Source organism: Hevea brasiliensis, chromosome 16, assembly GCF_030052815.1.
Source record: "Hevea brasiliensis isolate MT/VB/25A 57/8 chromosome 16, ASM3005281v1, whole genome shotgun sequence".
Lineage (NCBI taxonomy): Eukaryota > Viridiplantae > Streptophyta > Magnoliopsida > Malpighiales > Euphorbiaceae > Hevea > Hevea brasiliensis.
The window spans coordinates 53,307,539-53,378,018 of record NC_079508.1 but is presented as its reverse complement, the minus strand read 5'-3'; the positions used below and the strand labels follow the sequence as shown (position 1 = coordinate 53,378,018).

At 31.4% G+C, this 70,480-nt stretch overlaps 7 protein-coding genes and 2 long non-coding RNA genes across 17 annotated transcripts; 5 read left to right on the top strand and 4 right to left on the bottom strand.

Annotated features, from left to right (window-relative positions):
• Positions 1-12,119: 12,119 nt before the first annotated feature.
• Positions 12,120-17,759, top strand: LOC110662857 (O-fucosyltransferase 7). 4 transcript variants are annotated; one of them, XM_021821997.2, is made up of 12 exons: positions 12,120-12,623; positions 13,182-13,286; positions 13,548-13,644; positions 13,729-13,796; positions 14,250-14,338; positions 14,427-14,607; positions 14,697-14,825; positions 14,934-15,067; positions 15,154-15,367; positions 16,045-16,229; positions 16,348-16,443; positions 17,108-17,759. In XM_021821997.2, exons 1-12 carry the CDS (start codon positions 12,522-12,524, stop codon positions 17,259-17,261), a joined length of 1,554 nt encoding a protein of 517 aa, XP_021677689.1. In that variant the 5' UTR covers positions 12,120-12,521; the 3' UTR covers positions 17,262-17,759. The 4 variants fall into 4 exon arrangements, with proteins under 4 accessions (XP_021677689.1, XP_021677688.1, XP_021677687.1 ...); XM_021821996.2 differs by having other exon boundaries at positions 13,179-13,286; XM_021821995.2 differs by having other exon boundaries at positions 12,120-12,689.
• Positions 17,760-20,451: 2,692 nt separating this feature from the next.
• On the bottom strand, positions 20,452-24,929 carry LOC110662854 (serine--tRNA ligase, chloroplastic/mitochondrial). Of its 4 annotated transcripts, none has more exons than XM_021821988.2 (10): positions 24,562-24,929; positions 24,297-24,445; positions 23,534-23,627; positions 23,279-23,427; positions 23,075-23,167; positions 22,370-22,549; positions 21,938-22,104; positions 21,335-21,469; positions 21,161-21,254; positions 20,452-21,011 (listed from the first exon to the last, which is right to left on the bottom strand). In XM_021821988.2, the coding sequence occupies exons 1-10, from the start codon at positions 24,806-24,808 to the stop codon at positions 20,727-20,729; spliced, it is 1,593 nt and encodes a 530-aa protein (XP_021677680.2). In that variant the 5' UTR covers positions 24,809-24,929; the 3' UTR covers positions 20,452-20,726. The 4 variants fall into 4 exon arrangements, with proteins under 4 accessions (XP_021677680.2, XP_021677679.2, XP_021677681.2 ...); XM_021821987.2 differs by having other exon boundaries at positions 24,559-24,925; XM_021821989.2 differs by lacking the exon at positions 24,562-24,929 and having other exon boundaries at positions 23,534-23,634; positions 24,297-24,437.
• Positions 24,930-25,076: 147 nt separating this feature from the next.
• On the top strand, positions 25,077-26,932 carry LOC110662855 (histone H3.3). 2 transcript variants are annotated; one of them, XM_021821991.2, is made up of 5 exons: positions 25,077-25,222; positions 25,977-26,048; positions 26,153-26,229; positions 26,336-26,426; positions 26,568-26,932. In XM_021821991.2, the coding sequence occupies exons 2-5, from the start codon at positions 25,977-25,979 to the stop codon at positions 26,736-26,738; spliced, it is 411 nt and encodes a 136-aa protein (XP_021677683.1). In that variant the 5' UTR covers positions 25,077-25,222; the 3' UTR covers positions 26,739-26,932. The 2 variants fall into 2 exon arrangements, with proteins under 2 accessions (XP_021677683.1, XP_057993597.1); XM_058137614.1 differs by lacking the exon at positions 25,077-25,222 and having other exon boundaries at positions 25,958-26,048.
• Positions 26,933-28,623: 1,691 nt separating this feature from the next.
• On the top strand, positions 28,624-30,406 carry LOC110662853 (uncharacterized). Its single transcript, XR_002496381.2, has 2 exons — positions 28,624-29,192; positions 29,275-30,406. It is a non-coding gene; the product is annotated as an uncharacterized LOC110662853 (long non-coding RNA).
• Positions 30,407-31,098: 692 nt separating this feature from the next.
• Positions 31,099-34,645, bottom strand: LOC110662852 (cytochrome c oxidase subunit 6b-1). Its single transcript, XM_021821986.2, has 5 exons — positions 34,482-34,645; positions 33,194-33,496; positions 33,010-33,092; positions 32,814-32,895; positions 31,099-31,475 (listed from the first exon to the last, which is right to left on the bottom strand). The coding sequence occupies exons 1-5, from the start codon at positions 34,521-34,523 to the stop codon at positions 31,422-31,424; spliced, it is 564 nt and encodes a 187-aa protein (XP_021677678.2). The 5' UTR covers positions 34,524-34,645; the 3' UTR covers positions 31,099-31,421.
• Positions 34,646-37,089: 2,444 nt separating this feature from the next.
• Positions 37,090-40,666, bottom strand: LOC110662851 (VQ motif-containing protein 9). Of its 2 annotated transcripts, none has more exons than XM_021821983.2 (2): positions 39,280-40,666; positions 37,090-37,529 (listed from the first exon to the last, which is right to left on the bottom strand). In XM_021821983.2, the coding sequence occupies exon 1, from the start codon at positions 40,359-40,361 to the stop codon at positions 39,309-39,311; it is 1,053 nt and encodes a 350-aa protein (XP_021677675.2). In that variant the 5' UTR covers positions 40,362-40,666; the 3' UTR covers positions 37,090-37,529; positions 39,280-39,308. The 2 variants fall into 2 exon arrangements, with proteins under 2 accessions (XP_021677675.2, XP_057994673.1); XM_058138690.1 differs by lacking the exon at positions 37,090-37,529 and adding an exon at positions 38,234-38,633.
• Positions 40,667-62,091: 21,425 nt separating this feature from the next.
• Positions 62,092-62,773, top strand: LOC110662850 (uncharacterized). The gene is made up of 2 exons (XR_002496380.2): positions 62,092-62,403; positions 62,474-62,773. It is a non-coding gene; the product is annotated as an uncharacterized LOC110662850 (long non-coding RNA).
• Positions 62,774-63,060: 287 nt separating this feature from the next.
• LOC110662849 (14-3-3-like protein C) lies at positions 63,061-65,382 on the bottom strand. Its single transcript, XM_021821982.2, has 4 exons — positions 64,633-65,382; positions 64,054-64,176; positions 63,520-63,636; positions 63,061-63,427 (listed from the first exon to the last, which is right to left on the bottom strand). The coding sequence occupies exons 1-4, from the start codon at positions 65,116-65,118 to the stop codon at positions 63,371-63,373; spliced, it is 783 nt and encodes a 260-aa protein (XP_021677674.1). The 5' UTR covers positions 65,119-65,382; the 3' UTR covers positions 63,061-63,370.
• A 2,388-nt stretch (positions 65,383-67,770) lies between these two features.
• Positions 67,771-69,487, top strand: LOC110662821 (plant cysteine oxidase 1). Its single transcript, XM_058138093.1, has 5 exons — positions 67,771-67,923; positions 68,019-68,167; positions 68,296-68,440; positions 68,524-68,727; positions 68,811-69,487. Exons 1-5 carry the CDS (start codon positions 67,791-67,793, stop codon positions 68,903-68,905), a joined length of 726 nt encoding a protein of 241 aa, XP_057994076.1. The 5' UTR covers positions 67,771-67,790; the 3' UTR covers positions 68,906-69,487.
• Positions 69,488-70,480: the final 993 nt, after the last annotated feature.

The following is a 70,480-nucleotide window of genomic DNA, read 5'->3' as shown; positions in this document are numbered from 1 at the left end:
CGATTTGAAGGGCGATTCGAAAAAGAATGGTTCAAAACAGTTTGGAGGACGGTTTGGAAGTGATTTATAAATGATTTAAGGGTAGCTTAGATAAAAAAAATTGGAGAAAAATTTTATTGATTTAAAATTTAAGTTATATTTGTAAAAATATTTTAATTTTTTTTAGAAATCTTTCAATCAAAATAAAATAAAAAAAAAGAAAGAAAATAATTTATCTTTAAGAAAAATTTAATAAATAAAGACTTGTACCTGATTAAAAAATTAAAAATAAAATTAATTTTTTTTAAAGAAATTAGCAAAAAGTATATGAACTTAATTTTACCTAAATATCCCTTTAGGATTTAGAGGAATAAAAATTTCTAGTTCTATCACTTGTCTTTTTTTAAAAATTAAATAATAATTGATAATTAAAAAGTATAAAAGAGAAAAAAATTAAAATAGAGGGTATTGAGAATTTTTTTGAGAATTTAAAGTAATAACAAAGTAATTAAGATAGTATTGAAAATTTCAGTAAGTATATAAAATAATAAAGTAGGAAAATTGGGAGAGTATTGAAAATTAAAATAAGTGTAGAAAATAATTATTTAAAGAATTTGAGAAAAATTGAAAAAATATTAAGAATTGAAAAAAATGAAGAGAATAATTGTGTAGAGAATTAATGATATGCATAAATGAATTAGGAGTGAGGTAACATATTTATTAAATTTTTTTATATTTAAATCACTGGTTTAATTCGATTTGAAATCATCGGTTCAATCCGATTCGAAACCGCCGTTTCACGGTTCTTAAAAAATATGAACTTGAACCAAACCGCAAAAGAACGATTTCCGTCCGGTTCGAAGCCGGTTCCAATTTTGATCGGTTTTAGTCCGATTTTGATCGAATCGGTTCCGATTCAAAACCGGACCATGGCCACCCCTAATTAGTAATATATATGGTCTAAAAATCAGAAGAAACTGGTAAATTTATTTTCTTAAAAAAACTTTCCATGAAATATATATTTCATATATGAATTATTTTTTGTAAAATAAATGAAATTAAAATTATGCAGTTCAAAATATTTTTTTTTCAAATTTGTTCTTTTAATTACCGTCTTCAAATGAAAAATCTATTTTTCTCATTTTGCACAAAAAAGGGTGAGGAGAAGAAAAATCAAATACATGTTTTACATAATTTTAAGAAGTCGGATCTCTATTGTTTTATTTCCATTAAAAAAATATTTGATTTAATCATCCGATCGAGTCTAGTTGGATCAACTTGTTTAATGATGCTATAGAGAAGAATAGCCCTTGTTATTTTTTTCAACTTTAAACCCTCAACATCGATTAGCTTATTATAAAAATTTCATTTTATAATTTCTTATTAGGTACATTTAATTTTATTTTTTTGTTTAATTTAGGTTATTTCTAAAACTCATTAACAATAAAATGATAAATTTCAAAATTAATTTTTATATGATTAAGTTATTTTTAATTATTAGTTAACATGTTATAAATAATGGTTCGAATAATAATAATACACAAGTTGTTTTATTCAGTACATATTATTTATTATTTTATTTTCATAATATAAATTATTATGTATTTTTTATATTTTTTATTTTTATAACGATATTATAAAATTTTGTTGAAGGTAAAATTTTCAATTAATTATAATTTTATTTTAAGTGTTAAAAAATATATTTTTTTATTATTTTTTAAATTAATTGACATAGTTATATAAAAATAATAATAATAAACAAATTATAAAAAAATGGTATGAATAATATTATTTATATATATAATTTTTTAAAAAACAATTTACTATTTTTTAACCTAATAAAAAAAATCATTTTTAATATATAATATGATAATTATAAACTTTAGAATTTTAAAATTTTTAAAAGATGTATAAAAAATAATTTTAGACAATAATCATTTGTTTTGGTAGGAGATAAGATTTTAGGAGTTTAAATTTAAAAATATATAAATAAAAAGCTAATATTTAATATGATAATCTAATTTTTTATATAAAAAATATAAAAATACATATTAAAAATTAGAATATTTCACATAATTTTGTAAGTGCTCTCATTAAGTCACTATTAAAATTCTTAGACTTTAAATATAAAAAATATTTTTAAAAATAATTTCTAAATTTATATGAATAATTTTTATTGACCATATATATAATTAAAAAAAAAACTTACCATCTTTTAATCTAATATAAAATTTTATTAAAAAACAATTCATTTTTATAATTACATAATATGATAATTGTAAATTTAAGAAGTTTAAAATTTTTAAAATATATAAAAAAATAATTTTAGACAATAATTTTTTATATGAGATAAGATTTTAGTAGTAGAAATTTAAAAATACTTAAATAAAAGGTTTATATTAAATATGATAATATATTTTTTTTATAAAAAATATAAAAATAAAGATAAAAAAAATAAAAATATGCTACATGGAAATTTTGTAAGTACTCTCATTAAGTCATCATTAAAATTTATAGACTTTAAATATAGAAAATATTTTTAAAAACAATTTCTAAAATTTTATGAATAATTATTTAAATATGTACATAATTTTTAAAAAATAATTTATCACTTTTTAGTCTAACAGAAATTTTAATTAAAAATAATTCATTTTTAAAGATGTGTAATATGATAATCGTAAAAATAAGAATTTTGAAATTTTTAAAAGATGTAGAAAAAATAATTTTATATAATAATTTTTTTTTGTATAAGATAAAATTTTAATAATTGAAATTTTAAAATATTTGAATGAAAAGTTAATTTTTAATATGATAATTTAATTTTTTATGTAAAATATATAAAAATAAATATAAAAAAATAAAATATGCCACATGGCAACTTTTCTCAATAAGTTATGTGACACATTCTTATAAAATTATTTATAAGGCTCAACTTTAACACACACGTATATAGATGTTTATATTTATAGATGTGGCGGAGCTTGACCGTAATACTTGGAGGGACTGAATAGAATTAAAAATAATTTATTAATTAATTATATTTACTCATAATTAAAAAATATTTTATGTTTATACATACTTAAATATATTGTGTAAAATTATTTCACTCTAAAGTTTGTAGTTTAAATAATAATAATAATAATAACAATAATTTTACCAAATTATTAACTGAATCGATTTTATTACTAATTTGCCAAAAAAAAGTTGGTAAATCATATTTTAGAATTAAGTAAAAATAAATAAAAATAAATATTTTTATTTTAAATTAAGAATGATTATGAATAAAAAATATTTGTTAACTTAATTAATGTGAACAATGAATATTATTTAATTGTGATTTACACTTATTAATTAGATTATTATTTTTTAATAAATAATTTTTATATATTTATAAATATTTATATTTGAAATATAATTTAAAAAAAATTAAATGAAAAAAAAAAAAAGAGTCGGAGCCATAGGGCTGAGGGGCATAGTCCCCTCTAGTCCCCTTGAGCTCAGGCCCTGTTAGTGTTTATAAGTTAAAATTCTTATTTATTATATTTATTTATACAAAGTTAAGGTAAAGGTAAAATTTTAATTATTTAAAATATTATAAAATAAATTATACTTTTAATAGTCATTTACAATTAGTAATTTGAAAATCCGTGATCCTCCTCCTCCTTCTCAGTCTCCCATTTCCTTGTTCTGCTTCTCTTTTTTTATATTATATATTCTATTTTTTTTTTATAATTTTTAAATCCACATCCATTTGAAATTAATGTGTTTTAACTCAAGTATATTATTTGATATACTCAAATATATTCTTATAGGTAGATATTGAGTTTTTATTAATCACTTATAAAAATTTGTTATTTTATCTTTTGTAAAAATTTGTTTTTTTCCTTTATTGTGATAATATTTTATCTTTTTATATTATAAAATTATTAAATGTGGTGTTTTGTTATTTATATAGAAATGCAATAATATGAAATATAAATATTATATCAGATTTCTAGAAAAATTTTAGAGTCGAAAATGATAGATTATCAGAGAGTAGGGTGTGTGCTTTTCACCAAATATCGAATTAAAATATTTTTTCCATACAATCAAATCTTATTATTTTTTATATAAATATTTTATCTTAAATTTTTTATATAAAACTATTTTGGATTTGTATTATATTTTTATTTAATGAAAGCTCTCTTATTAAAAAAATGATAATAAAGCTCTTTTATTTGAAAAATTAATTTTTTCCAAATGATTAACTATTAACAATCTACCTACAATAACTATCAATTGTGAGCCGTTATAATTATCAATATCAAAACAAAATAACTTAAATTTATGGAGATCTATCACCCTATTTTAGGAAAATTTATATAATAAAATTGATTTATATATAAAAATTTTATTGTAATCATTAATAGTAATGACTCTCATTATAACCAATATTTATAATGAAACTATTATATATATATAGGTTTCATCAAATAAAAATTCCTATTATGATGGAGATTTGAGATTTAATATTTATAATTAATATATATTAAAAATAAATAAAATATATGCATATTATTCAACTCAATATTTATATTTGAATAAATAATAGACAAATATGAATAAAAAAATTATTATATAAAAAAATTATTATATAAAAAACATAAAATTAAGTAGTGAATGAAAAATATGCCAGAACAAATGAAATCACACAAACATCCAAACTTGTGAAACAGCTTTCGTCCTCTTCAGTCTACAGCGATTTAACTTCATCCAATTTGGCCACTTGGATATTTCACCTAATCAAATATATATATATATATATATATATATATATATATATATATATATATATATTGAAAGGTGCTCTGAAAAATCTGACACGTATCGTTTTTTATAATATTATTATGTAATAAATATATAATATTTCTTTTATAATATTATCACATAATATATTTTATTATATATAAATTATAAATTATTTAATAATTACTCTATTAATATTAAAATAAATAATTATTATAAAATAATTTATAATATATTAACATATATTAATTACATATATTTATATCTATATTATATATATATAAAAGTATTTATATCTATGTCATATATTTAATTATTTTTATTATGAAATTTTTATAAGAAGTTCGTAGATAAAAAAAATAAAAATAAAATTTAAAATAATTAATAAAAAATTTAAAATATTTATTATTTTTATATATTGAAATTAAAAAATCTATATATAAATCAAAGGGTTTCTCAATAGTCGATATTTTTTTTTATAGTATTGTCATGTAAAATTTTTTATTATTATATGTAAATTATAAATTATCAAATAGTTACTCTCTTAATACTATAATAAATAGCTATTGTTATAAAGTAACTTATAATATATTAATATATATTGTCACACCTTACCTCTCTGTAAGGCATAATATGATCCCGTAGTATATTTAATGAATTATCGACTCCGTCTACTGATAACCCATTAAATACACTATAAAATATTTTAAAACAATTTTCATACTTTTTGAAAGTGGTAAGCTTTTATAGCAGATATTAAAAACATTTACTTCAAATTTAAAGACTAGTTAAAAATTTGTCCATTTTTATTTTTACGCAAATTTCAGAAAAATTTTGACAAAGTGTCATCTATATTTGGGAAAAACAGTTCTTCAAACACCTGTAAAAACACTTTCAATAATTCATTTCATCAAAATCAACCATTATCACAACACAAATCAACATCATTTCTCCAAACTCCATAATTTAAAACCATTCTCAATTCAATTGTCTTCAAAAATAAAACTAAATAACTTTATTCATATTTCATTAAAGAAAAATCAATTTACATTCATCAACCTAAAATTTACATTAGAAAATTCAAAATAATATTATTACAAAATCTATACAACTGTTCAATACCAGTTTATATATGTACATACATTTACATACACTAAAATAAATATTACAATCGGGGTATAAAATTATACTCGACAAAATCTCAAGAATGTAGCTCTGAGATCCTCAACAGCTCACTCTGCTGCTCCACTAGTCTCTCTATTTGTGACAGCAATAAACAGTCATCGCTAAGTACTATGACTCAGTAGTGCACAACATACTAAAATAACATTTTATGTATAATTTAAATCATATTTATTCAAATATAGTACTGAACATGAAAAACAGATAAAAACATAATTTATAAATTTTTAGTTCAAACAATCTCATTTAGGAAGTCTCAAAATGGATTTCATAAAAACATACAGTTATATCGTGCCATCAGAACAATGTTCATCTCAATAGCTGGAGGCTTGTGAGGAATCACAATGCTAGCTAGCTCAATCTATGGTTACCCATTCAATTTATTCCTCTACTGGCACACACCTCAACACTTCAGCCAGAGAGGGAATCAAAATTCAAAATTAATTCCTTCCACTAGTCGTGCTAGTGAGGCATTCAAATATATGATCATGACACTGTAGTTTCAAAACTGTCTTAGCAATTTACTAAACATTTATTGCTAAATTAAACACATACAATTAAACTTTACAACAATTTAGGTCAACACAATTTGTTCATTTCAATCACAAAGTTGCAATCAAAATAAATCACAATCCATTTTATACAATTGCAAAAGAAATTTAAAGACAACTTTTATGTTGTGCACAAACCTCGTGCGAGTCGCCTCTAGGCCTTGACTCGACGTCTCGGATTCTTTCCCGGTATTCCTTTCAACTGAAACACACAATTTTATAGTATTTCAGTATCACAATTTATCATAAATCCAAAAACAAATTCAAATCTATTTATATATAGTTTTAATATGCTTAACTTGACGTTTTTTAAAATTTATATTTCGGAGTTACTATTCACGATACTATTCAAGTTAATTTGTTGACTTTCTTATCCTTAATAGGTATGAAAATTTTAATTTCACCCACATACCATATTTTGGTTACCTAATTTTTTGGTTTTGGTTGTTTCCTCAAATTTTAAGTCTCTTAGGTGAAATTTCAAAATTTCATATTTAGTGTCATGTTTTGCACTGTTCCATTGGTCAAGTTGCTGTTGAAATTTGGCTAAATTTTCTTCATAGAAGTTGTTCCTTATTGTCTTAACTTTATTTCTCTTTTTGAATCACTCCATTTAGAGTTTTGTAACCCAATATATGACTATTTGAATGGGGCTGGCCGGATTTGGTGTTACCCAGAATTATGGATATTTTTTGGATACTGGCAGTTTTGGTGTACTGACTGCAGGTGACTTTTCAGATAGTTTATGGTCAAAATTTTGATTTATTTTCTTCATGAAAGTTGTAGAGCTATGTCTCATATTTCCATCGGTATAAGATTCAAGTCATTTGGACCTTCCTAGATCAAGTTATGATCATTTAAGTAACTACTGTTCATTTGGTTAGTTTTGTACAGGGCAGTGTGCCCAAATTCGAATTTGGCCTAATTGTTCACTAAGTTATAGTCATTTTTTGAGCATGATTCCTGAATGAAAAATGGTCCATTTTGTGTATAGTTTCATTCTCAATTGGTCTCACACCAATTGGGTTAGTAAATTTTTAGTTTTGATCCCTGAAAGGGGCCTAGGTCAAGCTGTCAGCCTGTCAGTATACTGACCCTAACCAATCCAAATTGAAACTTAGTTATAGCAATTCACACACACCACAAATGGTAACAATTGACTATTTCTCAACTTAAGTAAGGTCAATTATATCAATTGACCAATTCTTAAATCTTTTTTCAAATTTTCACATTCTCAATAACCCTAATTACATAAAGTTTAAATCTAATGCATTCAAAACATATATCTATACTCTACATAGATAATTCAACCTAAACAACCTTTCAATTTCACCAAATTCAATCAATTCATACCCTCACATAAGCTGGCCGAAATTTCCTTTAGTCCCCCAATAATTGTTTTCTTTTGATTTTAAGTTAATTTCTAAGTTACTTACACCAAGAACACAAGTAATAAACTAAAATTTTCAATTTAACTCACTAACCTTAAACTTTGAAGTTCAATCTTCAATTCCACTCCTCTTTTCTTCTTTCTTTCTTGTTCAATCCTCTTCTCAAGTGAGGTTATCAAGTTCTAATGGAGAAATTTGAGGGTAAGGTAAGGTTTAGTGGGAGTTTCAAAACTTGAACTCAAGCTTTCATGGAGTTCTTTAATGGTGGTGAGAGAGAGAAGCAAGTTGGCACACTTGGGGGGAAGACAAGAAATAATTTTTCTTTTTCTTTTTTAGGTATTTTATGTGTATTTTTACTTAATTGACTTGGTCAAAATTGATGGGCAAAATAAAATCAATTTTGACATCACCCATGATGTCATCCAAATGATGTAAGCATGATGTAAATAATTTTTTTTTCTTTTTCTTTTGCATTTATTTTTCTATTAGTTATTTAATTTAATTTTTGATCCCAAAATTTTCTTTTCTCTAATTTTATTAGACAGTTAGGTTATGAGTCAGCTCTAGGAGTTAATTGACCAAATTGCCCATCACTGGTTCAATCCAGTTTGCAAGTTATTCGATATTTCTTCCGGATCTCTTACCTAATTATTTGACATGCTTAATAACTCTTTTTCGTGATTTTCTCTTTTCCACTGTGTTCACAATAGTCCTAAGGACAGCGGCGTCATATTTTCCGATTCAAATTTTGAGTTAAGGCTGACCTCGCAGTCACTTTCCGGGAAGGTCACCCATCGCTGTAACTCTCAGCTCATTTTACATTTTATGCTTTGTTTTTCTTCTTTACACTTAACTATTTGGCAATTACTAATTATTTATGTTCAGGACTTATCTAGGTGTCTTAGACGTAATTCTAATCCCCTTAATTGTCCGGACCGATACCGGTCACCGAAATAATAAAATGTACCAGGCTATGTAAATAAGGGTGTTACATATATTAATTACATATATTTATATTTATGTTATATGTAAATATATTTCAATTATTTTTATTATAAATTTTTTATTAAAAAGATTGAAAAATAAAAATAAAATTTTAAATAATTAATAAAAAATTTAAAACATGAGATTACACGGCCAATTCTCTAGCCGCCATATATAACTACTCGTTTTCACGTGGCTTCCCAACCCTTTTCTCCCAATTTTCCTTACACTTGTTATGTCATGTTAGCCATTAGGGCTGTGCAGTTTTTGATGTGAATCGAAAATTCAAATTAAATCGAATCATTTTGATTTAATTGATTCGATTTTTTAATTTTATCAGTTCGATTCGATTTGAAAATTTTAATATGTTCGATTTTCGATTCGATTCAATTTTTTATCGGTTAAAACCGATTAAATCGATTAAACTGAATAGTAAAATGACCCAAATAATTTTTTAGCCCAAAATGAATAAACCTCAAGACCCAAAATGCATAATCCGGCTCAAGATGCATAACCTAACCCAAAGAATAAAAATTCTAATATTTTCGATTTAATGCAACGAAACTGAGTCGAACCGATATTTTTTAATTTAATTTGATTCAATTAACTTTATATGATCGATTCGATTCGATTTATATTTTTAAAAGATATAATTTTTTAATACTTTATATTTAATTCAGTTCGGAACCGAACCCATCGAATGTCCTCCTCAATTAGCCATCACTAATATCCAATTTTTTGAGATTCACGAGAATTACTCGGGAACAACATTTGTCTCCATCACAGCACTATGGTGATCATTGGCCTAAATGCATGAATATATTTCTGAATTTTAATTCAATTATTAAGAATATGAAATTTTAAAGTTAAATCTAAAGTCTAATTAAAATTAATTATAAAAAATTGTCTCTTCATGGACAATTCAACAATAAACTTCCAAATTTCTACTTATCGATTTTATATTTAAATTAGTCCAGATTATTTATTATTTTAATAATATATATTTATATATTTTTATATTATATATTTTTATAATTATATTATAAAATTCTATTAATAATAAAATTTTTAATTAATTATAATTTTATTTTAAACATTAATAAATTAATAAATTGATTAATATGTTATTTTTAAATTGTGAATATAATTTAGTTATGATTTTTATGCTTTCTATACATTAAATAATTTCTAACTCTAAATTTTTTATAGAAATATATATATGTTTGAAGTACAATATATATTTATACTACATAAATAAATGAGATTTGACAGCTAATTTATTAAATATAAATATTAAGATTTTGAAAAAATAATAAATAATTAAAATATAATTATATAAAAAATAATTAAATTTAATAAAATTAACAAGTAAAAAGAGAAGATTTTAATAAATACTATATTCAATATTTAAAAGTGAGAAATGAATTTATTTTATAATATTAATAAATTTTATTTAAATTTAAAATTTAATAAATAATAAATTATTTATATTTTTTAATTAATTGATATATATATATATATTATCAAATAAAAAACAGAATTAATCTTAAATATCCATTTTAATTTAAATTTTAAAAATTAAAACATAAATGAACTCAAATGAATTTTAAATAATTATTATTTCTATATCTTTATCTATATTTTTTATCAATTGACTTATATAAATCAATAAAATATAATAATAATTAACTAATAAATGATATGTTTTTAAATTAATTACTTAAACAGGTAGTATTTAGTTTATATATATATATATTGATTATTTTGATTAAAATTAAAAATCATATAAAAAAACTATTTTGCTTTTTAACTCTTACACTTGATTTACAATCTGTAAGCGAAAAATTCCGCAAGAGAGCAACAGGGTTATTACTATACTTATAAATTAATTTAAAATATTATGTCATTAAATTAATAAAATATTATTAATTTAAAATTTTCAATAATTAGAACGTTGTAATTTTTGGTATTAAAAGTTATTTTTATAAATTAAAAGAAAAATAAATTATGAAAAAAATAGTTATAACAAAAACAAATATTTAAAAGAAAAGTAGAAAAATCTATATATACATGTTGAATTCATAAGGGATATCTTTATCAATTTAAAAACTTATTGAACTTTTAAAAAATAAAAATAATATAAATGATATCAACGGTTTTTCCATTTATTAATAATTATTTTTTTTATTTTTTATTTTTTATTTTTTTAATGAAAGCTTATTATTTATTGTGTTAAGATTACCATAATTTTTAATTAGGAAGTGGCAAAAATTAAAATATAATTTTTTTTTTAATATAAGAATATAATTTTTTTTAATATTTAATTTATTTAAAAGATATTTTCTAACTTAAATCATAAAGTCGCTTATTCTTCTATTATTTATTGTATTAAAATTGAGGAATTTTTCTCTCATAATATTAAAATATAATATCTATAAACTTTTCAAAATATTTATTAGAATTATGAATCTAATAAATGTATAATTTTAGTTTATAAGCAATAGATAATTAAATTTGATTTACTCTTAAATTTTAATATCATTGTAATATATTCAATTTATTTTTCAATAATTAAAAAATATTTAAAATCATATTCATATGCATTTTTTTATATGCTAAAGTTATTCCCATAAGAACAGTATTAGGTTTTTTTAAGATGGATTAATTAATTTATTTTTTTAATCACTATTAATATTATTTTTTATAATTAAATTGTAAAATTAAATATTTTTTTAAAAAACTATAATTTATTCATTACATTATAATAAGTAAATAATAAATTTTATATTATTAATATTAATTAGTCTTAAGTTAAATTATATATACATAAAAAAATATGTAATATAGTGAATGATTAAATTTTACATTAATTGAATTGATTAACGATTTCAATATAATATTTTATATCGTCACAAAATAGAATTGGATATATTTTTAGTATAAATATTTTTTATTTATTAATTATATTAATATGATAAATAAAAAATAATTTCAAAAAAAAATATAATAAATTAAAAGAATAAAAGCTACAGCAACGCGGTGTTTAAAGCTTGTAATTTTCTAATTTAGTATCTAATTAAGAGTAATAATTAAATTTTATAAATAAAAAATTGAAGAGAAACATTTTCTTTTTCTAGAACATTTATCCAAAAAAAGCCATTAAAGAATTAAAGATTGTATTTAAAAAAAATTATCCAAAAAAATTAAAGATTATATATATATATAAAAAAAAAAACCAACTACGGTTACAAAGTCTACGGCTCAATGGAAAATAAGCATCCGATAAATCCTTAATCACACTCAGACCAGCTGGAATTTTTAACAATTTCAGTTAATTAAAAATCTTAATCCAATTCCATCCCGATCTTGTCTCTCACTTTCTCTTAATTGTTAATATTCGCCCCTCTTGTTTTGCCAGATAAAGTGGCCTCAAGAAACCAAAACCCAAACTGATGCCAGCAAAATTCCGAAAACAAGAAACCAATTTGCTGACCCGTTTCCCTCTATAATACGGCTTTCTATCTCTCCGGAGCACAGAGCCAGAGGGATAGATACATTTTTTGCAGCGATCCGGCTTTTCTTTGATGGCTGCCTACCGTTGTGTAGACTTTTTGTAGTGTCTTGTTTTGAGAGCGGCGGAAAGTGGAAAATGCAGAAGCGGAGATGGAGGGCGGTGGTGGTTTTGCGAAAGTTGCTAACGTGTGCCATATGCGCAATAACGATGATGGCTCTGCTCTCTGTACACGTGCAGGTATTCCCTTCCTCCAAGGTTCCTGACTTACCTGAACCTTACAAGCTTCCCACTACCACCACTCAGGTACATAAGTGTATTCTTTCCCCCGCCCCCCTCTCTCCTTAGAGAATCTCGATTAGGGTTTGTTCTTTGGCTTTTTCCAGAAACTTCTACGATTTTATTCTTTCCGCTGCTTGATTCATTGTACCTGAATTTTCTCTCAGTTTTTTTTTTCGGCTACGGGTTTTATTGGTTTATTGATGTATTTCTTTTTATTTTCAAGTCTTGAAATTGTTAACAAATTCTTTTTATTGAAGAAAGGAATAATTAGCTTTTACATATTTTGTTATTTATTAAAGATTCTTCATATTACTTTTTGTTTACATTTTCCGTTAAATTTTCTGGTTTTTTGTCCTATATATGGAAGTTTTTTTTTTTTTTTAATTTTTATTTCACTGGTATGATTTCATCTGTATATTTTGTGTTCTCCTTAATTCTTTAAATATTCCTCCTTAATTTTGCTTCTCCTTTTTTCTTTTTGAATTGAATTTTCCCATTTGACAATTTTTGTAGCAGCTTGATGTCAATAAATACTCAAGAGTGAGCATTGAACAAGAACAAAGTTGGAGCAAAGAGCAAACGCCATCCCATTTGTCCAAACCACCTCTTCCTTCTCACAAGGTCTTTATATCCTTCTGCTTTTTCGTCTTTCAGTTGATTTCCTTGTAAAGCGTAGAAAATTTTCTTTTTTAATGATTAAGGAAACCAAGGCAATGCTAATAACAAAGGATAAATTTCTACTTCTTATTGCCGTTTTCTTATTACTGCCATTTTATTGCATAGTTGCGGAGACCTGTGGATAGAGTCTCATAGATTTAGGTTTATGTTTTGATACAAAGCAGTCATGCATCTTTCATGTTTTCACTCCTTTAGACTTGACAGTTGGATGGTGCTAGGGGAAATTCGGATTCCAAGCTATGGAAGCATCCACCATATCGTGATTATTGGCCATGTGTGGAGCCTAGTTCTAACTATACATGTAAGTTCTGTTGCAAATTTAATTTTCTTTTGCGTTCTTCTGAATCTCTGTGTACTGAATTTCCAATTTTCTATTGTTTCTCAGTTCCTGGGGAGTCAAAAGGTTACCTTCTCGTTCATACAAATGGTGGGCTTAACCAGATGCGAGCTGGGGTCTGTACTCTGTATTTATTTTCCCTCTCTTGAAATTATATGTTTTCAATATCGTTGCCAGCTGCAGGTTTATCAAACTAAAAAAAAAAAAAATGAAGTATTAATCCTTCTATAGTGATATTTGTTGGTCTTTTCAAATTTATAATTCTTCTTATGTACTTTTAGTGCTGCATATAATTGTAGGAAAAAGAGGCTGTTATTATGGGACTATGTCAACCATGAGAATATTTCCTCAGTTGTACCCATCATAACTGAATCAAGTCTTGTGCCTTTCTCTGCTTTGTTTTGGTTATCATTTAATCTTCTAATATTAATGTGGTCATGAGAAATTTAATTTATTAATGTTTATTTAGATTTTTTTAATTGATTATAGTTAATGAAATTTTATGATGTTCTTTTTTTTAAATTTTTTTTCTCTCTGGGCATTAGAGCTTTGTCATTGTTGAATTGCAGATTTGTGATATGGTAGTTGTTGCCCGAATAATAAATGCCACTCTTGTTGTTCCAGAACTGGATAAAAGATCATTTTGGCAAGACACCAGGTAATTTCTATATTATGAAAATTTTTTATCATCAATTTGCATCAGGGATTCATGATGCCATAATCTGTTTAGTTTGTTTGATATGCAGCAACTTTTCAGATGTTTTTGATGAAGATCATTTTATCAGTGCTCTAGCCAATGATGTAAAAGTCATAAAAAAGCTTCCTAAAGAAATGGTTAGTGCTGCCAAAATAGTTAAGCAATTTAGAAGCTGGTCTGGTATGGACTACTATCAAGGGGAGATAGCAAGCTTGTGGGAAGATTATCAGGTATACCTATTGAAATGCTTCATTTGCTTTTGCTTTCGGTTTCCTAGGGTATTCCTGAATGAAATCATGCATCACTACTTTTTTGGCAGGTTATTCGAGCTGCCAAGTCTGACTCTCGCCTGGCAAACAACAATCTTCCCCCAGATATTCAGAAGCTGCGTTGCCGTGCTTGTTATGAAGCCCTCCGTTTTGCGCCTCGAATTGAAGAGATGGGAAAAGTAAAGAACTAAACTTTTTTGCTTATATTGATTCTGGACTCTGGAGTGACTTTTTTCACAGCATGTGCAATGACTGTCATTGAAATTTTAGTTACATTTGTGTTTTAGATATTGGTGGAGCGAATGAGATCGTATGGTCCATACATTGCTTTACACTTACGATATGAAAAGGACATGCTTGCCTTTAGTGGATGCACACATGGTTTATCTAGTGCTGAAGCTGATGAGTTAAAGAAGATTAGGTACTATATATTTGTGCCTTGTGTTCTCTCATAGATAATTCAATATTCAGGCTTCTTGCATATGTAACTTTATCTGTTACTTGCAGAGAAGAAACTGCGTACTGGAAAGTAAAGGAGATTGATTCTAGGGAGCAGAGATCCAAAGGTTATTGCCCTCTAACTCCAAAGGAGGTTGCTATGTTTCTCACTGCACTTGGATACCCCTCAGACACCCCCATATACATTGCCGCAGGAGAGATATATGGAGGTGATTCTCGCATTGCTGATCTGCAATCCCGCTATCCTATTTTAATGAGCAAGGTATGCTCAAATGTGATGACTTAATATATTTGCTTGTTTTGTTGCGTTCAAATAATTGTTTTGTGCATAGTATGATTTCCAAATAACTTTCTGATTGCCATCTCTGAATAATGCTTTATCCTTTTTAAGTTATTTACTTACCTGTTGTTGTTGTTTTTTAGAGCTAACTGTATAATGGAACTAAGTTGAGGTGTTTTTAAATTACAGATGTTTTTAGGCAGAAGCTAGCTTCAATATCTAAAGCAATTTCAATCATTGTTAAGTGATCTCATGGACTGGAGCAATTCAACAATTATTATTTATTTGTGGCAGTATAAGTTCAAAATAAGCGTTTTCTTGTAAAATTATTTGTTTAGGGCTTAAATATTTTCTTCACTATACAGGATACACATGCTGACACATTGTTTTGAGTTTTGGGTGGAGATGGGTGAGGGCTACATCATGTTAACTCAATAAACTAAAAACTTAAATCTTAAATTTGCTACACATTGTTGAGTTTTGAGTGGAGATGGGTGAGAACTACTACATGTTAAACGCAATCAACTAAGTCTATCCAAACTTGTTGGGCTCTTACATGGATCCTTTTTCTTCATTTAGCTATTACATTTTAAGAAAAGGTTGAAATGTTTATGCTTAATGACTGGCATGCTAATTAAGATCCTCTGATCATTTTGTAGGAAAAATTGGCATCTGTCGAGGAGCTTAAACCATTTACTAATCATGCTTCTCAAATGGCTGCGCTTGACTATATTGTGTCCATTGAAAGTGATGTGTTTATTCCATCATATTCTGGAAACATGGCAAGGGCAGTGGAAGGTCACCGTCGTTTTCTGGGACATAGAAAAACAATTTCTCCTGATAGGTATATGAGAGTTTCTCTTTCTTTTTTTGTTCCCCAAGTTTTAATTTTTTTATTGAGTTTATTTCCTGCAATTACTGTGATTGGAGTTGTTGCTGAATATTGTCTGTTTGTCCATCAGGAAGCAACTTGTTCATATGTTTGACAAAATTGAACGAGGAAAACAGAAAGAAGGTGAAGATTTATCAAAAAAGATTATTGAAATGCACAAAAAACGGTATGTCATTTTGGGCCATTGTGAATGTTACAGTTATAACTTATAATACAAGTGAGCTTCTGGTTCTTTGGGTAATACACAGTGTTTGCCCATTGATGGTTCTGATTAGAAAATTGCACATGTTAAAGATAGTCTTGGTTTTCTTTCCTTTATCAACCAAATTGAATGTTTTAATTTTGAACAAGGCCAAACTTTTTGTTCCTGAATTAGGTTATTGTGTATTTTGTTGGCAATCTGTTATTTACTGTGATCTCATGTTTGGTCTTTAGATGTAGATTGGATGTGGGCCTTAGTTTGGAAAAGTTTCTAGGTCCAATGCTTACCTTTCAATGAGCCACTTGTTGTTCTTTTTCTTCTTATCTTCTTCTTCTTCTTGTTTATTTGATTCCTCGACCTTTCTTTGCTGGAGGGTGTTTGGTAAATGCCACTGTGCTAATTGTAGATGGGAAAGAGTTTTGCCAATAAGTTAAAAGAGTTTAGGGTATCTTCTGGGCTATTGTCATGGTTATTCAGCTTATATTAGATAAAACTCAAAAGTGCTGTGGGACCAAACTTATGAACATTCAGTTTTTCCATTTTATTTCTTCTGTTGAAAAAAGGTTTTAATTTGATGACTCGCAAATATCCTAAATTTGACTGAGTCTTTTCTATATTGGTTGCACAGGCAAGGATCCCCAAGGAAGAGAAAAGGTCCCATCTCAGGAACAAAGGGTATGGAAAGGTTTCGTTCCGAGGAAGCCTTTTATGTAAATCCCTTGCCAGATTGTTTGTGTCGGAGGCAATCACCAAATCTGAACGGCTCTCTTGTGATCAAGTAGTTTGGACGCAGGATAAAATTTCCCTTTTGGAAAAAATATTCCCTGTGATGGCTGGATACTGACAATTTGACAAGTCAGTATCTGTAGAAGCTTTTACAAACTGGTTGTGCCATCATAAGACTAGGGATGCGGATTCTGTACATCTTGAGTTTAGGCAAGGATGATGATATGATGGAGATGTAGATGACGAATGTATCACAGTTTGCTGCAAGGAAGAAGTGGGCAATACCTGAAAACTGGATTCCCTTTCTATAAAGGAGGAATATAGCAAGTGCATGGACTTACTGGCAAAAAAATTCATCTACTAGCATAAGGATTCGTTGGGTTTATGATACTTGTGTTACTGCTAATCTCAGAAATAACGTTTCTTTTTTTTTTTTTTGATTTTTCTTTATTATTATTATTATTATTCCTCTCCTTTATAATTTGTTCTTCTTTTTTAATGTATTTATTCTATTAATGTAATTCATTGCAATAAAATGAAATAATTACTTTAAACCTCTAGCTTCATAATCTTGCCAACCACAAAATTTCCCCTCGCATTAAAATGGTTGGAATCTGCCCTGGATTTCATTGCTCAGGAAAGCCATATCCTGTCGATGCAATGAAACAAGGTAAAAGTTATGCCTTTTAAGATGGTGCGAGAATCAGCTAGCAATGTGGTAAAAGTTGGGAGCGAGTTGAAGAAATTTGAAATTGAATTTGACTTCAATTCAAAATGGATGACCTAACCTAGCAATTGGAAAAAGAATTGAAAAATGCAAATGGAAAGGAAGAGGAGTTGAGTCGAGGGGGGTGTGGGAGTGTTGGGAAACCACTCCACAATATGGCAAGGATATCCAATTTTAATCTTGCATGCTTTTTCATTGCCTACGTGAATATATGTATGTGTACTGTGATTTAGAATGAAGTGATGACGAGTTTCCACCAGTTTTGATTTCATCTTACGAACTAAATACCAAGCTCAGGATCATTTATATATAGATATTCCGTACAAAACCTGCAAGAATCTGCTGAATTGAATTTGGCTTTTTTTTTTTTTTTTTTTTTTTTTTTTACCACAGCAAGTGTTCCACGGCTGTAAAGGCAATTCTACTGTCATGCATTAATGATTTTCATCATAATTAGCTGTGAATTCTCCTGTTTTCATCGTGTTGTGATCACTTGTCGATTCATATTCATTGCAGGGGAAACCTTAAGTTATTCCATCCATTCTAACTCTGCCACTGAACAATGCCATGACATACGATAACGTCAGACCATAAGCCTTGCCTGCGAAAATGCTATACGGATGTTAAGCAACTCCTTTTTCTTCATATCATGAACTGGAATAAAGAAGAAACAATATACTGATCTCTTTCTTATTAAGCTTATAGGTTACAAAATCTGGGGCCCCAAATGGATCCGCAAGGTTCAGGTATCTATTATATGATACATACATTAATCTCATATGTGACTTTGTCTACAATATTTAACTGAAGAACGAAATTCAATTCTTTGCCACCTTGCTTAACAACTATCTTAATTTCCTTCCATTTTTACTGCCTGAAGCGCAGAGATAAGCAGGCCTGAAAACAAAGGACTCTCCGCAGCTCCTGATTTACTAGAGGAAGAAAAGTAAGAAATAGATTCATATTCCAAGGGTGGATCAATCTCCTTCGTAGATCTTATACAATAGCAGGTTATATATGTTAAACATCACCAAATTTCATGCTGCACGTAAGTGGACATCTTGAATGAGCTAAAAATATGCAGACAAACAGAATATGATTTATCAACAGGGAAGGTCATTGCCCTTGACTCAATGTTTTTCATTCTGTGTAGCAGAAAGTGCGGTTAAGTCTACATTTCTAGATTCTGCCATCCGCAAGTGTAGTGGTAATGAAGAGAAAGGGAGCTTATTATACACTGCATATGGTCCAAACAAGATAATGAAGAGTTGCAGATTATTAGACTTCGGCCTGAAGCCTTTGGTCGCAACGAGATTCATAATCGCCTGACCTTTTTAAGTTTTTTTCTGCTAATTTCAGCTCGGGATTGCATACTTAGTTCCAAGTTCTTAATCTCTCTATCCCTGAATGTCTGCTAAACAATACGTGCCGCTGATCAAGAGGTTATTAGGGGAAAAATTACACAGTGAAATGTACAATGATTATAATATAATCATTGATTTGGTCCTCCAATCATGATAATCTAGACTTGCCAAAATTGACAAGTTTTGAAACACTTACTGGGCAATGAAATCTGTCAAATTTTAGTTCAACTTTACAAGCAGTTCAGCCACACGGTAAAATGGTCAAGTTGAGGACTGTTTGCTCTTGCTTAGGACTGCAAAATTCAGTTTTAACTTAAAAAATCAAACTGAATTAATTTAATTTTTCTTTTGATTCTTAAAAAATTAAACTGAAACTAGAATCAAACTAGTCCAAAAAATATCAAAACTGACATTGAATCAGAATAAATCATTTAATTCAGTTTAATTCAAAATGAATTTTCTATCAAAAAAACTGAATAACAATTTTAATCTTTGAATTTAATCAAACCAAAATTGAAATCAGATTGAAATTGAAATTAAGGAGACTTCATGATTTTAATCTTTAAACTTGAAAGCCAATTCTGGTCCAGGCCGGCCCTTGGGCCACCCTACTCACCCAATTCTCATAGTCCAAACTTAGATTTTCCTCTATCCATCAATTTGTTCAGTTTTATCCTCCAGATTTTAGTTTCTGTTGATATACCGCGCCTGCGTCTCTCATCTCATCCTCCTTTTTTGCCTTAATTTTCATCTCATCTCTTCTCAGGCTATAATGATCAATTGTTCCTTTTTTTTTTAAGGAATTGGCTTTTGTTTCATAATCTGCTCAAGTATCTATACAATTCTATACGATTGAACCTGCTTGATTGTTGAAATTATTGTACACTTCAACCTAGAATTGGATTTGTCTGTTGAAGATTAGAGGGTTTTTTTTTTTTTTTTTCAATTTATTGAATGGGAGATATTCAAAAGCGAGAACCAAAAATGAGAGACTGCAGACACGAGTAGGATTAAACTTGTTTGACCGTTGGAAATTATTGTAAATTTCAATACAGGATTGGATTTGTTCAATTGTTAAAAATTTGAAATTTCTGTTGAAAGGGAGATACACGAGAAAACAAAACATGAGAAATTGCAGATGGGAAGAGGAACCGATTGACCAAGCGAAATCAACTTATTTATTTTTGATTACTCAATTTTTTTTTTAGTTTCTGAACAGACCAATTGCACACCACCCCCAAAAAAAAATTATGCAAGAACCTGCCAAACGGTATAAGACACTTTCCTTTTGTATATAAATGCTTATCCTTTGGAAATTATAATATTTGAAACTTTTCAATTGTTCCCTATTTGAGGCCAAATACGTTAATATGTAGAATTTGTCAAAAATGTAGCTCAAATATAGGTCCCGCCTCAATCAGACTTGATATCTACTCAGCCCGTGAGAATTTAGGAGCTATAAGTCCCAGCCCTCCCATAAATGGCCTCAATGGCTCAGGGATAATGACAGATCCATCTTCTTGTTGGTAGTTCTCTAACAAACATATCATCATCCGTGGAACTGCACAAGCTGTTGCATTTAATGTGTGTACGAACCTTGTTGGAGTGAATTTGCCTTTAACCATTTTAGGATTTGTTGATGTTGGTTCTGATGGACGATATCGAATTCCTAGTCGGCGACTTTGATAGTCTGTACAATTGGATGCACTTGATATCTGTTGAAGAAAACACCATTGTTAGAGAATTAAATGTTTCAACATTGCACTGCAGGCAACTATTAATCAGAAATAGATGCAAAGCAGACTAAATCCACAGGAAATGATTTCTTGGAGGAGAAAGACGAGCAAAATATATAATTCCATACCTCACCATAACGTCCTAAGCCAGGCATCCATGCCTCTACATCAAATTTGCGGTAAGCAGGTGCACCTAAATCTCCTGAAGCCATATCTATAGTTCTGCCCGACAACCAAATGTTAAACAGATACATGGCAAAACAAAATAGTCTGACTTAATGAAGATTGGCAGGACCACCTACTTATAATGTAAACCCAACGAAGAGAAAAGTTCTTCTTCAATTTTGATAAGCTCTTCATGATGAGATTCACTCTCCTCTGGCTGGCATAGAATGAACATTTCCACCTTGCTGAACTGGTGAACTCGATAAAGGCCCCTGCCCAGAAATGCCATTATTTCATTTAATGAGCAATAAATTCCATACCACAGCAGGTGGACAAATGGCATGTGTTTAGTGGCACAAAAGCCTTCCCCAAGACAGGAAAAAAAAATCAAGAGATTGTGATAGAAGAATCATGACCAATGGATGAATGGATTTTGTCACTTGTAATGGAAACTAATACAGAAGCCCAAAATAATTTATCAGCAATAGCTGAAGATAACATAGACCATGTGTGTGCAATCAAAACTTTTTGAATGTAGGACTCCCAGCAAATGAGGCTGACATTCAAGACTTAGATTATCTCATAAAAACATGTTGGTGAAATGAAAAATCAAAATGCAAACATGTCTCATGTTGATAAACATCCAAAAATGATTTAGAGAGTTGGGGCAATATATTGTTGTTGGGAAATTCTTAAAACAAAATTAGGTCTCTGCAATGAAATGAATAATGCTAAGATACCTTGTTGCTGCGCCTGCAGCACCTGCCTCTGTACGGAAGCAATGGGAAAATGCCACATACTTCAATGGCAACATTGATTCCACAAGGATAGAATCCATATGAATTCCTCCCACAGGAATCTCTGCAGTACCAATCAGGCACTGATCACTTTCCTCAACAGAGTAAACCTGTCAAGTGTCACCAAATCATCATATTGCCTTAACTTTGCACAATCTAGAAATAAAAAGGACTCGAGCACTCTCTGTTTGATTGGCTCTTCATCACTGAACCTAGACCCTAAAGCAAGGGCATAAAAGATCCAAACCATAATGCTTCCACTTTATGGCCAAAATATTTAAAGATAGCTTTTTTATGAGCTTCATATTTGACCATTCCTGTTAAGTAAAAAATTAAGATAAAAATAAAGGTAATAAAAACCAAATGGCCACAAACCTGGGTATTATCTCCACGAGGCTGGAAGCCACATTTTTCAACAACCGAAGATCTCACAAGTTCCGGGGTTATTAGAGGTGTAAAGCCCCTTTTCATGACTTCAGAGAGAGTCCAATTGATAAGGCCGATCTCTAGCATAACTGCTTCATTCTTCAGATAATAGAATTTTGATCCACTAACCTGGATAAGCAAGTAAAATGTTAATTGCAAGTGAAACATAAGCTGTCCAATTTCACTTGTCACATTGAAGCCCAAGTAGCTGAAACATTTAAAATTGGATTGATGCTTGATTTCAGAGCAAATGAAAAAAAATCTTTTATGAGAATAATGCCACAACTTGCAATTTGCACTAGTTCGAGAATATCTAAATTTTGCCGCAATGATCAATATAGTAAAAGCTTGATCATATTTAACAGTTCTAATTTCATGTAAATGCTATTAACACTGAAGAATGCCAGTTAAACTATAGGCAGCTTAAGTCGGTCACTTTCTTGACTGATTAATAACAAACTCATATTACTGTGCTAATTAAGAAACAATTTAAGCCAACTTGATAGAAAAATACGGCATTTGCAAGCAATGTGTCAATAGAAAGGACACAACATATGGCTAAGACTAACTATATGATTAACTCTTACCTGACGCTTATTAATTATCTGGTAAAGCCTATAGGGAATGCTTTAATACCTAAACTAAACAGAGTACCTCTGCAGCAGCATCAAAATCAAAGAGATCAAGTTCCTTCCCAAGCTGAAGGTGGTCTTTGATAGGGAAGCTAAATTCACGTGGACAACCCACCTATAAGCAGATAAAAAATGTAAGAAGCTGCAGTAACAAACTCACAAGCACACATTTGGCCTAGAGAAACAGATACAAAATTTTCAGGAATTAGCCCAAGGAATAGCATACCATCTTTCTCACTATTGAACGATCTTCTTCTCCAATAGGAACATCCGGATGAGTCATGTTGGGTATAAATTGTGCTTCCTGCTGAAGTTCATCAGAAAGTTTTAGCAGGTCTTCTTCAAGCATGATGAGTCCATCCCTCAGATTCTTTCCTGAAAGAGGAAAAGAAAGAGAATTCGTCAACTGCACATTAACCAATCACAAGCCAATAACAACCAAACAAACAATAGAAGGCACAACTAATTATGTCAACTGTACCTTCCTCTATGAGTTTTTGGCGTTCTGATGGCTCTAGCTTTCCTTTCATCTTGTTCGCTACGGCATTTCTTTCCCCACGAAGCCTTTCAACTTCCTGCTATCTGGGAGTGACAATTAGATAAAATTGAGAAGCAAACTTATTTTTATCTTGTTAAATTACCATTTTACCAATAATTTTATTATCTTTAGTTTTTATGCCAAACCAACATGCCTCCTGACTCTAAAGCCCATACGTGCAACAGACACTAGTTGACTAAAAAATCACAATTTTTATCACTGGCGGTATTTTGGACCTCTAAATTCAGTTGTGTAGCATCATGCTCATGCATTCTAGAGGCTGCTAAAACTTCTTTCCCACTTTTAAGAGCCTGCAAGGGAGCAGCATTACTGGAACACAAGCACCTAAAAAAGTAAGCACTTGCCAAACGAGAATAAGCAGCAGCTGCAAGCAGTCGTCTAATTGATTGGACACTCACATTTCTGAACAATGCGTAATCATCATATAAACAGTAATATTGCAATATGTCTTCACGAAATCCAAAACGGAAATAAGAAGAAGAAGAAGCTGGACTCTCCTAAACACTGTTTTCGTCCGAATAAAAGTGACGGCAGGATTTTCAAACAAGCATCATAAAATTTTTGAGAAGGAACCAACTTTCTTAAGAAAGGAAGTTTTCCCAGAAACCAAATAGGTAGAAAAAAAAATCCAAGCAAATTTTGTAATTGTAGATTAAGGAAAAGGGGGAAATGCGTCAAATCTGACCTTTTGGACAGCCAACATTTTCTCATAGATCTCAAGCACAAGTTCCAAATTAGCATTGGAGTTCCTGTTCTTTATGTTCAAAGCAACCGCATCCTTATTATCCCTTATCCACTTGAAATCAATCGCCGCCTTCCATTGCGGCTTAACCACTAAATTACACGAAAAGAAAAACCAACAACAATCAAAATCACACTCCGCCTTTTAAAATCCAAAGTAATGAAAGAAAATCAGAAAGAAAACACAGAGAGGAAAATTGACTCACCACCTCTATCTATTGTCTCTGTGGGAGGCGCTGCCTGTACAGCTGTTGCAGCGAGTGCTTTGGTTAGCAGTGTAAACGGAGGTCTTGTTAGGTAGTTAACATTATTACGTCGAAGGAAAAGGGAGTTTAGTGTTAGGGTTTTGGACAATGGCCTTCCGAAAATGAAGCGTGAAGAAGATGAAGAAGCAGGAATTACAGCCATCCTTAGGGTTTGTATGGCCGTCCCGCCAAAATAACACCGCAAGCCCATGCTTTATTTTATCTCTCTGTGTTTGCTTCCTGGTGAGATTGCGAAGAAGAAAAAGAAGAAGCATTTTCTATACCGTAAAAATGGATTTGGACCCTCCCCTATCAATACGGCGCCGTTCAGATCCCCGCAGCCATTTATCAGGAAGGAATTGGGATGAATCATTAATCCGACACGAACTACAAAACACTCATCTCAGCCGTTCACTTGGCCACGAGAAAACACAACAGAACGGAGCTTTAACCGTCCGATTCCGTCCTGGTAAAAGCACAGTGACAGTGAATCGTGGCCGTCCGTTAATGACTGAAGTTGCGTCCACGTTTGCTCCTATAAATAGCGGGCAAAAATAATCAAACTTCTCCTAAACATAACTAACTTTTAGTTGGAGATTTTTGAGATTCTCTCTGGTTCTTCAAGGTACGCATATGTTTCCTTCTATCAATTTCTTTTTTTGGAAATTAGGGTTTTTTTTTTTTATGTTCTTTCTGCCATTTCATTGTAATTATGTTCTCTTAATTGATGAATTTGGGTATTAATGTATTTATTTGAAAGTTTCAAGTTGGAAATTTTTTTGGTCAAATTCTGCAAAACGAACCCTAACCACGGTGAGAGGTTATTCCTGGTAGATTGCCATTTAGACTTCTTCCTTGGACTTTTTTTTTCACTAAAGCATTATCTAGTTTCAAACCTGTTCTTGAATGTACTGTTTCTCCACACTTGAGGTGGTTTGAGTTTTTGCTTGTGATGGAGATTCTATAGTCATAGAAAGATTGGTGCGTTGTCCGATGGGCCTCAGATCTGGCCTGGTTTCTTAAAGGGCTTACGGTGGCCTTATGATTGGTTCTCGGACATTATTACTCGTCGATTTTCTAGTTTTGATTTTCATCTGGTTAAGAGTTTTGAGTTTTCGGTTGGTGTTGCATTCTTTGGAGGTTGTCTTGTTTCTTGCAGGTGGAGCGTGCTTTTTGTGCACGCATTTTTCCCTCTTCACTTAGAGTTTGATCTAGTATCTCATGTGCCTTAGGGATTTAATGGTCAACTTTGGCAATTGGGATTTAATGCATAGCTCCGTGTGTAGAAATTGTTTGGGCAGATTATTTGCATTCTACTTTTTCTGTAAATAAAATCCAATTTACATTGTGATGTGTTGAAAACATTCATGCAATTATAGATGGCACGTACCAAGCAAACTGCTCGCAAGTCCACTGGCGGCAAGGCTCCAAGGAAACAGCTTGCCACTAAGGTAACCTTTTTTTTTAAGTTATCAACTTGGTTGAATTAAAACTAAAGTATTCTTTACGTAATTGTCGTGGGTGTTCTGTGGTCTGAAGTAAAATTTTGTTATAGGCTGCCCGCAAGTCCGCCCCAACCACAGGAGGTGTGAAGAAGCCCCACAGATATCGACCTGGAACTGTTGCTCTTCGGTATGATGTTGAAACTAGTTCTTGTCAATCCAACAAGAGTATCTGTTAAAGTTCTACTTTTGTTCGAAATCCTCGTCTTTGACTTTGTATGAACATGAATTTTCAGTGAAATCCGTAAGTACCAAAAGAGTACTGAACTCCTCATCAGGAAACTTCCATTCCAGAGGCTTGTCCGTGAAATTGCTCAGGATTTCAAGGTAAGTGACGCTGATTTGCATGCATTGCTGAAATCAGATTGGCCTATCAATTTAGAGTGGATGTATTGGGGTTGTGGTTTCTTTGATTATCATAGCACATTTAAATGATCTTGTTGATTAATGTTATTTCTGTTTTTGCAGACTGATCTGCGATTCCAGAGTCATGCAGTTTTGGCCTTACAAGAGGCAGCCGAAGCATACCTTGTTGGATTGTTCGAAGATACGAATCTCTGCGCCATCCATGCCAAGCGTGTGACCATAATGCCCAAGGACATTCAGCTAGCCAGGAGAATCCGCGGTGAGAGGGCTTAAGAGCTCAATTTGCTGCAAGGCCAGCTGATTGTTGGTGATTGGATAGTGGATCTGTTTGTGTTAGGGATTTTACTTTCTGTCCGCTCTTATTTTGTATGTCTAATTGGATTGGCACTTTAAGTTGGGAATAGATTGGATTGGGTACGGTTGATTATTGTTATCAAACCCTGAACAATTTAAATGTTGTTCGATAATACGTTGTTGCTGTGCATGAAATTGATGTCATCTATTGGTTATGAATTTGTTTGATCGCATGTTGTTTTGAACATGTGCCTAGAAAGTGGCCGAATATGAACGTTTATATCATTAATGATATAATGTGAACGTTTTGTCATTTTAAACGTTCATTTTTACTCCATTTAAAAATTTTATATATTTTTTTTTACTTAAATTTGTATTAAAAAGTTATTTTTATTAAATAAAATTAACATAATTATTTTGAAATCTAGTAAATAAAAATATAAAAGTAAAATCATACAATTTAATTTTGTAAAAAAGTGTATACCAAAACGTGTGTTTCATGTATAATTTGTTTTAATATATGTTATAATTGATTTTGAATAAAATTGTTTTTATTAATTTTTTTATTGAATTTTTAAAAAACTTATTAGTAAATTCAAATTTTAACTGAAAGAAAATATAACAAAATTCAATGTAACAAATATGTATAATGTAATAATATGCATGAGCTGCATAAAAAATTTGAGAAATGTGCATTGCATCACTCTACAGTTGCAAAATTTGAAAAATACAAAGCAAAGGAGTAGGAGTCATGGCTTTGGGTTGATGCTCCAGGCTCCATTTTCCTTTACTGACTTCGGCTTTCATGGAAGAATTAGGACTGTTGAAACAAAGAAAAGAAAGGAGCACTAGGTCAGGTTGTGGATTGAGGTAAAGAGGACGACGGGCAAAATTGAGAATCGTCCACGTCTTCAGAAGGGATGGACAATCCACACTAATGAATTTTTCTAAGTGTCGGAAATAGGAAGAAGATGGCTACTGCGTTTAGATAAACATTTTTTTTTTTTCAATTCTCTGTTTGCGTAGTGAGAAAATAATAAGAAACAAAAAAGTGTATTTTAAAGGTATGTTTTTTAGAAAAAAAAAATATTTGTTTTCATGCGGTATATAGATACGTACAGTTAACATAATAAAATTGTCTTTTTTTTTAATTTAATAAAATTGTGTTTAATTATTATGAAATTTGAAATTTCAAAAAATATGATAGATTTTAAAAAAAAAAAATTGGATGTGATAGATTAAAATTTACAAAACTAAAGATAAAAAGAAGTATTAAAATAATGCCATTGGAGTTATGCAGTTAATGATGCGTCATTGATGCAAATAATCGGATTTTATTTGGCATGTTAAATTATTTAATATAGCCATAGCCATAGTCTCATGCCACTTCCACCAAGGAAGAAGATGCTAGGGAACAAAGAACTTGGAAGATCATTTGTAGTGATCTTAACTTTGAACACAATTGTAATAACCTGAATTTTAAAAATATAAATTTTATATTATTTATATAATATTTAAATATTATTTAAATATTATTTAATTAATTTATAATTTTTGTAAAATTTTAATTTATATATATTTTAATATTATTTTAAATATATTTTATAAAATTATTTAATATTAAATTAATTAACAAAATATATTATTATATTATTATTAACTCTACTTTTAAGATTTGATTAATTGTTATTAATTCGATTATTATTATTATTATTTATTTATTTTGTTTGCTTTATTATTTAATTATACAAATATTTATACTTTGAGATCCAATTGAAAAGAATTTTAAATTTATTTGAATATACCTAAAAAATTTAAGGATTGAAAGTGTAATTAAAAGTTAGAAAAAAAGTTAAAAAAACGTGCAAAGCCCCATAACCCCGCCCTCCCCTTCTCTCTTCATCCCTCTTCACCACCCACCCCATTTCCCCCTATTTCTTCTTCCTCGGCCAACCAGCAGTGCCGATGACGTTCCCCAACCGTCCCGAACACACTGGCCGACCTCTAGTAGCCATGGAAGCCGACGGAAAAGCACCAATAGCCATGGAAGCTGACGGAAAAGCACCAATAGCCATGGAAGCTGACGGAAAAGCACCAGCAGCCATAGAGAGAGAAGGAGAGAGAGAGAAGTGAGAGAAAGACGGAGAGAGTCACGCTGGCCATTCCGACCATAGTCCGGTGACACCATTGGTCTCCATTGACTCCCCTTCACTTGGGGAAGCTTTTCTGACCAGCCTCATCGCCGGCAGCCACTAGATTCACACAAAACGAGGAGAGAGAAAGAAATAGGTTTTGCCGCTTTTCAACCACTTTTCCAGAGATCTGATAGTTGAATCGACGATTCAAGACCACCGATAAACTCAGCACGACGAAACCTTCGAGATAGAACCAACCCCGCACCGATCGGACACCATTTAAAAAAGGCAATTTTTTGTGAGATTCTCATGCCTTTTCAATTCTCGTAAATTAAAAATAATTACCTGAAAATTATTAACAATTTTTTGGTTTTGTTTAGGTGCGATCGGATCAGTGATAACCCATCAAAGTTTAGGACCAAGTTTTCGGCTGCTCGGTGGCCCGTCTCACTATATAATCAATTTTATAGTCGGTCCTATTATTTTTAGACGTTCCAAATGCATTTCAAGTGTCAGAATTGACATAGCTAAACCCGAACTCTAAATTGCATTATTTGTCTAACGTCAAGTTTAGAATAAAATTTATAAAATATTTGTGGGTAGCCAAAAAATTATGATTTTTTTTGTAATAGTTTAATAGCATCGTTAAGGACTACAGGACACGTTTATAAAATTTTTTAAGTTGGTTTTGATAATTGTTGAAAAATGTTAATTTTAAGCTTTATAAGTGAATTGTCTGATTACTTGAGTTCTGTTTAGTTTAATAGGCCTAGAAGGGGCTGTGTAATGTTGTTGAGATATGGACCTGAGGCCTTTGTATATAGAAGTGTTGTTTGAACTACTTTCTAGGTTGAGTAGAGCCTAAATACTAGAAAAACTCTGCTAGATTTTCAACATAAATTAGGATATCTTTTGATTTTTTAAATTCTTATTTTGTATTTGTGCTAATAAAGTCATTAATATAATTGTTTAAGTAATCAGAGTCAGCTTTCTTTTTTTGCCCGGCCGCTGGAGTAAATTCTAGTTGATCAGTGAATAGATATTGATTTTATTTATAATTTTAATATTATTATATGTTCAAGGCATGCCTGTGCATTCACTTATAAATATTTGTATACAGCTAAATCTTAGGTACAGTTTGTATGGCATCTTTATTTGATAAAATTATTATGTCTTCTTAAGGTAATTTGGAGCTCTGTGTATGTATCAGTATGCTTGTGGTGTGATATTGGATATGGATAGGACGAGTAGAACGGCTGAAGCTTGACTCGCTGGAGCTCAGTCCTTTTTGTGGATAAGTTGGGGTGAGTACGATTTTGAGTTGATCTCCCTAACCTCACATTTGGATTATTAAGAGAAAATTCAACTTAAGTTGATCTCATTGACTTGTATTGGATTAAGAGAACTGTATAGAAAATCAACTCCCATTTTTAAATACAAAGATGTGACATACGAGTGTATGAGTACTTTAAATTATTTTTTGTATAAATATTGTTTGAATTTGATTAAACATATTTGTATATATTGCATTTTATATTTAGGAATGCATTTGCCTTAAACAGTTATAAAAATTATATTTAAAATCAATATCTTACTCTATAAGTCGAATGCCCACTCCTCTTCAACTATTTTTCCTCAAATAACTGGAAAGCTCTGAGTTTAAACTACTTTCTTCTTTGTAAGTTTACCACAAGCATTCCTTATTACATTCTAAAGACTCCACATGTACTATTAATGTATTAAACTTTTTGAAACTGTAATAATTTATTCTGTTTGATGTTATAAAAGTTATTATATAGTTGCGCTTGAATGAGGGAGTTTAACTCCCATTATATTATATGTATTATTTGAGGATTGTTAGGATGAACTGAGCTCCCAAAATTGAGACATATTGTGATTACAAGTTGGATGACCTATTACTCCCCGTTGGATAACTAAATTTATGATTAGACTCTATCTGTTCATTTTCTTGAATTTAGACTACAATGATGAAAGTTAGATTAAAGATAGTTATGCTTAATACAGTCTTTGGAGGCCTAATGCTGATACAAGTTCTAGTATCGATCCGACCCATAATTTAGATCGTGACAACAATTTAAAGCAAAACAGACTAGAAGTCATAATAAAATAAATAACGATTAACACGAAGACACAAGAATTAGCTTACCTTGCGTTAATTTAATAGCATGACAACGAAGAACAAATAAAATTAAGTTAATTGATTATGCATACTCATTCATAACCATGATCACAAACCGCAAACTTGAAGGGACAGTTAAAAAAGGTGAGGTACGGGCGGAGGGAATGACGAAGACAAAAGCTTCATTTTAAAGATGATGGGCAACAACATTTGCTGTCGTCAGACTTGAGCTGTATTTCTTAATGGACAAGCCAAAATTTCTTATTAACTCACTGATCAAATAGGGCATTTCCTAAGAATTTACTTCTCATCAAAGAAATTCATCTGGTGGTAGAAACAAGGATACAGGAGAAAACAAACGGTACAAAGTTCTCCAAACAAGAACATCTACAGGGGGCCTGGAAAGGTTCCATTCTCCCTTTGCTCATTCCATCTCTCTATCTGGTCAGCACAAACAAACCAAAAAGTTAGCTCATGTAGGTTAGCAACAACCAAGCCAGGAAACCAAAAATACAATAATGATGCACAACTCAACATTACAAAATTAATACCACAACTGTAGCAGATTACAGATAAGAGTTTTTTTGAACATCGATAACCTACTAATCATCCTCAAAATCAATATGCAAGTTTGTACGATCATTGGTATAAGTATTCTCCAAGCTTAAAAGCTGCCTATAGTTTCATATGATCAGGACCTGCTTGGACCTATCAACAAAATTAACCCCACCCCACCTGCCCCCTTTCTGACACACATAGCAAACACAAAGAAAAGCAGACACTTGCAACAGTAGATGGAGGATTTCATGCAGAGCCGGGGCGGTGCAAACACAATTATGAAGGTTTTTATCTGATAGTGGCTGGAAGCAATTTTTAAAATGCTTGAATAAAGCAACTCTTGTATAGAGTCATCTGAGTGATTGTACAAAAGCTGTTAAAAAGAAGTGGGTTTGACTAAAGATCAGGGTCAAATTAAGCTGCATACAATCAACTTGCTGGTTGCCACAAGAGGGATGATGCAGCGGTAAGACGCAAAAAAATTGCAAAGTCACAAGAGGTTGAAGTTCACAAAGATTATAAAGAAACATGCAGAGTTGAGAAGAGCCACCAAATTTTCTTTATTCTCTTCAATTCTATTCCAATTCTTGTCATTTAAAAAGTTCTTTTGAGAAAACATTATAGATTCTTCATCTGGTCTTCCATAGAAATTTCTTTTTTGACCATTTCAATCATCCACAGATTATAATATAGCAATTATCATCAGCAGTCAGGAACTATTAGTCCCAAGGCATCTATATTCTTTATATATTTCAGATTCAGACATAAGTTGTATTTTTTCCAATCTTCCATATCAGCAATATAAAATGCCAAAATCCACTGCAGGCAAAACATTTGGAAAGCAAAACCCACCAATCACACAAACTAACAAACAGGGAATGTAACCTCAGACTAATAAGCCATGCATTTCCAATTTTTTATCTGAGGGCTACTTACATCCTATTTGGATCTGACATTGCCACCACCAAGCCATAACTCAACCAACAATAATATTTTTCTGGTTGGAAAGCAGTGAGCCAACCATAATTTAAAAAAAGAAAGAACATAGCTCTTAACATATATTATCATGCATGTAAAAACACTGAACAACTTTTAAAAAATAAAGAAGAAGAAGAAAGAGAAGATGATGATGACGATGATGAAGAGCTTCTTCAAGTCTTACTTGAGAAAAGACAACAAATATCATGCTTACTAGTATATCAAAATCTCCTAAATACATACCCATTCACTGGGGCAAAGAGAACGATAATATTTGGCAAATTTGTTGCACTCAGGAGCACCTTCGCCCTTGGCAGCTACGCACCTGAAGAAGATCATAAGAATCAGTATCATATCTCAGAGAAAAAAGCACTTATGCCAGATTGAACTATGAAGAACCAAAAAAGAAGAAACATACAATAAAGAAATTTTAACGCACCGATGGTACTCAATGAATCTGGTAAAACAGTGCCTTGTCTGATTAGTAGTTGGGAAACGGAAATCAGCTGGTGCTGTTTCCAGCTGGATACCAAGCCACCCCAACACACAAGTGAATCCAAATGAAAGTAACAGACATAAAAAATGTAATTAAAGGTCATTTGAGTCCCACTAAATGGTCATACCTTTATCTCTGGTGTCTCATCAGCAGCTTCTTCTTCATCCGAGTTTTTCTGTTCAGTAGTTTCACTGCTTTCTGTTTCGACAGCAGGAGCATCTTCACTGTTGTTTTCAGCAGCAGGATTAGTTTCAGTGCTTTCTTCAGCAACAGTAGCGGCAGTATCTTCCACTTTTTCTTCAGCAGCAGCTGTTGGTGCTTCCTCAGCTTTCTCTTCAGAAATAGCAGTTTCAGGTTTTACCTCTTCTTTTGCTTCCACAGGCTTTGAACCTAAATCAGCCTTCTCCTCTTTCTCCTTCAATAAATATTGCTGCATTTCAAAGTATTAGAGAAAAAGTTCTATCAGCATTAGTTCACGATAAAATCAGGCAAGGAGAGAAATAAACATTGCACATGCTAAATTGTAGAGGCCTGAAGGCACAAACACTCATAAAAGTCCAAAAGGGACCAGCCATTGTCAACAAGAAATGGAAAAGGCTTATTTCTGAATTTGTTTGACGAAGATCAAGCTGAATGGACCTCCCAGAACATTACAAGTGAAGCCATCATTATTTGGTCAAATCTTATTTGTATATTTATTTTTTAGCAGTTTGATTAAGCAACTGGAACATACTCACGCAGTTCAATGGATGCTGCATCATAATTTACATAACAATGCCTCTAACATTATTGCCATAACTACCACCAGAAGCATTTGATTTTCAAGTTTCTTATGTAACTATTACAGAAATTGGGCCAAGATTTTTCCAGCTTGGCTTGGTAAGAAATTGAACTTCCAATCTAAGCTACAGAATTAAGTAAAATGAAAAGCAAGTGTTAACAATGCCTAGAATATTTATTTCGTGAAACACCACCAATTCCACAACAGTTCCACCCCACGTCTCCATAGCACAGAGAAAAAAAAAAGGCTGGGCCAATACGTCACTGAATATTTCAAACCCAACAATTGATGGTTCGACAAAATTACTCCAGAAAAATCATAGAGGAACTTAACTCACAATCAACCACACCAAACTTAGAGTAAAATCTAAACGACAAAAGGGGGGGAAGTCAATATATCATTAGGTCGATACAATCCTTAAAAAAGTCTCATTTAACCAATAATTTTCTGTAACCATTACAATTTACAACCGATTGCATCGAACTTAAAAACCGAAGATCCAAAACAATCCAGTCAGAAGAAAAAACAAAGAAAACAGCGAAGCTGTACAGATCTAGCTAAGCAATCAAGTCATTGGATTCAGAGAAAGTGTGACATTTTCCAATTGTTAGAGAATATGAAGTAGAGAGGGTACCTCAGATAGTGATGGGCTTTGGCTTGTTGCGGCATCCGCCATTATTGGAAAAGGAAGGATGCGGCAGCTGACTGACTGGTTCCAGAAGGGCGGCCCCCAATCCAACAGAATGAGAGAGAGTAGAGGAAAAGGGCAGCGTTCGAGCCTAGTTAAAACAAAGAAGATTTGCTGTGTTACTGTGGCAGTAAAAGTGAGTGCTGGAAACACGAGTCCACGCACTACAAGCCACGTTTCAATTTTTGTTTGGTTCGGGGTAATTTTAAGAAGCTGCTGGTTTCGTCGTTGCGTTTCTGGAATGCAGAGAACTGGGCCTGGCCTGTAAATGATTTTAATGGGCCAACAAAATTTCAAGTGGTTAAAATTTGATCAAGACAATTTCTTGGATGTTTTACAGGAGTGTATATTGGTTTTCCATTTGCTTTCTGGCATTTTCATGAATCGTTTTATGTTCTATGTTAGTTGATGCAAGCTGGTTGTATTCTTTGGCTTATCCACACGTGTTGCCATTTAGGTATTTCAACATAGCAATTTTCCTGGGGATGATACAATATATTTCTCTAGATCTAACTAGTTCTTACGAGTGAAGATGAAGTTGAACAGCCATCCATCGCTGGATTCGTGGGATTCTTTTGGATGATATGATTTTCAGGTTGCCAGATGTTGCAAATCAAGCTAAAATGAAGAATGAATGTGATTCTAGTTCACAGTTCTATATCACAGAACAGGAGACTTCATTCACACATGGATTTTTTTTTTCCATTTCATTGGATATGCCACCGTTCCCACAAAGAAACTGGAATAATGTCCAATTTACCCTCATATTTTTTAAGAAAGTTTAATTTAACTCTTTTTTTTTTTTTTTTAGTCAAATTAGCCCTAAAATTTTTATTAAAGCTGAAGTTACCCTAAAATTATTATGCATGAAATTCACAGCCTTTTAGAGGAGCGTGAGATTTTTTGTTTTTCTTTTATTTTAATTTATATTTTTAATTTATAATGAATTTTAATTTAAATTTAAATTTAAATAATTATATAAAATATAAACTAGAGTTTTTTATATTTATAATTTTAATTAATTATAATTACAATTATTTTATTTTTCTAATTTTAGTTAATTATATGAAAATATAAAAATTATATTTTTATATTTTATTTTAGTTAATTATAATTAAGTTTTTAATTTTAATTTTGAATTAATTATATGAAATAAAGAAAATATTATTTATTATTTATTTTTAAGTAATTATATGAAAATAATATTTTTTATATTTTTAATTTTAGTTAGTTAACACTTGTAATAATTTTTTGAATTTTAATTATTTATATGAAAATATAAATATAATATTTTTTATGCTTTTAATTTAATTATTTGTAAATATAACCAATTTGGTTTTCAATTTCAATTTTAATTTTATAAATTTACTTAATTATATGAGAGTATAAAAATTGCATTTTTATTTTTAATTTCAATTAATTATTTTTAAAATAATATTTTCTTATTAAAAATTAAAAAAATATTAAACATTAATTTAATTTGGTGTATGCATCTCACTTTTATATAATTGGACTATTTTGATCTTTAATGAAAATTTTAGGGGCTAATTTAGCTCAAAAGTAAAAAATAAACCAAATTAAACCCTCTTAAAATGTACAAATGACAAATTAAACATTATTCCCAAAAAAATTCAGCACATATATTAAAAAAATAAAAGGTTGGTAAAAAAATTTTGATATTTTTTTTTTAATTTTTATAATTAAATCTTAAAATTTACATAATTTAAACGTTTATATTTAATTAATATTTTAAATTAACTAAATCATTAATAACCATTAATATATTTCACAAAAATTTTATGCTAGCTACCATATAAGAAAAATCACATTAAAAACTCTAAATTAGTTAAAAAAATCATACATTTTACCAATTTTTTAAAAAATCATAAATTTTACAAATTTTTATGAGAAACTGTAATTACTTTTATTTTGATTATTTTAATTACAAACCACATTTATTGCTAGTAAATATTAATCGATAATTAATTCAAAGGAATAACAATTTTTTTCAGTAATTTGATTCATCTTGTAATAACCGAAAAATTTACTGACACATTTATTTTCAGAGTTAAAAAAAATTAACAATAAAATCACTAAAAAATAATTACAACTCAATAAAAAGTGTGAGCAAAATTAAAATATCGACAAAGCGAAAAAAAAAGAAAATGAAATGGCTTATTTAAAAAAGGAATTGATTGTACAAAAGAAATTGATTTTGTTCCATTTTACTCTGTTTCTAGCTAGAATGGAAGAAAATAATTGTATTTGTATAATAGAAAATGACTAGCAATTTATTATTTATGGAAGTATACTAATAACTTTTAAGGCCAGTTTGAAACATAATTTAAAATTTTTAATGTGACTTTTACAGTGTTCACATAATAGCCGAAATTCTAAATAAGTATACAAACAATTTTTTTAACGGTTAAGTCAATTCAAAACATTAATCAACAGCAAAATTTAATTAATAATTACACAAACTACAAACTTTAATTACAAAAATTACTATACTCGTGGATTCTTTTTTTTATATATATATACAATTAACCCGAAGAAACTAATTAAGTGATGCATAAAAGTGTGACCACTTCTTCAAACTCTTATGACTCAACTAAACATAAAACAACATTCAAAACACCCATATATGTATATATATATATATATCCGTTCATAAAAAAATACATATAAATCATCCAACGTTTAATTCATGATATTCGGTCCCTTTGCGAGTAATTTGCAATCATGTGATTTTCATTTTATTAGGAGAGATACTAACCACCTGGCTCATTTGTTAGCCCCGAGCAACCTTAGCAGTCCTCCTTTTCCGTACAATCCGAGGGACCAAATTAAGCTTGTATCTTCACTGCTTCATGCAGTTCCTTATTAATGAATGATCTTTTGGAAAGGAAAAAAAATTTCCTAAAAGAGAATTGCCAGCCATAGAGGCAATCAGGTGCTACTGTAATGTAATGATCTCAGAGGAGAAAGTAACAGCTACAAAACAACCAAAAACAAAAATTGGTGGCTAGTTCACAATATTCCAATGCAATAAAAGTTGGACAAGATCTAACATGAAGCAAAAATCTTTTTTTTTTTTATTTTTATTCCCAATTTAAGCATATAAAGCAAGATATCATTCGAACAAATGCAAATTTGGCTCTGTTATTAATCCCATCAGGACAAATTTCTTTTTCCTCAATGCATCTTTCCTGACATCAACACAGCACTATAATTTAATTATGGGAAAAAAATTTCTTTAAAAATACTGGAAGTTGTAAATCTACAAGTTTGTATATCTATAAATATTCCCATGCAACAAAACAGTATTCTTAATTATTTGTTTGTAAATTCCCGCAGCTATCCTTCTTTCTCTACTATTTCACTCTCTTTTATTCTACAGATTAGCTCTAGGACAACAAAAATATGGGCTTGGGTAAATAATATTCTTCGACATTTTCCATAACAGAAAAAGTTCGCCTTCCATCCTTCTCTCTTGCCCACCACTCTTCCTCTATTGTTAGGGATGAGTAAATGCACTTGCCTTCACCAGCTTAACAAACCACCACCTTGCCCCACCACCAATTCCACAAACAACCACTCACCCGCCCGCCCGCCCGCCCGCCCGCCCCCCCCTCTCTTTAAAAAAAAAAAAAATCATATGCTGTGTCTTAAGACTCCTAAAGTGTAGGCGACTCGGATAACATGAATATCCAATCAAATAATCAACCATTATTTGGGAAAAATAGTTGAACCAAAATGGAAGATTCTAGTCACAGGAAAAAGCATACTTCAAGAACCCAACAAAAATGTCCTATTGAAATGTCAACTCAAGCCAAAGCTTCTCAAAAAGGTGTTAGTCCATATTGCTACAATCTTTCAAAGGCTCACGGAAGTGCACATTTACCATATCTCAGTAGGAATTTGCCAAAGCATCATATCCGGCAATTTTTTGATTACATATGGAAATTCCAGTACTCAATCAATTTAACAGATCTAACCATTCAATTGAATGTGCTTCCCATAAACTCAGAAGAAACTATAGTAATAAACTTCACTTTATTCTGAAAAACAACTCCATCAAAGCCATGCTTCCAACTCCTGAGTAAGATTACACTTTCGCTTTATGCTCAGAAAGAATGCAAAAAATACTAAACTTCCATTCCTAAAGATCAGATGAATCATGGCAAAGAACCATCGACGCAAAATAGACCTATTCAAGGTAAGAGCAGCAAAAGACTCCGCAGCATCATAAATCCATTTGGACTGTAATAACAAATATAGAAGGCATACACACGACTTAACTTAATTAACACAGCAATTTCCGGCAATTACCCAACAAAAATTCAAAAGAAAAAAAAAATGATTGTGCTGAATTAATACATAAACACAAATAAAAATGAACTACAGACAACAGAGACATTCTAAAATATGAAAATTAACTAACAGCATCATAGTCCAACTACAATTTTCAACAACTTGTAACCATTACCATCTGCCCCAAAATATCCAATAAAAGCACACAGAGAAAGGGGGAAAACAAATTCAGGGTTTTCCTGTTTCACATGTTCTGATTTCCATTTACAAAAAAACAAACAACCTTCTAAATAACCAGTGTCAGACGCTTGTCCAATCCAACTGCTGGCAATCCAATTATCCCCCAAACTATGTACAAAAGATATGCATTAACACTCTAGAGGTCCTAACCCTAAACGACATCGTTGTGTTTAGAACAGAAAACACTTACCTGAAGAAGAAGACGATGAAATGAAACTCTCAAAGAGCTCTCCATCTTGGGCTAGGCACCGGCAATGTCGGAGATACCGGAAACGAAGATGGTGAGAGCAACAGACCAGGGGAAAACAAAGGGTGCGGTGATCGCGGCGAGTTCAGGCACCCAAACGGTGGCGGTGACGATGGCAACTGGAACTGTGGCTGTGACGCTAACATACCTGATGTCAGCGATGGAAGTATCCCCTGCTGCAGCGGTGTAAATTGTTGTTGATTCTGGTGCAGCTGCGGCCGTTGAGGAGGTAGATTATTCCATCGAGGAGAAACCAGCGGCGCTAGCGGCGAGAATCCCAAAAACTGATTATTAGAATCGACGCCAGAGATCGAGTTCTGCAGGAGGCGCATGTAAGCAGAAACCGGCGACTCGGCCGCCGCGTGGACCCCCGGAAACGGCGGTAACGGTGACAGAGGAGCTGACGGCCGTTGGATAAAATTGTTAGTCGATGTGGCGGTAGGCATGGGAGGGTTTACGGAGGCGTTGAGAGGTGGCGGCGGAGGTTGATGAGAAGGAGGGATGGCGCTGTTTATCAAGGGAGGCGGGCGGTTGCTAACGTGCGCGAGGGGAGGAGGGCGGATACGCTGCAAGCGAGTGCTTGGAGGCTTGGGTGGGTGAATAGGAGGAGGAGTAGAAAACCTCTCGTGGGCAGGAGATCCGGTGAGTTTCTGAACAACGTCCCTGAAATCATTCTTGTTGATATTGTAAACCGGCGGCTGATGCTGCTGCTGCGCCTGCAGATTCTGCTGCTGTGAAGCCTGTGATTGCGTTTGCGATTGAGATGAAGTATTGGAATTAATATTATTGTTATTAAAGGTGTGATGATCAAAAGGAGGTGGAGGCTTCTTGGTGATGATGGGTTTTGAGATCTTATGAGAAAGCTTATTGAGGTTTTTGAGGTACTGATCTCTGGCGCTACTAGTGGCTGCGGTGATGATAGAATCACCAGAGGATTGACAGCTTTTATCCATTATAGAAACAAAAATCTCTCTGTTTCTCTCTGTGTCTATAGATCTAAGATAATGATCAAATATCTGTATCATATGTGGGCGAAAACAGTAGAGCTGTCTCTACGTGTGTGGATACATCTTCTTCTTTGCGGTTGTGGGTCAGAGACACAAACTAAATACAATTATTTTTGAGATTAAAGCTATCATCTGAACGCTCTGCAACTGCTACTAGTTAATTTCCATTAGAGAGCAGTGCAAAAGAAGGAATGTGTCTGTCTGGGGTTTTTTTTTTTTTTTTTAATTTTCTTTTTGGGTTTGGGTTTCAAAGAACGGGATATTATTACACGACCCGCAAAAGAAGGCACGCAGCTCTCTCTCTCTCTCTCTCTCCCTGTAATTGAATCTTATCTTATGCTTATCTTCCCATCTCTAAAATGTTTTTGTCACTGTCTCAGTTCCGAGTACTAGTGTGTGTTTTGCGTCAGCTTTATTTTCTTTTCTTTTTTTTTTTCTGGTCAAATAACCAATTAATGCTTCCACTCCCATCAGGGACTGTCTTGTCTTAGCTCTTTAACTTTCCAATCAAATGGTGTAGATTACATCTCATGTTCATTTTGACTTATCCTACGGCTGTAAACTATCCTTCTTTTTGTTATTTTGAATCTAATGAATTAGCCAAACACTTGTGTTTTATTTATTTGCCTCTCTAAACTTACATGATGGATTCATCACTGAGGCTTGAAACGCGGCTTTCAAGAAGTGTACAAATAAACAGATAAACTGAAAATTCTAAGTGAATCTAAATTAAAATTAGTTATTTTATATATTTAAATAAAATTGAATGTTAAATTCTCATAAATAAAAAAGAATACTTATAAAAAGTGTTTTATCTCTTATTTAGTCTATCGATATGATTTATTTTTATTAAATAATATATTTTAAATTAATATTTTTTAATTAATATATAATATATATATAATTTAATAAAAGTTAAATTATAAAAAATTTAAAAAATACTAAAATAAGTGAAAACTGAATCCAATCAATTAAATATATGTTATTCTATAATTTAATTTATTAATTTTAATTTAAATATGATTAAAACCAGTTTTATCAATTTATTTTAGTGAAATTCGGTGAAGCCGCTCAAACTCAACCATGTATAACCCCAGTTCTCAAACTCAACCATGCATAGCCCTAGTTCCAAAATACTAATTTTTTTTTTTTTAACCTGAAAATGATTGTACTTGGCAAATGGCCATTTTTCCATTCCACCAATGAACACATTTTTCTTGGAATTTTCTGTATTGGTCAAAGTTCCGTTACCCTTGAATGTGAAAGGAACCTCCAAATAGTCAAAATTTCTCAAGCCAAAGCTGCCCTCTTACCCAGCTGGTGCTTATTTTTCCCCTTCCTTTATAACAACAAGGCTGCAAAAGGACCTGCACACATTTCTTCGAATATGTTCCAAGCTTTCTCAGCCTTCCGTATCAGTTTTTTTTTTTTTTTTTAATATCTATTTCCTTCTCATAATCTCATCCAATAATTATATAAATATTTAATAAAATAAAATTATTCATTATTTATAAAAAAAAAATGAATAAAATTACATTGAATTAATTTTCTCCTTTTATTGCATGAAAAAGGTGGGACACATCGTGAGAATCAAAATCACTATTTTAGTCAACAAAATTGTGAGTGGCTTTTTAGGCTAACCAGGTTGAGGTTGAAGTTATGGCCGTTAATCATACTTTTTCCATAAGAAGCAAGTTAAACCAAAAAGAAAAGCATTAGCAATTATAACGTGCGACGATTTTGAATTGTAACACAGTCTATAATTCAATTACTTCTTTGGTTTTCCAGGGGAGGAAGGATTGCAAGTCCCGGGGTTCTTTTACTCCTGTACTCCACTATTCCATCAGAAAGCATTTGCAAATTGTGTCGCATGCCCATTGGCAGCACTTGCGCCACCCGATACACCATGAGATTGGCTTAAAGTTAAATTAATTAAAAAGATTTAATTTAAACTCAATTTAATATAAAAATAATAAAATTATTTCTTAATTTTTTAATTAAAATCAATAAATTTAACTTAAAAGTTAAGACATTAAATTTTTTTAATATTTTTATTTAAATTAATAAATTAAAAAATTTAATCAATACATTTTAATTTTTAAGATATATTAAATTTGAATTAAAATTTCTAAATTAAGTTAGACAAAAAATTATAAATTAATTCAATTGAACTCCTCAATAGGTACAGATTTAAAAATTAAACATTTTGCCATTCAAGATTCTTCAAAAATAAAAACTTCCTTTTTTATTTTTTAATATTTAAATAATAAAAAAAGTATATAATAATATTTTTGTGAATTATTTTGATTAAAAATAAGAGAGTACAATTATTGTAAATTGAAATTCATATAAGAATGAATTTAATAATTATTAAATTATATACATATATATATTGGTATATCCTTGGTACATACTTTAATTTTATAAAACAACTCCGAGTACTTATATGACTATCAAGGTGCCTTGACTGCTGGCTAGTCGTCCATAAAACAACACAGAATTAGAGAGTTAAAGAACTTGGCATTCGGAAACTTAAATTAGGACAGAGAAAGAAGGAAAAAATAGAGAGAAGGAATGTTGGGACTGTGTTCAAAGAATGTTGGTACTTACCTCAGGTAATGAATGGTCAATTAATACTAATCTAGCCAACTAAGTGTCTTATCACCAAGTGGAAGCGAGGTCCTGGTGACAATGCTGAGACATCCTAACAATAGTAAATGATCCGATTTATTCTAAGAGAGGCCATATTCATTAGCAATTAGATAAGCGACAACTTCTCGGAAGGATTCGTAACAAAGGACTTCTCTATAAGAATGATCATTATGCCTCTCACTACACCTGACTACGAGATCTGCCTTAAGTCATCGTGTATACGGGCATGCGAATACTCATTTATAGTAAATAATTTCTCAAGTTGTACGAGTACAACCACTTCCCTTACACTCGGTGTCCATCCAAGGGGTCAAATCTTTTATATTGTGAACTGCTTAAGGAATCATCAAATTTTAGAATATTCTCATAATAATACTTCCACACTTACAAAAGCGTTAGGCTTTGAAATGTTAGAGGTGAATCCAACTTATTTTTTAGTAAGGGTACATACACACTAAAACTGATATATTGTCACGACCCAACCTATGGGCCGGACCGGCACTAGGACCTGGGCCAGCTTAAAGCCCCCGAGGCCCGTAGTAAGCCTAACTATTCCTCAAATCCATAACCAGACCCACAATTTAGGCCCAATATGCAAATAAAATAATTTAAATTAAACTGTTATAATTATATTTCGGGCCAACTTAGCCCAGAAATTATCAGAAATAAAAATTTGGGGAGCCCAGCTCAACCCTGTTACCTCATTCATAACCATTTAAAACTCATAAAATTTTTTTCTTTTCATTTATTAATACGCAAACTTGAATTCATACAGTCCGTGACAGACTTATTGATACTACTCGAACCTGCGGTGTCCTAATTTACAAATTTAGAGATTAATATTACAATTAATTACTCGACGTTAAACTGCGAGAAAGAAAGCAGTCGCTCTGTAAAATAACTCCTCTGTGGCACGGAAAAATATTGAGCAGGAGTGGCGTTCGACTCAGAGTAAAATATCAATTTTAACCATAATCTCTATAACTATCTAAATCTAATGCACCTGTAGAGTGAAATGCAACATCCACATCATTTTCACATCATAACATCAAAAGGTAATTTGGAGCACTCACGCACTCGTAGCATCAATCATAATATATGGGAGCCGATCCTATCTGACTCTCTTAAATCCAACACAGTGCAGTGAAGAACTCATTTCGGACTTCCACTTAAATACCAAATCGGGGTCCCAATGAAGAACTCAAGCCGTGTCTACCCGAAGGACCGGGTCCCAATGAAGAACTCAAGCCGTGTCTACCCGAAGGACCGGGTCCCCAAGAACTCAAGCCGTGTCTACCCGTCCTATCCATAGTCCACACCACATCACACGCACGCCAACGCACGCACACTGCTCCAAATTACCACAACAACATACATGGCACTTTAACATTTATCAATGCATCAAAAATCGTGCCTAGAGTTTAACTACATAAATATATGCATATAAGTGATGCATGGGCATGCTGAACATATAATAATATCGAAATTATAATTAAAATTAATATTCTACTCACAGTACACCGTCGACTATTGTGGCTGCTGGATGCAGGAAAATAGTTGATCTCGATCACCTAATAATTAAATTATAAATTTATTAGTACTAACTCAAAATAAAACTCTAAAGAGGCAATAGACAGCCTAATTCATCTTGAAAATCAGTGAGTTTCCCTATACAGGACCTAACCAACCTGCGAAAAGGCTCAAATAACACTTCTAAATTCTCAATTTCCACAATCACATCTTATCAATATCACATGACCCCTCCTGGGCCCTCCAAATCAGACAATACTCAAAATCTTAAAAATTACGTTTTAGTCCATATAATTGACATTTTGTTAAAATCTACTCAAACAAGCTCTAAAAATTCTAAAATTTTGCCCCGCGGTCCTTAATAATATTACAAAACTATTGCAAAAGGAATTAAAATTTTTTGATCATCCACGAATATTTTATGAATTTTATTCTAAATCGATATTAGTCGAAAATAAGCAACTTGGAGTTCGGGTTTACCTGTGCCAATTCTGACACCTGGAATGCGTCCAGAACGTCTGAAAATGCTAGGATTGACTGTAATATTGACCACATTTCGAGACGAGTGTAGGCATTGGATGCATTGAAAATGCGGTCCCGACGCCGGTGAGCCATCCTCGATCCGATTGCACCTAAATAAAGTCCAAATTTTGTTAATAATTATCCTAAAATTATTTTTAAATTTTTGGGAATCGAAAAGTTCGAAAATCTCACCAAGCGATCTGGACCGTCCGATTATCGCCTTTTTCAAACGGTGTCCGATCGGAGCGGGACCAGTCCTATCTCGAAGATCTCGTCGTCCTGAGTCCATCGGTGGCCTCGGATTTTCAATCCGACGGTCGGATCGCCGGAAAAGTGGCCGGAAAGCCACTGCCATACCCATTTTCTCTCTCCTCTCTCTCTCTCATCGGAACTCCATTAAAATAGGCAAAGCTTGCTGTCATCTTCCTCTTTGGACAGGTGTGTTGAATGCTAGCTGAGACGTGGTCGGAAAGTGGCTAGAATGGCAGAAGGAAGATAAAAGCTTTGGTCCTTCTTCCCTTTGCATCGCCGGAAAGAATGGAGGATTCCACCTCTATTCAATTTCTTTGTTGGGTGTTGTCCCGAAAGTGCCTCACTAAAATAGCCTTCTAGCTGTTGTCCATGTCCAATTGGTGAGGCTCGTTGGTGCGAGGTGCCCTTCTTTGTGGAAGACGACGCAGAGAGGGAAGGAGCAGTAGCTCCATTTCGGTGCCCATAGTAGGTAGAATCTTGATTTTTTTATTGGTTATGGTATATTATTATTATTATTATTTTTAAACTTTTTTTGGGTTGTTACATTCTTCCCCCCTTAAGAAAAATTCGTCCTCGAATTTTCGAATAAACAAGAGATAAGGAAAAGAATATTATTAGAACAAGCACAATCATTACTCCTCCAGCTATGCAGAAATTGATAAAACATTTATTCTTCAAACTCTTCGTATATTATATATGACATTCTACTGTTCTCTGTTTCCCCAATGACATAACTTATGTTCCTTATTCCATGGTATCCTATGAGTAGCTTTCCTGTAGCACCTAATCTAGGCATCTTATTCGAGATCTTTACTCTTCCTATGATTTCAGTGGTCAACACCTATAAATCTTCTCACTCCCATGCTACTTCAAATTCTTAATCTCTTTTGTGTCATTACTAAGGTACTTAGACCAATCCTCTATCCATCTTATGTAACTAGTCAGGTAGAGTCTCCTCCAAGGGCCAAGTGTATCATTTATCAATATTGAAAAGTAAACTGGGTCTCTCCTTCTAGGTAACAAAAGTGTTTATATTCTCTGACAACTCAACCCATGCGACTTATCAATTCTCACTCCTTCTCTGGAATATAAATATCTAGACTTCTTCCTATAGCTTCTTAGTATGTGGCCTACTTCTGACACATTAGCACTCAGATCGAGGCTCTACTACTCCTTCAATCTATCATCTCATAATAACTTGTTTTAAACGTCTCTTAGTGTGTTCCTAGCATACCTATTCCTCCTTATCCTCATCATTATAACTGGCTCTATCGAGCTCTTTTTCTGTCCTTTGCATCTTATCCACTTTCCTTTTCCTATTTTTTGGTATTGTTGATATCTTTTCAACCTGCTGTACTTATTCCTTAATTTTAGTCCTATTTCACCCTTACACCTTTTTCCTTCAAGGATGTCCATCCCATCATCAACTTTAACTTTCATTTTATTTCTTAGTTACTAGTTCTATTACTTCGGGAATTCTAACCTTACGATTTTCTCTTAACAGAAAATTATTCACCTTTTGTAACAATTATAATTAACCATAGAAAATTCTTTTTGCATACACTTTTACCAACTTAACTATCGTAACATTATCATTCCCTACCTCTCTTAGTAGGAAATTACACATCCTAGATGGATATGAGCCCTTGAAACTATAAGTTCCATCTGAACTAACACGGCTGTGAGAAATGTGTGCCATGCCTTAATCCTAAACAAAATACTTCACATGTTCATTCTCCTTAATAAAATCACATATCGCCCATAGCTTTCCAAACTTGACTTCATCTTTTTCTATTAGCAACAATCTCATTCGTTGTAACTCATTCACAATTAGTATTCTCTCCAGCTCATAATTTAAAATAGTCACAAGCCTTAGTAGCTAACTCAATTTGACTCCTGTTATTACTCTGATCGTCCTTTCATACTTAACACTAGGTATGCACTTACAGTCATTCTCATATCACGAAATTGTATATGAATTGGTGCCTACCAAACTCTCAAATAACTAGGTCTCCTTGACTCTGTCTCCGTTCCTTATATAACCCTCTAGAACCAATAGCACAAACTAAACTTGAAAAGAAAGAAAAATATCCTCTTATATTAAACTACGCCCGATTGTCCATATAATAACGTTTAATCTATGTTTCTTGGTCTTTCTCTTCAAATTTCATCATCTCTTAGCACAATTGTACTCTACCTATAAGATATCATCTGCATGAACACTTTACCGTACCATTGTCCTTCCTGACATAATATTTTATAATTTATTAACTTTACTTATACTCGACCAATGATTCATATCTATCATCGTTTATATTGTGCCCTTAACTTTTGTTGATTCCTGAAAGATTTCTCTCACTAATAAATTCTTCCAACACTAATTCCACCCTTATCTATGGTCATTAATTTGATCCTTGAACTTTCTAGTAATTTATTACCATTCATACTTGTCACTTTTCATTCTACTCCTACTGTTGTTCTGTCGTTATTACTTCACTGCAAAGTGATTCTGTTGATCACACTAAAAATGTTTGCCTGACATTCATAACGAACCTCTAACTACCTTCTCACTATCTCAAAAGTCTAACCTAAAACTTATGTGTCATTATCTATAATTCTTTCCACTCATCATACCTATTTGATCCCGTAGACTGACTTTTATTCAACTTACTATTTACTAACTCCTTTTTCTCTACCTAATTAGGTAGTCCGCAATACCATCGCACACCTTCTAGCATTTACTCATTATTATGTTATTCCATACCTCCATCACTATTCTCACTAATGTGGTCCCATTTTGGGTTTTCCATCCTTGTCATTCTCCTTGCCAAGAATAACACTTAGTCTACCCTATATCTTAACTTTATTCCGTTTATTACGCGCCCTTCAGATTGTCTTTTCGTTCATTTCCTTTGTCTTACCCAAAATAGAACTTGACTATTCTATCCCTGGTTTCATTCTTCTTCCTAACATGACAGCTGTACTTGCTGAATATATCTTTCAGAGTCTCTACCGCGTTATCACATATCTGTGCTACTCAGATTTGGTCCTTTGACCACTCTAGCTGGTATTCCCACTGGCATTTAGATTATATTGCATCTGCAATGAATTGTCCAAACTTTCGTTCTGTACATTTTCTATCCATTGGCCTTCTATAATTTATCTTTGCTAATTTATTTCTCTTAACACTATTATAATTAGATTATACTATTATTTTGATCAATATGAAGTTAGAAAAGAACTCAGGAAATTGCGGTCATACCTTTATCGTATGATTTCTATTCTTATCCTTTAGCTTACATAATACCTTTACTACCTTGAGAACTGATTCTGCAGTAATTTTATTTATTTGTTATTATTATTATTATTATTATTATTATTATTATTATTATTATTATTATTATTATTATTATTTTCCATGTTTACTCAATTTGCCAAAACTTAAGATTCCGGGCACCCAAACCCGTCATCCAATTCAAAGGATTTACATCCATCGTGATCTGATTATATATGATTCCTATAATGAAACTTGTATCCTCTGCGGGATACCCGAGCCAACTACTCTCTACCACACTCTACAGTCCCATCCAAGCACTATTTGGTTGGTCACCATCATTAGTAATAACTTTCGATCCCTTCTGAAAAGATAGGACTACACCCTAACTTGCTGCAACAAAGGTACTACATTTACCACCTTGCCCAAACCATGTCAAATTAATGACTCTCCTATCATATCATATCTCTGTGAATCATCAATTCATAGTTTTGACCGTCCCTAGGTAGTAGGGTTGCACTTTACACCTTGCTAATACACACAAGGTATCTTATTCTCACTAAGTTCTAAGCAAAACGTCTGTCATTCTGCAAAAATCATCCAAAATTCCATACCGAAGACTAGATGGTCTCACTCTATAGGTGTCACTTTTACTTGCAACTAGTCCGAAACCTCTGGTCTGATGGCAACTCTTAATGCAACTCTAGCTCATGCTAGGGTAACTGAGTCACTGACTCTAATTATCACCCAACTGTGACCTTTCAATATTCTAACTCTAGACTCTTAACCAGGAGTTCCCAACTCCTCTGCAGATATAGAACTCTGTTCTGGCATAATTGTACCAAAACAGAAGCCATCCGCAAACACCCTCATTATGGAGCACCACGGGGATGCACGCAGCTCTATACAATAATCTCATGTCGGTACTGTAATCTGCAGCTTACAGAGCAGACATCGAGAACATTGTATAGTTACTACGATACGTCCGGACCTACTAGGCCTCCTAATTTCTTATCTCTCTCGAATCTTCTATTATCATAACTCATTCTGACTGGGTCATCCACTGATGACTGCTAGCAGTGGTATCCTCATCCTTATCTAGGGCAACTGTACTTTCAAGACTCACCTTTATGTACTCGTGCCTTGCACGAAATGGGCACACCATTTAAACCCATACAGACAAAAACATATAATTTCTTGGAGTACGTATCCTCATGATGGACCTCACATGTCTACTAACTCTATTTCACATTTCTATGTACTCCACGAAAATCAAGACACTAATTGAGAAACTTTTATATTTCCCGAGGTATAACGCAGAATCTAGAAACAAAGAATTACAGAAAAAGACGAAAGCTAATACTATACTCCGCATGTAACATCCTAACAAGACTCCTTTTACACTCCCAAGTATATTCTTTCCCATGAATCTAGAGCCTAAGCTCTGATACCACATTTGTCACAACCCAACCTATGGGCCGGACCGGCACTAGAACCTGGGCCAGCTTAAAGCCCCCGAGGCCCGTAGTAAGCCTAACTATTCCTCAAATCCATAACCAGACCCACAATTTAGGCCCAATATGCAAATAAAATAATTTAAATTAAACTGTTATAATTATATTTCGGGCCAACTTAGCCCAGAAATTATCAGAAATAAAAATTTGGGAGCCCACTCAACCTGTACCTCATTCATAACCATTTAAAACTCATAAAATTTTTTCTTTTCATTTATTAATACGCAAACTTGAATTCATACAATTTCTGATGCACTTAATGCTACTACTAGCACATGCGAGTCCTAAATTACAAATTTAGAGAATAATAAAAGAATTAAATAATCGACGTTAAACTGCGAGAAAGAAAACAGTCGCTCAGAAAATAACTCCTCCCGTGGCTGGAAAAATATTGAACAGAGTGAGCGTCGACTCGAGAGTAAAATATCAATTTTAACCATAATCTCTATAACTATCTAAATCTAATGCACTCGTAGAGTGAAATGCAACATCCACATCATTTTCACATCATAACATCAAAAGGTAATTTGGAGCACTCACGCACTCGTAGCATCAATCATAATATATGGAGCCGATCCCTATACTGCTCTCTTAAATCCAACTGGTGCCAAGAACTCACTCGACTTCCACTTAAATACCAAATCGGGGTCCCAGCGAAGAACTCAAGCCGTGTCTACCCCGAAGGACCGGGTCCCAGCGAAGAACTCAAGCCGTGTCTACCCGTCCTATCCATAGTCCACACCACATCACACGCACGCCAACGCACGCACACTGCTCCAAATTACCACAACAACATACATGGCACTTTAACATTTATCAATGCATCAAAAATCGTGCCTAGAGTTTAACTACATAAATATATGCATATAAGTGATGCATGGGCATGCTGAACATATAATAATATCGAAATTATAATTAAAATTAATATTCTACTCACAGTACACCGTCGACTATTGTGGCTGCTGGATGCAGGAAAATAGTTGATCTCGATCACCTAATAATTAAATTATAAATTTATTAGTACTAACTCAAAATAAAACTCTAAAGAGGCAATAGACAGCCTAATTCATGCTGGAAATCCGGCAGAGTTTCCCCTATACCTGGGACCTACCCAACCTGCGAAAAGGCTCAAATAACACTTCTAAATTCTCAATTTCCACAATCACATCTTATCAATATCACATGACCCCTCCTGGGCCCTCCAAATCAGACAATACTCAAAATCTTAAAAATTACGTTTTAGTCCATATAATTGACATTTTGTTAAAATCTACTCAAACAAGCTCTAAAAATTCTAAAATTTTGCCCCGCGGTCCTTAATAATATTACAAAACTATTGCAAAAGGAATTAAAATTTTTTGATCATCCACGAATATTTTATGAATTTTATTCTAAATCGATATTAGTCGAAAATAAGCAACTTGGAGTTCGGGTTTACCTGTGCCAATTCTGACACCTGGAATGCGTCCAGAACGTCTGAAAATGCTAGGATTGACTGTAATATTGACCACGTTCTGAGACGGGCTGCCGGGCAGCTGGATCTGGCTGAAAATGCGGTCCCGACGCCGGTGAGCCATCCTCGATCCGATTGCACCTAAATAAAGTCCAAATTTTGTTAATAATTATCCTAAAATTATTTTTAAATTTTTGGGAATCGAAAAGTTCGAAAATCTCACCAAGCGATCTGGACCGTCCGATTATCGCCTTTTTCAAACGGTGTCCGATCGGAGCGGGACCAGTCCTATCTCGAAGATCTCGTCGTCCTGAGTCCATCGGTGGCCTCGGATTTTCAATCCGATGGTCGGATGGCAAGAAAAGTGGCCGGAAAGCCACTGCCATACCCATTTTCTCTCTCCTCTCTCTCTCTCTCGTCGGAACTCCATTAAAATAGGCAAAGCTTGCTGCCATCTTCCTCTTTAGACTAAGGTGTGTTGAATGCTAGCTGAGACGTGGTCGGAAAGTGGCTAGAATGGCAGAAGGAAGATAAAAGCTTTGGTCCTTCTTCCCTTTGCATCGCCGGAAAGAATGGAGGATTCCACCTCTATTCAGCTGCTGTTGGGTGTTGTCCCGAAAGTGCCTCACTAAAATAGCCTTCTAGCTGTTGTCCATGTCCAATTGGTGAGGCTCGTTGGTGCGAGGGTGCCCTTGCTGTGGAAGACGACGCAGAGAGGGAAGGAGCAGTAGCTCCATTTCGGTGCCCATAGTAGGTAGAATCTTGATTTTTTTATTGGTTATGGTATATTATTATTATTATTATTTTTAAACTTTTTTTGGGTTGTTACATATATAATCTCCTTAAGTTATCAAAAAAGGTTTAAATTAAATTAAATATTACAAATATACAAGTCAATAATTTTATTAAAAAAAATTTAAGAATAAAAGATATTGAAATCAGTAACTTTTATTAAAATTTTAAGTATATTATTAAATTAAATTCAATAATTTTATTTTGTAAGTAAATTTGATAAAAAAAAATAATTACATTAAATTTTTATATAACAATGAAGCCATATAAGTTAGCAAAAACTAAGTCAATTTAATAATGTTGACATTATATTTTTCAATAAAATGTAATTAGAATAATTAAAATTATTTTCAATTATTAATAAAATAATATTACATAAATAAAATGTCAAATTTGAGTATTTACAGGGTATTAAATTTGACTTATAAGTCAGTCAAATCAATTTATAAGTAAAAAAGTCATAAATAAATTAATATTTATTTTAACTTATAAATTTAAAAAATTATTTTAAATAAGTTAAGAGTTATAAGTAAGATTTTTTTACTTATATATTTATTTTAAAACTACTCAGTGACAAAGTAAAAATTTTATTATCTTAATAATTTTTAAAAATATCAAAATTATTATTATTTTAACTAATATAACACTCAATTATATATCTTTTTTGATAATTTTGTAAATTAAATTATTTTTAAACATATGTTAATCAAATATTTAAATCATCTAAAAATTATTTTATCAAACATTTAACTATTAATTTTTAAATTAATTTAAAAATTAAAAAATATATTTTAAATTCAAAATTAAAGTAAGTAATTAAAATAAACACACTCTATTTTAATTATAAAAAAGGTAAATATTTTATTCCAAAACAAGAATATAGTCTCATGTAAAATTTATTTTTTATAATTAATAAATTAATAAGTCTTAAATAAAAATGAGAAATTAAAAGATAATGGATTAATGATACTAATTATTTTTAAATAGAAAATATATCATTTTTTTTTGAACTTCTGGTCAATCGTTGGGAATGTGGGTATAATAATTTATAAAGTTTGATACGCAAGTCCATAAGATATGAGGTTACAGAAATTAATGATTTGAAAGATTGACAATGCGCAACTGGTGTCAGCAAAGGTTCATCTTGATGGGCCAGTTTTCCCTTGTAAAAGCAATTACCTGATTGGCATGTAGTGCAAATTCTCACCGCCATACCTATACTTTAGACTTTTATTGCTGATCTTGTATCAATTATTAATTTTATTATCCAAGGTTGCAACATCAAGTCCTGTTTCGTCTCACTGAGGGAGAATGATGCCAAACCACGAAAACACACAAAAAAATGAGACCCCATTTTGAATATTCTATGAATATCGACCTGGTACATTATTTTGATTTCTTTTGTTTTGTCTTTTGACTGCAATGGTTGCTCTTTGAAAGGTAGGAAGCTAATCTCTTCACGGGTCATTCGTTTCTTGGATCAAGTGGGCTTTTTCAATGGGCTTTCAGGACTTATTTGACAGAATCAAGCAGCCGTACACCTACCACGACCACCATTCCGTGACTATTTCTTGTAGTAATGCGTCTCAAATGCACGCAGGCTTCTCTTTTTTTCGTCTTTATCGTGGAAGAAGATGCGAAAACAATATAAACGTGCTGGGATTTATTTTTTAGTTAATTGTTAATTTTTTTTAAATATTATTATTTTTATAATTAAATTCTAAAATTTATATACTTATCATTTAAATCTGTATTTTTAATTAATATCTTAAATTAACTCGACTATTAAAAATCATTAGTATACTTAATGAGAATTTCATATCAGCTGCTATATTATTATTAGAAAAGTCACGTTAGAAATCTAAATTATGATTAATTACTAAAAAAATATAAAATTTATCTATTTTTATAATTAAATCTTGAAATTTACATTATTATCAATTAAATCCTCATATTTGATTAATGTTTCAAGTTAATCCGACCATTAAAAAACTATTAGAATGAAATTGGGTTGTTATATTTACAGAATAAAATTTAGCTTGTAATTTTTTATTTGTTCAAATATACTAATGATTTATTGACATCAGATTAATTTGAGATATCAATCAAACGTGATTGTTTAATTGTTAATTGTATAAACTTTAGTTAATTGCAACAATTGATAAAGTTTATGATTTTTTTTTGCAATTAACTCTAATTTGTAATTTCTAATATTATTTCTCCAATAATAACATAGCAGTGGACGTGAAAATTTCACTAAGTATACTAATGGTTGATTAACAATTGGTCAATTTGAGATAATAATCAAACGTTAGTGTTTAATCAACAATTATATAAATTTAAAAGTTTAATCCATTTCAAAATTTTTTGGGCAATTAACCCATTTATTTTTTGCCTGCACAACTCTTTATTTAACTTTGTTACTCTTAGGGTTAAGCTGTATACATGAGAGAGAGAACATTTTTCGCAATGAGATATTTTGCGGAATTGATTTTACTCGATGCTTACAATTTAATAATAATAAAAAAAAATACTGGCGAGATTACATCTCACATGCTTCTCATTTGTGGGTTTTCTATTTGTTTCGCATCAAAACTGTAATAAAAGAGACAGACATCCCTCCTTACAAGAGGGCTACCTCTCCATATTTTTTTTTAATAGAAAACATACAGAATAGGGACAATACACTCCCTTGACAGAACAATGTTAATTACCTCTCTATATTAATTTAATTATTTAATATAAGAGGTGAACTGCTATATTGTGAATATATATATATATATAGCAATTAACTAGGTTAGGTAGCTTGGGTTTGTAGATTGTGGAACTTCGAATCAAACTAAATAATCAACTACACTGTTTTGGGGCTAATAAAGTGTCTTTTTTTTAACTTAAAAAAATACTTTAGATGATAAAATAATTTTATTATGTTAAAATTGTTATGATTAAGATATATTTAACTTTATCAATCGAAATACCAATTAAAATTATAAATCAAATCATGGAAATTGGAATAGTTTAGTTTGGTTCATTAGGGTTGGTGTAAGCCTTTAGACTTTAAAAAGCTAGCAACTCCTATTAAAAGCTTATTGTATGCAGACTTCATGCTGTTGTATGAGGTTAGCTCTCTACTATTCCAATATTAATGCATTGATTTTTATTTTCACTAGAAAAAGAAAAAAGAAAAAAAATATATATAGGTAAACTTTGTTTTATGCTTTTTTATCCTTTTTTTTTATATATAATTAAGAAGACGTCAATCAGAATAGATACTTGAGAGAATACCAGAAGTTGTTATCTTACAAAAAGGCCTTGGTCTGAAAGCTTGGTATGGTAGTCTTATTGAGAGCTATTTGTCATCTAAGGTTTCTAGTCTCTCGGTTTAGCTGAGTGTGAATCTAATGGCCTCCCTTGCCCTTGGGGATAGGGAATGGCATCTCCTCCAGTTAGGTTTGGTTCCTTCCTTCCTTAGTTTGAAATGGAATGTATAGTTTTGTTTTGTTGATGGGTTTTGCACATCTTACTTTTCTTGATGAGAGTGTCTTGGTGATGACCTGCCTTGAGGAAGTTGTGGTTAAAGAAGTCTGTGTTAGAAAAATAACAATAGCAATAGGCTTCGATCGTGTAGTTACTCTTCTTAAGGGAATTATGCCCTTCACTATGTTGCTGTCGGGTAATTTAAGCAGATCCCTCCAGGATAACAAAGCCAAAACAGAATTATAGACAGTAATTCTAGAATTCTCCAAAAACGAATTAAAGAATAATAATGTTAATTATTAGTAGAAGTGAAGAGAAAGAGATAGAAGAGAAAGAGATAATTATATTTCTGTTCAAAATATTACTGCTATTTATAAAGTATTTACGCATCTTTTAAATAGATATAACAGTTCACCTTGTATCTATTAGAATAATCATATCTATTTACTTGTAATTTTTATAACAGATACAATGATTCACTACATATCTCTTAGAAAAATTATATTTGTTCACTTATACCTCTTAAAATATAATAATTACATCAATTCATATACACCTCTTATAAAAGATACAATTATTAGTAATAAACAGTTTCTTTTGATGCATTTTAATAAACAAATATAACTATTTTGATATGGGATAACTTTTATATCACTAACTATTTATATCAATCCCCTACTTAGCTAGTGATAAACACAATCAACATAAATTAAGATTTATACATACAGAAGGTGTATTTCTACTTAAACCTACTATTTGTATAAATATTTCAAAATCTTATCGAAATTATTGGTTATATTTAAATATTAAACATTAATTCCTATATTGACAAGATCAAAAATATTATACACATAAATCTTATCAACTTCTTTAACACATTCACCGTGAGCTTTAGCACTATATTATGGCCATGTGCTACCTCCTGAATTCATAAACACTTATAAAGTATTATTATCCAAACTTTAATAGAAGCGGCGCCACTTTTTGTATTTATACAGGTGAAGTTTAAACTTCTTTGTTTTAAACCAAACCTAGTATCTTCATTAAGAATAATAAATATTCAACCTCTTTTTCTTAAGCACTACTTAAATTTCTAGTACTCGCAAACTATCACAAACTATAACTTATTATTTCCTTTTAAACCTTTAAAATTACTGAGCAATAATAAAAGTAAGGTTCCCATTACTAGTGACTAGTTAGAAAAATTTTAAACCCATCGCACATGTAGTGCTACTAATCATATCCCTTGGTAGCCCTTTGATTAATGGGTCAGCAAAATTATTTTTTGATTTGATATATATAATTTTGATAATATCATAAAAAATTAATTGTCTAACTTACTCATGTCTTAAAGCAATATGTCTAGACTTGCCATTATAAATTTTGCTAAATGCTCTAGACATAGTAGCTTCACTATCATAGAGCAAAGAGATTGCTGGCATCAGTTATGGCTACAACTTTATATCTAACAATAAATTTCTAAGCCATTTTTCCTACTGCTGCTAAAGCAATAAACTCAGATTCCATTGTGAAATGGGTGATGCATATTTGTTTCTTAGAATCCCATGAGATAGCTCCTCCACTTAAAATAAATATCCAACCAGTTATAGACTTATTATCATTATTACTAGTTATCCAACTAGCATCACTATAACCCTGAAGTACTGAAGGAAACTTATTGTAAAACAAGGCAAAAGATTTTATCTTTTTAAGATAACCGAGAACTCTTCCAAAGCTCTCCAATGATCAGCACTAGGATTATGAGTATATCTTGAAAGTTTACAAATAGCAAAAGCAATATCTGGCCTAGTACAATGCATAGCATACATCAAATTACCAATTGCACTAGCATAATCTAATTGACTTACAGATCTTTCTGAATTTTCAACTAATTTGCTAGAAGCATCAAAAGGAGTATTAGCTTCTTTAATACACAAATGATTATACTTTGACAGAATCTTATCAATATAATGAGATTGGCTCAAAACAAAACCCCCACTATATTTTTTAATTTTGATACCTAAGATAGTATCCACTTCTTCTATGTCTTTCATTTTAAATTGAGAAGCTAAATACTTCTTAGTATTATTCACACCTTGCATGTTAGTTCCTATTATTAGCATGTCATCTACATAAAGACACACTATTACACCATAATCTTTTGTAAATTTAGAATAAATAAATTTATCTGCTCCACTATGTTTAAAACCATGTGATAATATTACATTATCAAACTTTTTCATACCATTGTTTTTGGGTTTGCTTCAAACCATATAATGATTTTACTAATTTGCAAGCTTTCTTTTCATTTCCAGGAAATACAAACCCTTCAGGTTGCTTTATATATACTTCTTCATCAAGATTAGCATTTAAGAATGCGGTTTTAACATCCATTTAATTAATAAATAAATTATAAATTGATGCTAAAGCGAATAACACTCTTATTAAAGTAATTTTTGCCACAGAAGCATATGTATTAAAAAAATCAACTCATACTTTTTGTTTAAAACCTTTTGCAACTAGTCTAGCTTTGAAAGTTTATAGAGAATCATTGGTATTGTATTTTCTCCTAAATACCCATTTACGTCCAATAGATTTAGATCTAGGAGGTAAATCTACTAATACCCATGCATCATTTGATAACAGAGAATCCATTTCATAATTTATTGCTTATTTACAAAAAGCAGAATCTCTTTGAAGTAATTTCTTCACTATGAGATTTAGGATCCTCTTTCATATTTAAGATAATAGGTATTTTATTTAATACCTTATCTCTACTACCTTCAACTAAGTAGATTATTGCTTGTGAAGAAATAAAATCAGAATCTTTGACTTCTCCTAGGTCCAATAGGAGAATCAATTTATTTTCGTTTATTATTTGAGAAAGACCTAGATTTTAAATTGACATTTTGATTTAATGTATGATTAGTACATTCTGTATTCGAGTGTGGATTAATGTTTGTATCACAAAGAAAATTTGATTATAAAAATTCAACATATCTAGATTCTATAATTACATTAGAATCTAAATCCAATAATCTATATGCTTTTGAATTTTCAGCATATCCCACAAAAATACTTTTAAGAGCTCTAGATCCTAACTTGGTTGTTTTAGAATCTGAAACTCTGTAATAGGCTATACAACCCCATACCCTTAAATAATTTAAGTTACGCTTCCTTCATTTCCATATTTCATATGGAGAGACTCTAAACTTCTTTGAATGTATTTTGTTATGCACATTGTAAGTTGTTAATAATACTTCTCCCCATAGATTCATTGGTAATTTTATTATTTTTCCTTTCAGCTAAATCATTTTGTTGTGGGATATAAGAAGCACTTGTTTGATGAATCAAACCATTTTCTTCACAAAAAATAGAAAATTCATTTGGAAAGTATTCACCTCCTCTATCACTACGTAAGATTTTAATATTCTTTTCCAATTGATTTTCTACCAAGACTTTATAATTTTTAAACATATCAAAAGTTTGATCTTTTGTTCTCATTAAATAAATATGAGTAAATCAAGAATGATCATCTATAAAAGTAATAAAATATCTATTACCTCTACTAGTTAAATGACCATTTAATTCACAAATATCAGAATGTATAAGTTCAAGCAATTCTGTTGTTCTTTCATTTTTTGGAAAATGTTTCTTAGTCATTTTTACTTGTATGTATATTTCACATTTTTTAGATTTTTTATTAATACAAAGAATTAATTCATACTTAGACATATATTTAATTGACTGAAAATTAACATGTGATAAACAAGCATGCCATAATTTAAAAGAACACTCAAGCATATAAATAGAAACATCTACTTTATTAATACTTAATTTGAATATTTCATCACATAAAATTCCTGTCCAACAATATACGATTTAAAGATAAAATAACTTTTTCTGCTTTTATAACAGCCTTCAGACCCTTCTTGTATAATAAATTTGTAGAAATCATATTCTTCCTCATGTTTGGAACATGAAAAATATTTGTTAAAATTAACTTCTTTCTATAAGTGAATTGAAGTTCAATAATTACTTTTCCAAGAACCTTGGTTGTGTCTTAATTTCCCATCTTGGCTGTGTCTTAATTTCCCATCAGAACTTTTTCATCTTTTGCTGCAGAAAAATATTTGTTAAAATTAACTTTTTTTTATAAGTGAATTGAAGTTCAATAATTCATTTTCCAAGAACCTTGGCTGTGTCTTAATTTTCCATCAGAACCTTTTCATCTTTTGCTACAATTTTATAATTTTTAAATAGATTTTTATTATTGCATACATGAATAGTAGCACCAAAATCATACCATAAATTAGCTGATTTCTCAATAATTGCCATATTACATTCTGTTACCATACTGATATTAAGTTTAGAAACCATGACAATAATTTCTGAAATAGATGACTTATTTTTAATGACATTTAATTTCTTTTGATCAGCACTTTCTTTTGATTTTAACTTCTTATAGAACTTGCATTATTTCTTAAAATGACCATTTTTTCCACAGAAAAAACATGACTTGTTTTTCTTATTATTTGCAGAATCAAAAATTGAAGCGACATTAGTATACTTCCTCTTTTTTCCAGACTTGGTATTTCCAGATTTCTTAGTACTAGACTCTATATTATTTACCTTAGTAAATAAGGTTTTATCTTAGATTCTAAAGCAAATTTATTCTCATGAATGTGAGTCTCTTCTTCAATGCGAACATGCTTTATAAATTGGTATATAGTAAAACCTTTAGAAGTGTGCAATGGTTTCTTTCTATAATCATTCCAAGTGGTGGGTAATTTTGTAATCACAACAGCCACTTGAAGTTCTTCAGACACTTCTATTTTCAAATCTTTAAGTCTAGATACCAAAAAAAGCAATTCATCAACTTAATTCATAACAGATACTTTAAAATCTATCCGTACCTTATTTTTCAGAAGTACACTTATTTTCTAAGGCCTGCCAAATTTGTTGTGGAGTTTTGATAGGTCAAAATAAATCATACAACCTATTAGAAAAGAGAATTCAGAATAAATCCTCTGCATTGAACTTCATCCTCTTTAAATTTCTTTCAAGATCTTGTGATTGTTGCATCCTCACTATCAAATGGCCCAGGAATTTTGGGCAAAGTGTCACTTAACAAATATGCAACATCCAATTCAGTAAGCAAAAATGATAATTTGTTATTTCAGTGAGTAAAATTAGTTCCATCAAAATGTTCCAGTTTGAAGACATCAGAATTGACAATTTTGTTGTAAGTAGAATCAGAAACACCAGCACTAGAAGCGTCTATTGTTGTTTAATTCCCTTAAGATTGTTAGAAAAATAATAATAACAATAGCAATAGGCTTCGATTGTGTAGTCACTCTCTATAAGGGAATTATGGCCTCCACTATGTTGTTACCTAGTAATTTGAGCAAATCTCTGCAAGTTAACAAAGCCAAAACATAATTCTAGACATCAATTCTAGAATTATCCCAAGAACGAATCAAAGAATGGTAATGACAATTGTTAGTAAAAGTGAAGAGAAAGAGATAATTATATTTCTATTCAAAAGACTACTGCTATTTATAAAGTATTTATATCTCTTTTAAACAGATATAACAGTTCAACTTATACCTATTAGAATAATCATATCTGTTTACTTGCAACTTTTATAATAGATATAATAATTCACTTCATATCTCTTAGAAAAATTATATCTGTTCACTTATATCACTTAAAATAGAACAATAACATCAGTTTATATACACCTCTTATAAATGAATAAATATTTTGATGCCTTTTAATGAACAGATATAACTATTTTGATATGGGATAACTTTTATATCACTCACTATTTATAACAGTTTGTAGTTTGCTGCTTACTGGGTCTCGCATTGCTCCTCTACTAAATGGATGGCCTTTTGCTATGGGAGGGGATTTTGCTTTGAAGGAGAAAGCAGCTGGGTTTTGCTTGGTTTGCTTCTATAAGGTGCTAAGCCTGTTTATTTGGACTTGCTTCTTTGGTAGGCGACTGGTCTTGATTTATTAGGCCTCCGGCCTACATCTGCGTAGCTTCTTTATTTTGACTTGCCTAATGGGTTATGAAATGCCATTATCATTTATAGATTAAAAAAATATATATATTTTAATGTCATAACAAACAAAATATGATAGTTTACAATTTTTTTTGTCACATTTGCATACAAATGTGAATAATTTGTCACACCGACAAATCAAAGGCAATGACTCGGGCACACAGGGTTATAGAATCCGAGTCACTTAAATGCATAAATGCACACGAGAAAAGGGCCCAAACAAAATTACCTAACCTTGACAACAGAAATTTTCAAAAATTCTACTTCAACAATCAATCTTGGTTATTGTAATTGAAATTCTGTCTCTCTAAACTTTAGAGAGAGGAACTTCTCTTTTTTTTTTTTAATTTTGATTTTTTCTGGGTCTGAGGCTTTGTCCCTTTTCTGCCAATTTGCAGCGTCCTCAGCCCCTCGAAAGCACGGAGGCTTCCTCTTTCTTCGCCCAACAGGGAGTCTTCACTCCCTTTTTGGGGTTGATTTGTAAATACGAGTTTTGATTTTTTGCAGGTCTAAAGCTTCATTGGTGAGTATTTTCAATTGGACTTGAGCTGCGTTGGTGTGTGCTCCTGTTTATTTTGTTTTATTTTTCCTAGGTCTGGCATGGTGAACGCTATTCTGGTGCCTCGTCCATGAGGAATGGCGTGCGGCGGCATTGCAGTAGCAATCAACGCAAGCTTGCCTCTGCTACCTATAGTTCAACTATGGGCTTGGGCTGTATATTTGGTTTAGTTAGCTGTAGATTGCTAGCTTTTCAGGCTGTGTTTGCTGAGCCTCTCTAGTTTTGATCTACTGGGCTGGCCTATGAGCCAACCTGCCTTATATTTCTTTGGGCCTGGCCTTCTTAATGAAACAGCCTTTATCTTCGAAAATAAAAATCTTGGCAATTATCACGAGATCACGTCATTCTGAGACAAGACAGCAAGGTATGCCACAAACATTACAATCTAGCGTTAAAAGCAATTCAACTTGCAATAACCGACCCAGCCATGTTATCACGAAAAAAAGCATTTGTAATACCCCGTGCATCTTACCCCTCATTAAACAGCATAAATTATAAACCTCATTCCTGTAAAAAAAAAAATTTATAAATCTAAATAAGAAGCAACCTTCCTTTACCAATAAAAACCTTCAATGTTCAAAGTCAAGGCAGAGATTAGAAAGAGTAGCACTTGGATCAACAGAAAATAAATGATGATAGTGCGATACAATGCATCGCTGGCTATCTCCATAGAGAATCTAAGCATTCGATCAATCTTTACTACAAGTCAGAACTTTAATGCCAAAAGCATCAAGAAAAATAAGAGGCACTCAACACAAATTGATATGACAAACTAAAAAAGAACAAAGGAAAAAAAAAATGGTGTCCACGATTCATAGCCAATACAAGAATACCTAAATCTCAGAATAGCAAGCAAATTAGCCACAAGCACTTTCTCCTAATAAAAACGTATGGAGGAGAAGTTCAATCCTAATTTGCAGTTTAAGCATTCTCACTGCTGATCTTCAGTGGGTTTAGGAGCTTCTTTAATCTCATCAGTCCCATCATCCTGAGTTTGTATTTAAAAAAAAAAATATTACAAAATAATTATATAGAAATAATTTAGTAAAACATAGAATAGAACAATACTAAACTTATTACCTGCATGTCGGAGGTCCACAAAGTGAGATTGTCACGGAGAAGTTGCATGATCAAAGTGCTATCCTTGTATGACTCCTCACCCAGGGTATCCAACTCGGCAATTGCCTCATCAAAAGCCTGATAAATTCGAAAAAAGGGTGGGAAAAAACAAACTGTAAATCAACATAAATAGCATAAAATTATTTCGCATTTTACAACATTGAAAAGCCATACATCATATTAATCGATCAAGTAATATAGAGATTGGAATTGAAATTAGGGTTATTTCACAAGGCTAATAAGACCATCCAAGATGCCAAATAATACTAATTTGCTGAATATTTTCAATGTGTAAATGAGAATGGCATGAAGTCCTAAGATTCTGACAAAGACGTAACTTTTGTTTTCAATAGACGTTCTCCGCACACAATAAACAAGGGGATATAACAAGTATTATATCTTGATTCAAACAATACGCAAAACACGTACACCACTACTCAAGTGACAAGCATAAACGCGAGACACATACTGAAGATAACAGTCCAGTTCACAAACCTGTTTAGCAAGACTGCATGCACGATCAGGAGAATTAAGAATTTCATAGTAAAACACCGAAAAGTTCAAAGCCAGCCCTAGACGGATTGGGTGAGTTGGAGCCAGTTCCGCAGTTGCAATATCCTGGAAGGAAAAAAAATATCCACGGTAAATGGAAAACATGATAAGATATTCCAACTGGTCCGAATTAGCCTATGCAATCACAGGTTTAGCTCAGTGCCAACAACCAGGATACACCAACATTAATTCCTGTAATAATTAATGATTTTGAGTGACAACAAAAATTGAAGTCCAAAAAACAAAAAAAAATATATATAACTTGCCTTAAAGATTAATGTGAGCCCCAAGACCATATATATTCTCCAAATCCAACAACAAAAATGGAAAAACCAAATGCACACAAACCAATAACCATATATACAAGCCGAATGCAGCGCACAAAGGATCTCTAATCCGAAAAATTCTACGCAAAAAGTAATCTCAAAGCAAATTGTCAAACAGATAGGCAGAGTTTAGGAAACCCACAAATCTGAATCAAGAAATCACAGAGCTAAGAATGTTGAGACGCCAGGAACAAACCTGAGCAGATTTGTAAGCAGTAAGGGTACTTTCAGCAGCCTCCTTCCTCTCAGCTCCAGTCTTGAACTCGGCGAGATACCTATGGTAATCTCCCTTCATCTTCAAGTAAAACACCTTAGAATCCCCAGGAGAAGCAGAGGGAATCAACCTCGTGTCAAGCAACTTCAAGATCCCATCACAGATCGAGGAGAGCTCGGACTCGATCTTGGCCCTATAGTCCCGGATCATGGAAACATGATTCTCATTGCCGCGGCTCTCCTCCTTCTGTTCGATGGAGGAAATAATACGCCAGGAAGCGCGTCGAGCTCCGATGACGTTCTTATAAGCAACAGAGAGGAGATTCCGCTCCTCGACAGTGAGCTCCTCCTTTTCGACGGAGGCGGAAACCTTCTCCATAAACTCAACCATCTCCTCGTAGCGCTCGGCCTGCTCGGCGAGCTTGGCCATGTAGATGCTCTCCTCTCGAGATGAAGGTGCAACCGCCATTGTTGAAAGTCGAAGAAGATCAAGAAGAGAAGAAGAAAGAGATGTGAGGAAGAGGAAGGTGTAGATCTGTTTTCTGATATTGGGAGAGAGAGAGGGAGGGAGTTATTTTTGAGGGAGAATGGAGGGCTAATTTTGGGGGCTAGTAGGGGAAGGAGGTAGCGATGATTGCGTTGAGGAAGATGAGGGATTTTGGAAAGATGGAATTTGGACCGTTGGATTAGAAAAAGATGGAGCTTGGGTGGGGGTACTGTTTGGCTGGCAGGTAAAAGGCAAGCAGGCAAACACGGGGAGGGAAATTGATTGAACGAAAGGTAGCTTTTTCTTTTTCAAAATTTTAATTTTTTTTAATAAGATTGGATTGGATGGTTTGAATTTTGAGGAGCAAGACTGGGCTTTTGCCCACTCGGCTGGCCTATCTTCCATTCAGAAGTGACCATCGAATCCGGCCTCCTCATTTCACCATACACTATTGAATTTATTTATTTTTTGTATTTTTTTTTTTTTTCAAGTATTTACCAGTGGCTTATCTGTTATAATCAGAGGGCCCACTAATTAATTTTAACTTAATTTTGAGACTCCGATATTGTTAACTGCAAAATGCACGATAATCTCTGGCTTAAATTATTGTTACTTAGGTATTGACTTTGCTAGCAATTCTATCTACCTATGACGTCTCAAATTAATTGATGGAGTACAACTTTCTTAAAAACGGTGTTTACCTTCACTTGTAAAAATTAATTTATAGATTAATATAAATTTATAAGTATTTAAAATTTTAAATAATTATATATTTAGATAAGTAATTAATATATTTAATAAAAATAATTTATAAATATATTTATTATTAAAATTATTAAAAAATATTAAATAAGATATATGATAAAATTTTAAAAATTAAATAAAAATAATATAATAAAATAATTAATCAAATTAATTTATAGACACTAAAATAAAAAGTTAATTACTTTAGCTATTTTTTTGTGTGTATATACATTTTTTTGTGTGTGTATATATATATACACCAATCACCTTGCTAATAGAATCTGTTAGTGCGGCTTTGAACAATTTAAGTAGATAATTACACCAATCAGCTTAAAAACAAGGTCAAGTCCTCCAATTCTAGGATGTGGTTTCACTGCCCATTGCAAAGGTGAAAGTGCCTGAAACCGGACATGTCAATTTTTAAGATTCTGGCAGTCTATGCGAGGGATCAAAGAGAATGGACAAAAGTAGGCTTTTTGTGTATATAAATATTACATAAAAATGTAAGAAAATTGATGTCTCATGATAGACATTCGCTCTGGTCTTCAGCTTAATTGATCTATATTAATTTTAATAATTTTCTTTTTTCTTTAAAGTTGAGGATAACTCTTCACCTCAATCTTAATCTGTTTGTAAAGTGGATTTGGTCAAACATTGTTTTAGCCCTTTATTCTTAGTGCACTGACAGTGAGAGAGCTATTGGATGAACAGTTGAATGAAAACCAAACCAGTGTAATAGAACGACGTGAAGCCACTGATTCACCTTAAAGTTAAAAAGGTAAAGCATTGTCTGTGGATAAAATTGCCTCTTTCTTTTAAAACAGGAGACAGTTGCTGTGGTTTTCCCAATCTACATGCACAATCACCATACAGCCTTAATAATGAGCCTTTATTCTCAATCACTGATTTCAATAACAGTAAGATATTGGCAGCATGAATGCTTTTATTACTGGATGCCAGGAATATGTAGTTTCTCTTTTAGTTTGATATTTAAAAATACATTATACTATTTTTTTTTATCTATAATTCATTCAGAAACAAGCAATAAAAAGAATTTATAAAAAAAATGTTATACCTGTTTTATATTGTGGTTTTTGCATGAAAATCTTGAAAAATAAATTTATATTTGTATATCTATAAATTTCTTAAATTAACAATATTTATAATTAAAATATCATTTCTTTATTTGTTAAAAAATTAGAAACTAATTTTTTTTAAAATGTTTAAGTAAAAAGAGATTCACTTAGTTCAAAAATAAAGTATGCCACCAACCTAGGAATGACAATGAATTGAATATTCACCAATCTCTAACTTCACTTATATTTATTAATTTAATTATGTCGTAGAATTTAAAAACTTTGCTAACATTTCACAAATTGTTATTTCATGATTCTTTATCAGTATTTCATTTATATATATAGCTCTATTTGTGATTAAAATTGAAAGATTAAAAATAATATATTGTTTTAAGTATTATTAAAAAATAATTTAAAATATTATTTAATTTTATTATTAAAATATATTAAATTTAATTTTAATATTTTTAATTAAAATTTTTTTGAAAATACTTTTCTAATAATAACACCAACATCAATATCAAAATAAAATATCCCATACGGCAGCTATTGTGGGTACAAGTTTATTAAATTTCTTGTTTCAAGGTTTCCCGTGACCTACAACTCCAAGAAATCCAATAACAACAAACAAGCCCACTGTAAATTTTGTTTAAAAAAAGTCAAGATTAAGAATGAGCCCCCAGGTTCACTTGACATGACTTCCGTTACCCGTTAAGCAAATTGCAACTCCTCTCTCTCTCTCTCTCTCTCTCTCTCTCTCTCTCTCTCTATATATATATATATATATGTGATCTATTAATTTATAGCGGCAAACTGTAAAGGACGACAGATTCTATGATACAACCAACAATGGACTTGGACATGGAAGGCAGCAAAGTGCAAAGACTATACGATGCCTGTAACCATGTATTTGCACAAAAAGAGTTGCCAAATTTTCTACAAATTCAGTCTCTCAAAAATCTATTAGGTATACTATTTCTGGTTTTCACTTCATATGATGCTTCATTTGCTGTTGTATAGATCATTATTAAAGCATTAACTTGGATATTAAATGCATGCCAGACACATTTGAAGCTGTCGATGTAGGTATTGATGAATTCAGCTTCCACAGATCTCCATCTTCAAGCCCAGACGGGACAAAGGAATTGATTTGTGGGCAAGGAGTAACTGAAATCACTTACATTCACATCCATGAATGTGACAATTTCTCTGTGAGTACAATTTAATTTAATCAGTTGATATATACATCTATCTGTTCACTGGATACATATGAACTTTGTTTAAAAAGGGTTAATTTTATGGTATTTATTTTATTTTATTTTATTTTATTTTTGTGCAGATAGGGATATTCTGCTTTCCGGCTGGAGCAATATTTCCCCTCCATGATCATCCCAAAATGACAGTACTTAGCAAGGTCTTGTATGGATCTATGTATGCAAAGGCCTATGACTGGGTGAAGGTGGAAAAATCAAGCAGCCGGACAAGTAAGGGTCATAATTTATCTTTTATCATATACATGTTCATCTTAAATATTGTGGGCATAATTGTTGAAGTATTGTGGATGCAGTTGGACTAGCAAGGACAGTAGAGAATGGAATACGAAGTGCACCCTGCGAACCATCCATCCTATATCCAAAAAGTGGAGGAAACATTCATTCTTTCACAGCGTTGACGCCCTGTGCTATCTTGGATGTGTTGTCCCCTCCTTACTCTGAAGAGCATGGGAGACCTTCCACTTACTTCTCAGAATTCCCCATTCCTGCTCTTCCTGGTAAATCTACCTAAGTAACATACACGTAACTTGCAAGTTGCAATATTGTAGCTGATATATATCATAATGGCTATATGAACCAGGTTATATCGTGCTCGAAGAAAGAGACCTTCCAGGTGACCTTGTTGTTATAGGAGCACCATATCTTGGCCCAGATCATTTGACCTTTTATGAATAGAAACGTAGAATGCAAAATCAGAGCATGTATAGCTTGCATACGTGTTTAGTACATCACTTCGAAGATTTTGTTAGTTTATGTCAAATAGTGATGGAAAGATTTCTAGTTTAGTTAGTTAAATTCGGATCCATTTCATCTTTTAAAATGTCGATTTTTTTAGATTTTAAGCTGTTGATTCAAGTTCAATCTTACATTAGCATTTACAAATGGAAACACTAGCCAATACTGGATTATTTACAAAAAATGAACTAAAAAGAAAAACGGGGGAACCAAGAAGATTGATTGTGTAGTATAATCCAGCTATCAGAAACATGAAGAAGCTGTGTGTAGGCAGCGTGTGCGAGGAATAGACACGGTGCTGATTTTGCCGTTGGCGTTGCCCGTTACCAGTTGCCGTAAGGGAAGCGGCAAATTTATCAGTATCGGCTGGAATTTACGCCTGCCAAACCATAATTGGCTCCACTCTTTATTATTACCATTCGGTGGGCAAAGATTTTTGGTTGCAAATCACTTCAACTTCTTTTTAATTGTGGGAAGACACTCGTTGTTCCACTGGCATATAGGATTGTAACTTTTATTCAGGCGTGTGAGTTCTAACCTACTTCAAAAGACACTGTCCACTATGAGCGTTTTTTATATTTTTAATTATATACCCAATGCATTTTAAATAACAAAATTTACAATGGTAAATTCCAACTCTAAATTTAAATTTTGACATAATATATTAGATTCTTACGGACGTTTGAATTGTACAGCAGGGCGAACTTAATTTACATAATCTAAGTTTAAACTAATCCTAAGGAATGTTAATTGAATTTAATGAGATTAAATAAATATTTTTGAACATTAAAAGAGTCATGTATTTGATCTGAGATATTGGCGTGATCTTATTACCTGCTCGATGGGAATTCGAATTGCAAGGAGTGTTGCATACCTGCGGCCAGGGTTGGGGCTAAAAAGTAATTATAAATAAGAAATTAAATGATATTTTGGATAAAAATATATGTAAAATATAAATATAAATATAAAATATTAAAAAAATTAAAATTAAATGAAATTTACACAAAATAAAAGCTATTGTAGAAAATAATTTTTTTAAATATATTAAAATTAATAGATAATATTTTAATTTATAAATTTTAAGGAGAAATACAATAATTTTAATGGATAACTTTTTAATTTTAATTAAAAACTCGCGGAGGCCAATTCCAGGAAGTTCCGCTCAGCCATATGAGAATTGCTTGAATATATAAGTTATATACATCGCACACGTTTTTTTATACTCATGTATTCATAATTTTAATATTTTTATATAAATTTTTTATTTAATATAATATTATTATAATATATTAATTATCATTATAATATATATATATATATATATATATATATATATATATATATATATATATATACTTATAATTTCTAAATTAAATTAATGAGAAAAAAAATATATCAATAAAATACAAAATTATATAAGTAAAATTTATTATTATAATATAATTTTATAATTAGTATTTTATAAATATATAAATTTAAATATTTATTATTTTACTAGTTTATATATTTTTAAGT

What these genes read in the sequence shown, in the direction of transcription:
- LOC110662857 (XM_021821994.2), top strand. Translation starts at nt 12,522, where the DNA reads ATGCAGAAGCGGAGATGGAGGGCGGTGGTGGTTTTGCGAAAGTTGCTA. An exon ending in TTAACCAGATGCGAGCTGGG is followed by an intron (nt 13,797 to 14,249) that starts GTCTGTACTCTG and finishes GTTGAATTGCAG; the next exon opens with ATTTGTGATATGGTAGTTGT. An exon ending in ATCCTATTTTAATGAGCAAG is followed by an intron (nt 15,368 to 16,044) that starts GTATGCTCAAAT and finishes ATCATTTTGTAG; the next exon opens with GAAAAATTGGCATCTGTCGA.
- LOC110662854 (XM_021821987.2), bottom strand. Translation starts at nt 24,808, where the DNA reads ATGGGCTTGCGGTGTTATTTTGGCGGGACGGCCATACAAACCCTAAGG. An exon ending in AGAGACAATAGATAGAGGTG is followed by an intron (nt 24,446 to 24,558) that starts GTGAGTCAATTT and finishes CGTGTAATTTAG; the next exon opens with TGGTTAAGCCGCAATGGAAG. An exon ending in GCTGCAGGCGCAGCAACAAG is followed by an intron (nt 21,470 to 21,937) that starts GTATCTTAGCAT and finishes ATTTCTGGGCAG; the next exon opens with GGGCCTTTATCGAGTTCACC.
- LOC110662855 (XM_021821991.2), top strand. Translation starts at nt 25,977, where the DNA reads ATGGCACGTACCAAGCAAACTGCTCGCAAGTCCACTGGCGGCAAGGCT. An exon ending in CCTGGAACTGTTGCTCTTCG is followed by an intron (nt 26,230 to 26,335) that starts GTATGATGTTGA and finishes ATGAATTTTCAG; the next exon opens with TGAAATCCGTAAGTACCAAA. An exon ending in AAATTGCTCAGGATTTCAAG is followed by an intron (nt 26,427 to 26,567) that starts GTAAGTGACGCT and finishes CTGTTTTTGCAG; the next exon opens with ACTGATCTGCGATTCCAGAG.
- LOC110662852 (XM_021821986.2), bottom strand. Translation starts at nt 34,523, where the DNA reads ATGGCGGATGCCGCAACAAGCCAAAGCCCATCACTATCTGAG. An exon ending in AAAGCCCATCACTATCTGAG is followed by an intron (nt 33,497 to 34,481) that starts GTACCCTCTCTA and finishes TTTGAAATGCAG; the next exon opens with CAATATTTATTGAAGGAGAA. An exon ending in CTCTTTGCCCCAGTGAATGG is followed by an intron (nt 31,476 to 32,813) that starts GTATGTATTTAG and finishes TGTGCTGACCAG; the next exon opens with ATAGAGAGATGGAATGAGCA.
- LOC110662851 (XM_021821983.2), bottom strand. Translation starts at nt 40,361, where the DNA reads ATGATACAGATATTTGATCATTATCTTAGATCTATAGACACAGAGAGA.
- LOC110662849 (XM_021821982.2), bottom strand. Translation starts at nt 65,118, where the DNA reads ATGGCGGTTGCACCTTCATCTCGAGAGGAGAGCATCTACATGGCCAAG. An exon ending in CTGCTTACAAATCTGCTCAG is followed by an intron (nt 64,177 to 64,632) that starts GTTTGTTCCTGG and finishes TTTTCCTTCCAG; the next exon opens with GATATTGCAACTGCGGAACT. An exon ending in CATGCAGTCTTGCTAAACAG is followed by an intron (nt 63,637 to 64,053) that starts GTTTGTGAACTG and finishes CGAATTTATCAG; the next exon opens with GCTTTTGATGAGGCAATTGC.
- LOC110662821 (XM_058138093.1), top strand. Translation starts at nt 67,791, where the DNA reads ATGATACAACCAACAATGGACTTGGACATGGAAGGCAGCAAAGTGCAA. An exon ending in AAAATCAAGCAGCCGGACAA is followed by an intron (nt 68,441 to 68,523) that starts GTAAGGGTCATA and finishes TTGTGGATGCAG; the next exon opens with TTGGACTAGCAAGGACAGTA. An exon ending in CCCCATTCCTGCTCTTCCTG is followed by an intron (nt 68,728 to 68,810) that starts GTAAATCTACCT and finishes TATATGAACCAG; the next exon opens with GTTATATCGTGCTCGAAGAA.